Here is a 72,089-nt window from a genome sequence, read left to right on the forward strand (position 1 = left end):
GGGGGAGGATTATCAGTTGAACTCAAATGTGAATAAAGCTATTCCTTAGTGAAAATAAATATTTTATATAATATTTTCTTGGTATTTATTCATTAAATTATGAGATTATTATTTCCTGAATTGGTGTGTAAGACTAATGTGTTGGGACAGGCAAATTTTGCAAAAAGTAGAGGACATACATTAGTATATAGTATCATTTGAGGTGAAGAAATAGAGAAAAGTTGATATACTTTTTATTTTTGGAAAAAGTACATATGTATACATAGTAGTAAACTACACATAGTATAAAATTAACCATATTTAATTGTACAGATTGGTGGCATTAATTATGTTTACATGGTTGTACAGCTATCACTACCATCCATCTCCACAACTTTCTCATCTTCCCAATCTGAATTATTATTAAATAATTACCTCTCCCATTCTACCCTCCCCCAGCCCCTGGAAACCACCATTCTACTTTCTGTTTCTATGAATTTGACTCCTTTAGGTACCTTATTTAAGTGGATTCATACAGTATTTGTTCTTTTGTGACCAGCTTATTTCACTTAGCATAATGTCTTCAAGATTCATATCCGTATTGCAGCATATATCAGAATGTACTTCTTTTTAAGTCTGAATAATATTCCCCTGTATATATGAATATATCCATCTGTCTGTCACTGGACACTTGGGTTGTTTCCACATTTTGGCTATTGTGAATAATGCTACTATGAACATGGATGTACAATTATCTGTTAAAGTCCTTTCTTTCAATTTGTCTGGGTATATACCCAGAAGTGTAAATGATGGATCATACGATAATTCTATGTTTATTTTTCTGAGGAAATGCAAACTGTTTTCCACAGGGGTGACACCATTTTACATTCCCACCAGCAAAGCAGGAGGGTTTGATATTTTCCATGTCCTTGCCAACACTTGTTATTTTGTGGTTTTATATGTGAGTGTGCATATATGTTTTTTTTTAATGATAGCTATTCTGATGGGTGTGAAGTGGTATCTCATTGTGGTTCTGATATAAATTTATCTGCTGACTAATGACTTGGGCATCTTTTCATGTGCTTAATGACCATTAGCAGCTAGGCTGGCTGAAAGCTCTAAAATGACCTCATTTACCTAGGGGGTCTGGCCTTAGAGAATTGTGGAAACGATTAGTAGAACACAAATAACCCAAGGGCAAAATAAATGAGCAGTCAGCAGGGGTCTACTCAACCTGCACTGTCATTAGGAAGAATTATCAGAGGCCAGTTGCATTAGCAAAATTTAGGGATCTAGTAATCAAGGCCATGTCAGGACAGCCCATCATAAATAAGAAAAATTGTTGCCATTTACATCTCCCACAACAAAGGAAGAAGGACAATGCTGGAGGTTTCTTGAAGTTCCAGAAACAGCAAATTCTGTACATGGGAAATTTAGGATTTTATGAGTAACACAAAAGTGTTCTAATTGACAGTGGGGCCTGGAACTGGGAAAGTATCTTCAAGTAGTGCAGGCTACTCTGCAACAGCCTTGCTGTTTGCACCAGAAAACCCGGCAGACTCTATGATATTAAAGAAAATAAAAGAACCTAGCAGTATTTGTGCAAAACTGTTGCATGCATGGAAAGTCTCAATGGGAAAATTGTATCCCAGGCCCCTAGCCTTCTGGAGAAGGTGATGCCATCAGCCACTTATAATGTTATACTTTTTTGAAAACAACTCATGCATTCTGACAAAACTAGATAAATATTCCAGATATGGGTTTACCTGCTTTATGTCAGACCTTACCCAGCACAACTACATGGGGTCTTACAGAGTGTTTGATCCACCGGCATGTAATCCCACATAAAAGAGTTTCAGACCAAGGGATCTACTTTCTAGCAAAGGAGGTGTAAGAACAGCTAATGATCCTGGCCATATCATACTACATACACAGGCAGGACTGATAGAGGTGCAAGCTATTGGCAATACTAATGAGGGACAACTCACAGTTAATAACTGAATCAAAGTTTCTTATTTAGTGTTGGGTCACCAATTGGAAGTATATATGGTATCGTGTGCCAAGAGCAGGAGTGGTCATCCCAAAGACCCACTTGGGGAATCTGTACTTCCTATTTCCAGAAGGGGAACTAGGTCACAATGCTGTTAACTGATGGGGGCAGAGAGAAACAGGTGGTAATACTGCTCAGTACTCCCTTACCCAATCCTAATAATACATTAAAAATAGCAGCAATCTCAGCCAGAGACACACATCGTGACCAGAGACTCAGAAACCTCAGCAATAAGGATCTGATTTACCTCCAGCAGGTAAGACACCAAGACTAAAATCATCACTAGCTGAGGTTGAGACAAATCTAGAATAAAAGTAGAAGAGGGAAAATATAATTATCCGTTATGTCCCAGGACCACCTGAGGCAGCAGGATCTGTAGTTCTTCTCACTAGTCCTAGTCTTTTTAGTTTTCCCCAGGAATAGAAGCCCATGTGGTTCCTGGCAGAGCTTCTTCCTTAATGCATATAAGGTAATGGATGCAGGCATCACACGTAGACTGTGATAGACATGGAGATGCAAGAAAGAACTTGTGGCACAATTTCTGGGAATGTTGTCAGTGGATGTTCCCTGCAGGGAACATCTCAGCTTCAAAGAGCTACCTGTCCCAAGCTCACACCTGAGATGGCCCACATTCAATGACTGAGAAAAAGTAAAGGATTAGCCATTTTTACCCCAATATAGAACAATTCTAATAGGCCCCAAATAGCAACTCCTCTCTATAATCTCCTTCTCTACCATGTTATTTAACCAATGCCCTGTTGATGGAGATTCCTGTTGTTCCTATCTTTGGCACACAACAGACCTGACACATTTTCTCAATTACATGAATTTAGTTTATTTAAAAATGGGCAAAAAACTAGAATATTCATTTCACCAAGGAGACATACAAAAGGCCAACAGGTATATAAAAAGATGCTCAACATCACTATTCATCAGGAATATATCAATCAAAACTACAATGAGATATCACCTCACACCTGTTAAAATGCTGTTATCAAAAAGACAAGCAATATCAAGTGTTGGTAAAAATGCAGAGAAATTGGAATCCTTGTACACTACAGGTGGAAATTTAAAATGGTGCAGCCACTATGGAAAATAATACGGAGGTTCCCCCCAAAATTAAAAATAGAACTACCATATGATCCAGCCATCCTATTTTTGAGGATTTATCCACAAGAATTGAAATCCAAATCTTGAAGCAATGTTTGTACTTTCATATTCATTGCAGCCTTAGTCACAATAGCCAAGATGTGGAAACAACCTAAAAAACCCTGGATGGATGAAGAAAATGTGGCATATGCAGATAATGAAATATTATTCAGCCTTAAAAAGAAGGAAATTCTGCAATATGTGACAACAAGGATGAAACAGGAGAACATGCTCTCAACACAAGAAAAAAAGATCAAAAGCGACAATTATTTTATTTCTATATTTAAAAAATATTAAGAAAACAAACAAATAAAAAAAACTCTTGGGCTTCCCTGGTGGCGCAGTGGTTAAGAGTCCGCCTGCTGATTCAGGGGACATGGGTTCGTGCCCCGGTCTGGGAAGATCCCACATGCCGCAGAGCGGCTGGGCCCGTGAGCCATGGCCGCTGAGCCTGCGCGTCCGGAGCCTGTGCTCCACAACGGGACAGGCCACAACAGTGAGAGGCCCCAGTAGCGCAAAAATAAAAATAAATAAATAAATAATAGAAAATTGAACATAATGATAATGAGCAAGGAGATCGAATCAATACTTTGAAAATCTCCCAGCAAATACAAGCCCAGGAGTAGATGGCGTCACACGTGAAATCTACCAAACATTTAAACAAGAATTAATACAAATCTCTCTCAAACTCTTACAAAAAATTCAAAAGGAAACAACACCTCTAAACTCATTTTATGAGGCCAGCATTATCCTGACACTAAAGCCAGTCAAGGACACTACAAGAAAAAAAATTACAGGTCAATATGTCTGATAATATAGGTGTAGACATTCTCAACAACTTACTAACAAACTGAATTCAAGAACACATTAAAAGGATCATACACCATGATCAAGTGAGATTTATTCCTGTAATATATAGTTGGTTTAAAATTCGCAAATCAACAAACGTGATAAACCACATTAACAGAATGAAGGATAAAGATGATATGATTATTTCAATAGGTTCAGGAAAATCATTTGACAAAATTCAATATCCATTCATAATAAAAACTCTCAACAAATTAGTAATAGAAGGAACATTCCTCAGCATAATAAAGGTCATATATGACAAGACCATACTCACTGGTAAAAAGTTACAAGCTTTTCCTTTAAAATCAGAAACAAAACAAAGATATCCATTCTTACCATTTCTATTCAACGTAGTATTAGATACTGCAGCCATAGTAATTAAACAAGAAATAGAAGTAAAAGTCATCCATATCAGAAAGGAAGACATAATATTATCTGTTTTCAGATGATATGATTTTATACATAGATAACCCAAGAGCATTCACCAAAAAAACTGTTAGAACAAATGAAATAAAGTTGCAAGATATAAAATTAACACTCACAAATCAGTTGCATTTTATACACTAAAGAATTATGCTAAGGAGAAGTTAAGAAAGCAACCCCATTTACAACAGTATCAAAAAGCATAAAATACTTAGGAATAAATTTAACCAAGGAGGTAAAATACCTATACACTGAAAACCATAATATATTGATGAAAGGAATTTAAAAAGATACAAATAAATGTTAATCTATCCCATGTTCTTGGATTGAAAGATTGAATTAGTTTGTGAAAATGTCCAATGTATTCAAAGCAATCTAAAGATTCAATGTAATCCCTATCAAAGTTTCAATGGTATTTTTCACAGAAGTAGAAAAAAACCTATTCTAATATTTATGTGGAATCAAAAGGACCCTGAATAGCCAAATTAATTCTGAGGAAGAAAACATCACATCACACTTTCTGATTCCAAATTATACCACAAATTATATTATTATTATATTCCAAATTTATAGTAATCAAAACAGTATAGTATGGGCATAAAAACAGGCACGCAGACCAATGAAACAAAATTCAGAGTGCAGATATAAGCCAACACATATGTGGTCAACTGATTTTTGACAAGGACACAAGAAAATACAATGGAGAAAGAAATCTCTTCAATAAATGATGCTGGAAAAACTGGGTATCCACATGCAAAAGAATGAAGCTGGACCCCGGTCTTATGCCACTCACAAAGTTAAGTCAAAATGGATCAAAGATTCCAGTGTAATATCTGAAACTATAGAACTTCTATAGGCAACCATAAGGAAAAAGATCCTCGACATTGGTCTTGGCAGCGATTTCTTGGATAAGACACCAAAAGCAAAGGCAGCAAAAGCTAAAATAAGTGGGACTACATCAAACTAAAAATCCTCCTGCAAAGTAAACAATCAATGAATTGAAAAGGGAATCTACAGAATGAAGACAATACTCACAAATCATGTATTTGATAAGGGATTAATATCCAAAGTATATAAAGAACTTATATAACTCAAAAGCAAAAAAAAAAAAAAAAAAAAACCAACCAAAAAAAAGCAATTTAAAAATGTGCAAAGAACCTGAGTTTTTGGTTCCAGAGAAGACATACAAATGGCCAATAGGTATATGAAAATGTACTCAACATCACTAATCATTAGGAAAATGCAAATCAAAACCACATAGAGATAATCACTTCACACCTGTTAGGATGGCTATTATCAAAAAGATAAGCAATAACAAATATTGGTGAGAATGTGGAGAAAAGGCAACTGTTATACACTGTTAGTAGGAATGTAAAACAGTACAGCCATTATAGATAACAATATGGCAGTTTCTCAAAAACTTAACGATTGAATTACACTATGATCCAGCAATGTCACGTCTGGGTATTTATCCAAAAGAAGTGAAATCAGTATCTTAAGAAGCTATCTCCACACCATGTTCATTGCAGCCTTGATCACAAGAGCCAAGATATGGAAACACGCTAAATGTCTTTTAATGGATGAATGGATAAAGACAATGTCTTATATGTGTGTGTGTGTGTACATATATATATATATATATAGTTTTATTATATTTACAGTATAATTGAATATTATTTATTCAGCCATAAAAAATAAGAAAAGCTTGGCACTTGCTACAACATGGATGAATCTGAATCTGTAGGTCATCAGGCTAAGTGAAATAAGCCAGACATGGAAAGACAGATACCGTATGGTACCATTTATATGTAGAATCTTAAAAAAAAAAAAAAAAGCCAATCATCACAGAAACAGAGATTAGAATGCTGACGCTGATTGCCAAGGGTTTGGCGGGAGGGAGAAATGGGGTGGTGTAGGTCAAATGGTATAAATTTTCAGTTATAAAACACAGAAATTCTGAGGATCTAATGTACAGCATGGTGACTATAGTTAATAATAAGGTATTGTATACTTGGAAGTTGCTGAGAGTAGATCTTAAACATTCTCATCTCACACACACAGTTAACTGTGAGGTGATGGATGTGTTAATTATTTTAATCTGGTAATCATTCTACAATGTATATGTATATCAGATCATCATGTTGTGCACTTGAAATATATACAGTTGTATTTGCCAAGTTTTCCTCAATAAAGTTTTAAAACTCAAACAACCAAAAAAATAAAAAATGGGTACAGAATATTCACTACTTAACACTGCTTGGTTTAAGGAAGTACAATAATTATATAGAATTGTTTGTGAAAAGAGAGATTTTGAAAATCCAACTGCCAGGACTAAGATGCATTTTATATGAATAAATATGTATTTGAATAAATGTTTATGTTAATTGTTTTAATTCACCACTTTCTATACTAACAACTAAACAGCTTTTAAGATGTTCATTGAAGCTGTTTGAAAAGTGATTAGAAAATACCAAATGTTAATCACATCTCTGATTAGTTTTTACAGATTACCTCAAAATTAATTATGTGAATCTGTTTTAATATCAGAGAAAATTGTTCTTCTGTCTCACTCTTTGTCAGTTTTAACTTATTTTGTCCATGAGACTTCATAATAGGTTGTAAAAACCTTAATGATCACTTATATGATCTTTCCCTCTTTCATTTTAGTTTTTTTCCTTTGCATCTTAAGTCCTAAGCTCCTGACAGTACTTACTTTTGTACAATGTTTTAAAAATATACTGTAAAGAAAAGCTACAGTGTTTTCCCATCAGAAGAAGCCTCATTACACTGTTTAGAAATGAATCTATTTAAATTGTCTTCAGTTATTTCTGATAAGGTAATCATTAATTCATGACCTAGCATTTATCAGAACATTTAAAAACTGTATAGAACAGCCCACCATATTCCAGACTTCTCAGAAAAGCATTATACTGTTACTAATTGACAGATAGTGTTCTGAATATATTCGACCACTTTATGGGTGCCAATGATTGAGATCTCTAAATAATCTCATAAGCTACTGCTATTCCATTTTTCCTCACCATGGATCAACCATAAGTTCTATTTATCTCTATACTTTTAAGAAATATACTCTATACTTTTAAGAAATAGATATGTGGAACTATAAAATGCACCTATCTTCTTCTTACGCATTAGCAATCTTTACTTGTATCATGCCAGGGTCAGAGATTCCCTATCCACTGAATTTTTGTTTGCAGAGGTCCCATCTTTCTATCTAATACCTTCTATGAAAAAACAACCAAGGCCATTACTTTCTTTCATAATAATTCATAATATGGTATTCTAAAGCACAGTTCTAATAAGAGGAAATCTAATATTTTATTTGCCACCTCTGAACACTCAAGTCTGAATATACCAATACAAAAGAAACAAACTCTTTTTGTTAATTCATATTACATTCTTATGGCAAAGAATTTGTTAAGCTTTGAAATATCAAGAAATATCTGATTGTATGGATGAAAACAATATATCTGTAATCATATTTGTGTTATCAGATATTGAAATTTTTTTCTATTACTTATTTTGATTCATTTATATGGACTTCATATGTATTTGAACATTTACTTCACATTTAACAAATTTATTAATATTAAACTTTTCTTTATAAATGTTTTTATAGTATTAGAATATTTACTAAAAATCTTTGGTAAATTGTCTAAAACAAGGCTACTTATATTCTTTTTTCCTTCTTTAGTAGGTTTTGAAGAATCTTTTTTTTGCGGTACGTGGGCCTCTCACTGTTGTGGCCTCTCCCGTTGCGGAGCACAGGCTCCAGACGCGCAGGCCTAGCGGCCATGGCTCACGGGCCCAGCCGCTCCGCGGCATGTGGGATCTTCCCAGACAGGGGCACGAACCCGTGTCCCCTGCATCGGCAGGCGGACTGTCAACCACTGCGCCACCAGGGAAGCCCGAAGAATCTTTTTTATAATATATATTTTATGTATCAAGATTGTATTTAGTCTATGAACCATATATTTATATTTGAAATATGTGCAGGTCTACAAATAATAAAAAATCATATAAACCAAGTAACATATGTGTCCATATGTAAAAAATCTGTAATATATGTGTTATCTGTATGTGAGTATATCTATTATGTCTATCTATTATGCTCAGACAACCACTTATGGAAAAATAAAATCTCCCAGAAAGCTAACTGAGAGGAAAGTTTATGATGCTATGATTTGAAAGAGGCTCCTGAACGTTCAAGAACAAAAATATAAAGTGTTAGAAAGGTCCAAGCGATTATGACTCACCAAGCTCCATCTCTTTCCTCCAATAATGTGCGTAAAATCTTCATGTAGAGAAGAGCCTTAGTTCAAGGTTAGCAAAGTATCAGGGGGCTCACGTGTGATCTGTGGATTGCTGAAAAAAAAGGAAACAAGGCTATCATAGTTTGAAAAATATGGATTTGGGCCCAAATCTTAGAAGAGGAAATATAATTCAGCAGGGTGGAATCTGAGAGTTTTCTTGCCTTTCTCAAAGACTCAGGGTCTAGATTTGGGATGTTAAAAGGAAAAAAAAAAACCTCATTAATGAAAAGTTCATGTAATTCTTATCAGAAAACGTCAGCAAAAAGTAGATGAACTCAAATTCACATACCAGGAGTCTTTGCTCCTTTTCCTCTATCACCTCCCTAACACTGGAGACAGCATATTGTAACGTCCTTCACTTTTTTGGCCCTTCCTCTGGTAGTGACAGTTAGTGTCATGTTGCTAGCTGTTGGGATGGGCACCATTCGTGGGTTCCTTTTTTTTTTTATCCCCCTAAGATTTGCCTTTTCTTTTAACCTACAAGATAGTTACGCAAAAATGGAATCTCTCATGGGTAAAAATCTTGTGCCTACTATTGAATTGGAACCCTATCTTTTTATTGAGACTATTTTTTATTTTCATATTATTTTTTAATATCTTTATTGGAGTATAATTGCTTTACAATGGTGTGTTAGTTTCTGCTTTATAACAAAGTGAATCAGTTATACATATACATAGGTTCCCATATCTCTTCCCTCTTGCATCTCCCACCCTCCCACCCTCCCTATCCCACCCCTCTAGGTGGTCACAAAGCACGGAGCTGATCTCCCTGTGCTATGCGGCTGCTTCCCACTAGCTATCTATTTTATGTTTGGTAGTGTATATATGTCCATGACTCTCTCTCACGTTGTCACAGCTTACCCTTCCCTCTCCCCATATCCTCAAGTCCATTTTTTAAAACAGAGCATATATCACAAGATACATTTGAGACTGATTTCTGTCCTCTGAAAGTCTTTATCATACCTTTGTATTTCCTTAAGGACTGATTCCTTTTCTTCAAGAGGGAAGACAAATCTCATCAACATGAACCGACCACTGACACTTGCAGTGAAAAATTTACTGTCTCCAAAAAGCACTCCATACCCCCTGAGTTAGAGAGTCAGGGTTGTCCCCAAACACAAAGCAAGGCATTTTTCAGGAGTATGACCTATTTATCTTTACAACTCTGAACCTCCATGACCTCATCCTATGGAATATTTACAACTATCCGTGTATGATTCTGGAAGAAAAGATTATCTATATTCTTGTTGACGACCTTTGCTATGCAGTCAATATTGAAATTTGTGTGGCCTTTTGTAAAGCCAACATCACCTTCTTTCACTGAGTTTGGTGTTAGGGTGCATGCAGATGAGTTACTGTCTCTCCACACTTCACAAAATGCTCCTTGAAACATATGGGCACTTTTAAGGTTAAAACCTAGAATTTCTCAATAATTCATGGGTCTAATACTCATACAGAATCATATTCTTCATCGTACTGTACTATAGATCCTAGGATAGCAAAGCTGGCATCTATGTGGCTCATGAAGGGCTTAGCATGGTGAGAGACGCCTAAGACAATATCTCGCGGTCCATTAGGGATCTGAGGATTGTAGCAAAGCTTCCTGCAAATAGTCACTCACTCTTAAGAGGCCTGAACCTTCTACACTGCTGTTCCCTACATGGCTTGATATCCATGACCTTAGTTTGGCAATGCCGTGTCGGGGCAACAGTCACTTAAAAAAATCTTGAATAACCCTTAACAAGGCTCTCACAGAAAGTACTCAGCTCCTAATCTGTTTTTTATCCTACAATGAAGACGAAGGATCAGTTGGGAGATTTTGGACTTTCTCATTAAATAGTCAAATAGCTCAAGGAATAATAGTTGGGTTCTTTCAGAATCTACCAAAGAAAGAAAAAAAAAAAAGAAGAAGAAGAAGAAATTAAATAAATTAGCACACTTAGGTAATTTATATCTTCAACTAACTTCATCAATTACTAATATTAGTGGGAAATATTGAAATATTTTAGGGCATTTTTTCACATTGAGATATAGTTTTCACCACTTTGGGGTCCATTACAGTGATAAAATCCTGATGGAAATACTAGGGGAATACTTGCTCTGGCAAAAGAAAGATTTTCACTAGATTGGATTCTACTTTCCGGGGGAACTCTCTTTTCCATTGTTCTCTGGGGGTGGGGGTTCCTCCCTATCCAATAACCTCCTTGACCACACCTGATGGGGGCAATATACAGGAGGTTCATCTTAAGGTATGCTCAGTTTTACAACCTACATAATGCTGGCAATAACTTTTGGCATCCAGGTGTTGGGTGTGTGTGCAAGTCTGTCTCCCCAAGAACGCTTGAGGGAAACGCTTAACAGAGTTCCTGGGATAAAAAGGCAATCAATGATTGTTTCCTTATCCTCAGTTTTAGATGAGAACCATTATTCCTAAGAAGTTGAAAGTAGAATGATGAACTCTTTTCAACCTCTTATCATGTAGTATCTATCAAAATTCTGTAATAATATTTTTTTTTGTTTCAAGCCAGAAAAACCTCCAATTAAATATAGAGAAGTTGTAGTACAGCTATAATATGAACTGTAACATAAAACAATGAATGTATGAAAAGAGGTTAAGCAGTGCCACTTTAAAAAATTCTAATTTGAATTCTATAATTATAGGTGTCACAGAAATTTTGTCGCCCTTTTGCAACTTTTGTTAAGTAGAGAATATAAAGAGGTTTGCACTTACAGCAAGAAGATATGAAATTGTAAAGGGCAAAAATCTACAGAAATTTACTAGATAATACTGAGTAAAAAGAGAACATGTTATTGTAATGAAAAAAGTAAAACTAAGCTGTAAAATGAGACATACAATTCTCATTTTTAAAATGTGGCATCCTGTTGTATTTTTAAAATAGATGTGTAAATCCTAGAAAACACTTGTGTGGTGTTTATAAAATTAGGTGTGTGTAAAATACATTAGGATTCTAATGTATTTGCTCTGTTTTTAATTGCTCATGTGTTCCTTTGTGGTTTTCCACTGTAGCCCTATTGCCATTCAAGCAGCTAATTAACATCTATTATTAGGTGCTTTCTCCACAAAAATACCCTCTGCTTTATATTTAATTACCTTTTCCAAATCCCAGAGCCAGGAGGCTTATAAGATGATAAGGGTAAATGACTATCTGTGGAGTGGAAAGCATATATTTTAGATGGAGCAAGTGCACATTTATCACTAAGAAAGTATTTATTAAAAATAAATAATAATAAAAGCAGCTAAATTAAGATCACATTTAGCATTAGGTATCTTTCTTATAAAAATGTCTAGAAAGATGAGCTACTTAGTATATATCTAAAAATATTTATGTTCTGTCAAGTCTTCATGAATTCTAAGAGTACTTTCAGTATAAAATATTTAATTTCAAGCAAAATGGTAATGCATATTAATTTCATTTTTATCAAATGATTACTTATGATACTGTAAAAATAGTTAAAATTGTTTTAAAAACACAGTCACTTAAAATACATAGAAACCCAGTATATGTATGTGCTTGTATACAACAAATTATTTTGATACTAATTTTGGTTCAGTAGTGAATAATTTAGTAGCCTACTACATCTCTCTATTAAGGAGAATGTTTTGATACATAAAGCTGTGCATATAACTGTAAGACAGGCATCACTGTATTTCCTAAAATAGAATCAATATGTTGCTTCACAGTATGAAGGTTATATGACTTACTTGTAATAACGGTACATTTGTAATAATGCATTTGAAATTTATGTTAATAGACACTTATGGAAGAAAGTTACATAATAGGTAACAGTTACATAATAGTTAGGTATTTTATTATTTTTTTCTTAAAAGAATTACTTGGACTACAGTGTGGAAAATTATTTTTAGTGTAACAGGTGGAACAGTGTGAGTAGGAAGGAAACACTTGCAGTAGTCAGTAGTGAGGGTGGATTAGCGTGTTAGTGGTGGAGATATACAAACATAAATGTCAGATGTACAAAATATTTGGGAGGTAAAACTGATTTCATTATGTATCTGATACAGGAGGTGAAAGAGGGAAAGTAGGGTGAATGATTGCCAGGCTGGATTGTGTAACTAGATGGAAGACAGTGGTCTCTCTCTTGGAGGAGCTACTGAAAAAAGAATAAGTTATATTAGAAGGACATGAGTTTGGTTGGCAGGATGAATCTGAAGAGTTTCTATGGCTATGTATCCCAGCTCTGGCTCAACATGATCATCAAATGAGAAGCTTTAAAAAAAAAAAAAACTCTAAATATTCTGATTTAATTTTTTCTGAAATATATCCCACATGTCGATTTTTAAAAGCCCATAAGTGATTTCATTGTTAGTCCCCTTGGAGAATCATAGACTAGGGCAGTCAAATGTAAATAACTAGATGTTGTACGAATGTAAACTTTCATACATACTGTTTTAAGTATTAAATTCTGTAGAAAAAACATTTGAATATTAAAATATGGAAAAAGAGATTCTGAAAGATTTATGGTAATAAAAACCCTTTTTCTAATAAGGAACCATAATATTTACCTGGAATTTAAATCAGTATATTCATTTTTTTGCCCTAAAATATCTCAGTATTAGTTTTTCAAAGTATTTTTCTCCATTACTAATATTGAATATTGTGATTCATTTTACATAAATATCTGAGCATAGAAATGTTCTTCTCTTCTGGCTTTAATGTTTTCTGTTTTAACTCCCAAAACTTTTTTCTTAGATTTTTCTTAGTATCTTTGTACTCTTCCTTTTCTTTCTTCATTAATGCTTTGAATAATTTAAAAATATTTCTTAGAGCCCTATCATTTCCTATAATGTTATTAGTAGATTCATAAATAAGCTATTGTTTCATAAATGAATTTTATATCAGTTACTGTTTTTGGAAATGCTTAACTTTATTCAGAATGACTTTTGTCATATATTCTGTATTCAAAGAATGCCATAATATTTGCTATCAATGATAGTTGAAAACTAGTTTCCACATTTAATAAAATAAATCTAATAGTTCTCATGCTTTGGATAAAATAATGTATCTTGCCAATGGAGTTAAATTACTTCATTTTGTTTTATCCATAAGTTCACCAATTATTTAATTAAATTAATAAATAAGTTAATATTATATCAGTTGGAAACCATAACAATCCCATTAAATAATAATCAGGACTTTATGACTTTATGACGAATGAATTGCTACAAGATTGTAACTTTTGATCATATCTATATGATATACATATTGTACATATTGCACACATTATAATTCTTTACAACTTTATATATAATATATATAACTATATATAATATTTTAGAACATTATAAATGTATATGTATGTATACACATACATATTTATTAATAAGTAGGAGAAAACAGATTGCTTAGAATGCTATTTATTGAACATAATGCATATAGATCTGTTTTATAAACTAACAAATGATTATGAAGGCAAAGATGAGAGGCTGTATCATTGTCACCTGTGCATCTCTAGTGAAGAGTGCACAGAACAAAGGAGGTACAGAGTAAATACCCTCTCTATTATACAAGGGTTGAGGACTAACTTACCAGTAGAATTTTATACTAATATGATACCATCAACATGAGTTTCAAATACAATTAATTCTTATTTTTTCCATTCAAAACTGACCCAAATTTTGGCATAAAAGTAAGTATCTACTAAAAAATGAGTTTCTTTTCTACAGTGTGTACCTGTAATGATTTACCTGTCTTTATGGATCACAAAATATAATACTGCTATTATGAATACTTCACATGCCAATACTTTATGGATCAAAATGTAACTCAACTGACATAATTTCTGAAATGCCTATATTTTTTTTTCATGCTTCTCATTAATACATTGTGATGCTAAGTCATTGGCAATGCAAATTCTTCATCATAAAATGAAAGATTAAATCAAATAAAAATGCAGTGTTAACTTTTAAAACCCATGTTTTAAAAATAAACATTCCACTGACATTTATGAGGCATCAAATAAAATAGTCTCAGGAAGATCATCATAAATGCGAACGCACAGGAGTTAAAGTCATAAATTCCTTTCCAAACATTTATGAGGCCAAAAAAATAGAAGGCAGTATTTGAGAAGGCTGGAAATTTTTGTGTGACAAGAATTTCTGATTTTTCTTTTTTCAATATACTCCATTATAAAGAAATAACAAGTTGAATTTTTACCTCAAACAGAAACAAAACTCCTATCAATATGAAGACATGTTTATTATGCTGCATTCAAATAATTTAACTGAACATAGTTCCACAATAGGAAGCTTTCTCAACATCAAACAGTATTTTCAAAGCTTCTTGTTTCTCTATGCTGGTCATTTAATATTGACCAACACCAATATGTGAATACCAGTCGGTCTTCTCCATTCATTCAGCATTTTCTAACAATGGCCAATGAAGGTTCATGAATGCCTAGGACAGTATCTTAGATCAGCCTTAGGCACTCTGTGAAAGGTCATTCCGAAATTTTTAAAGCCTTGATCATTATGTATATGACTTTTCAGTGAAATGTAATGGGTTTTGATGGCTCTCAACAAATTGGCATTTAATCTTACCAACTGCTTATTAAAAACATGCATTTTCCAAAAATTGAATTGTTATGCCTGTAGCTTCATAGGATTAGGACCTAAAAATTAGGACCTAAAAATCAAATGTATTTTTATCAATTCTTACTTTAAGATATAGCATCATGATTTCAATTTTGTTAGGAAAGCCTATCCACATTATTATACTTTTAAAAGAATACTTTTCATCTATTCTGTGTGTTTATTCACCCAAATGAATTCTATTATCATTTTATGAATTTACATTGAAAAATTACATTAACTTTGACATATTAATTTGTTAAGGATGAAGTCTTCAGAATTTCAGAGCTTCAAGTTTAGAAAGATACATTATTTCTCCATTGATTTAGGTCTTATTTTATGTCTCCGTTAATATTTTAACATTACCTTAATATAATTCCTAGATATTTGTTTTTAATTTATTCCTAAATATTGTTAATTGTGTTATTTTAACAAAGTATTTTTCTCATTATACTTTGTCATGAGATTTTTCAGTTATGAAAAATAAAACTGATTTATATGCATTTACCTAGTTTCTTTTATCAGGTCACAATATTATTTTTAGTTTTATTAGTTTTCTTTTTGGTTTCTTTGTTTTTGGATTTTCTAGGTAAAAATGCCATAACTTCTAAAAGCAATGATAAGTTTATTTTTAAACTCATATCTTCTCTTTCACTCTCTCTCTACACACACACATATATATATATGTATATATATGACCTTTACTGATTTTTAAATAAAAGAACAGTATCCAATAAGATTTAAAAACACTGTCATTTGCAGCAACATGGATGGACCTGGAGATTATTATACTAAGTGAAGTAAGTCAGACAGAGAAAGACAAGTGTCATATGATATGGCTTATATGTGGAATCTAAAATAAACTGATACAAATTAACTTATTTACAAAACAGAAACACTCACAGACTTAGAGACTGAACTTGTGTGTACCAGGAGGAAAGGGTGGGGAGGAGGGATAGATTGGGAGTTTGGGGTTGACATGTACACACTGCTATATTTAAAACAGATAACCAACAGGGACCTACTGTATAGCTCAGGGAACTCTGCTCAACATTCTATGATAACCTAAATGGGAAAATAATTTGAAAAAGAATAGATACTCATATATGTATAACTGAATCACTTTGCTGTACACCTGAAACTAACACAACGTTGTTAATCTACTCTACTCCATAATAAAATAAAAATTAAAAAAAAAGAAACTTAAGAGACATATCAAAAAATAAAAATCCTGTCATTCCTGACTATAATTTTGTTCTGTTTATTTATTGCTCCATAACTAATCACCCCAAAAGTTAGTGGCTTAAACCTTAAAAAAATCATTTAATTACTTCTCACAATCTCTACGGGTTGGTAATTCAAGAAAGCCTTGGCTAGGTATTTCTCACTTGGGGTCTCCAGTGTAGCTGTAGTCAGATGTTGGCTGGCAGGAGCTGGATGGTGGTGGGAGGGGGATCACTTAGATGGGGGCTGGCCAGTTTTCACTATCTTTTCTTATAGCCCTCCTTGTCATCTCTGACAAGGCTGGTTTGGGCTTCCTCTAGGTATCATGTCCTCAGAGCACTTAGCTTGCTTACTTGACACCTGAAGCTTCAAGAGTGAATATTCCAGACAGCAAGGTAGAAACTTTATTACCTTTCATGACCTAGCCATGAAACCAGAGTTCATCATTTCCAAAGTACTCTATTTGCTGACCAATCAAAAGCTCATTTAGGGCTTCCCTGGTGGCGCAGTGGTTGAGAGTCCGCCTGCCGATGCAGGGAACACGGGTTCGTGCCCCCGTCCGGGAAAATCCCACATGCCGCGGAGCGGCTGGGCCCGTGAGCCATGGCCGCTGAGCCTGCGCGTCCGGAGCCTGTGCTCCGCAACGGGACAGCTCAAAACAGTGAGAGGCCCGCATACCGCAAAAATAAGTAAGCTCATTTATATTCAAGGGAAGGAAGATAGGTTCCACCTCAATGGGGTGGTTGTCATAACCGGGAGCCACACTCAAAAAATATAACTTCTAGCATTTTATAAGACTTTTTGCTCTTTTCTTTGAATACTCTTTATAATACTGAGGAAATTTCATTCTGTTTTTAGTTTATTTGAATATTTCATTTATTTTAATTAGAATGTATATTTTTAAAATTTTTATCATCTATCTATGTGATAAATCTGTTTATTTCATTCCAAGAAAATATTATGTTTGCCTTATGCCAGGCTCCATGATGGATCCTGGGTATATAGAGATGAATCAGGCAAGATCTGTTGCACCTCAGTTGATCTCATCTCAGTTGTCTATATAACCACAAACCTACTGTCGGCCAGAGTCCTGCCTGACTATCTACACTTTGCTGAGTGTTTTCTCATACCTAGTCTACTCCCACCTTCTCTTCTCAAAACCTCAAGACTCCCAGTCCCAACCCTCAGTTAAAAATCTTGGTTCACCTACATTGTTGCATTTATCAGCAATTCTTTTCTCTTTATTGCTGAGTAGTATTCCGTTGTTCCACAGTTTATTTCTCTAGTCTCCTGGGCTAGGCCATTTTTTTGCTATTATTCATAAAACTGCTATGAACAACAAAAAAAATCTTGGCTTCTATTTCACTGAAAAACAAAACAAAACTTTTTATTATTTGTCAGTAGGCGTACACAGTATCATTTTATCATAAAATATTCCCATATAAGCCCTACTCCCCATATTCTGTTTTCCCTCCAGTAACAATGGGTGAATTCTGTCTGCTGCTCACTTTTCTTCTTTATTTCTCTACTAGATTCCATCCCCCAACCTACTCAAAAAATTATGATCCTCCAATTAATTCCACTCTTTCCTGCATTATGCAACCCAGGAGTTGATTCTCTTTCACATGGAAAGTCAGAACTTGTAATGAAAGCGTCTGCCAAATCAGAAAGATTAAGAAAGGTCCTCTGATCTTATTCTGCTGGTGATATCCATTCTCTCCATGCCAAGCTCAGAGCTCAGGCATGCAGTTATTTGTCATATTTTCCAAGGTCATGTCACATTGGATTCAGCCTCCAGTCTTCACGGAGCCTCTGGTTTAGAATACTGATGAGTAACCTGGTACTTTGGCTGCTGGCAGCCAGTGAGAGCTCAGCGACTGACTTGTAACACCAGATACTGCAGTACTGCAGACAGACACCAGTGGGAAGAAGAGAATACGAGCTCTATAGGTAGGCCAGTTTGACTGAGCCCTTTCCTTTTGTGTCTTCTCCTTTCTGCTCAGTCCAGTTTCATTTGCTCATAGGGTGCCATGTACGGAGGTCTTGCCCCCGTCTTCAAAGCAAAGATCCTTGAGCGAAAAGCTATGCCCGATACCTCAGCTCACAGAAGTGCTGTGGAGACACTGCAATTCAACATGGTGGGGCCATGTCACCTTGACTGTTTTACATGAATATTCTTTATTACTCTATTTCCTCTGTTGGAAAATTAGCTACCCCTTTTGCATCATTTTTCCCCTACTAGGTGTTAGGATATTCATCCCTAATTTAGTCTACTTTAGAGTTAATTTTTACCCAGTAATTTGAAATATAAGTACCTCATGAAAGTCTATTCCCATTTACCTTCTGATACTTTGTGCTATTTTTGTCATACATGTCATATCTACATCTATTTAATATAAATATATAAAGATATTATAATGTATATTACAGACACTAAGTTTTTCAGGGCAGGTAATAATGATTTAAAACTATTAAATTTTTTTAGGAAAAAAACAAATTAGAAAAAAGAAGGAACTAATTTACTCATAAGAAACAATGTTTAGATGCTCTTCACAATATAAATTCCGATAATTCTGTGGTTAATATTTACAATTTATCTATATACGGAACATAACATAATTAAAGCTCCACCAAATAACGAAAATGTTTACAACTTAGATACTACAAATATAGTGTTAAATCTGACAGAAGGTTGAAGTGAGAAGGATGGGAAAAAGTGGTGTGTTATATTGGGATGTTAAAACATAGCACAGGGAAATCAGCTGGGTGCTTTGTGACCACCTGGAGGGGTGGGATAGGGAGGGTGGGAGGGAGGCTCAAGAGGGAGGGAATATGGGGATATATGTATATGTATAGCTGACTCACTTTGTTTTACAGCAGAAACTAACACACCATTGTAAAGCAATTATACTCCAATAAAGATTAGAAAAAAGAAGTGATTAGTGATACTTATTGAATTTAATGTGGTAAGACATAAATCCAAACAAAGAATGAATTATCAAGCTTTTTGTTTCTCAGAAGAGATCATGGAAGCTGGAGGCAAGTGTTTATCTTTCAATCCTTATCATTTTTAGTGAGAGATTGATAGATATTGCCTCAATTAAGCAAATCAGGAAATAGAAGCATAAGGACAATATTTACACCTTTGAAAATGAACACCAGGGCTTCCCTGGTGGCGTAGCGGTTGAGAGTCCGCCTGCCGATGTAGGGGACGCGGGTTTGTGCCCCGGTCCGGGAGGATCCCACATGCCGCGGAGCGGCTGGGCCCGTGGGCCATGGCCGCTGAGCCTGCACGTCCGGAGCCTGTGCTCCGCAGCGGGAGAGGCCACAGCAGTGAGAGGCCCGCGTACCGCAAAAAAAAAAAGAAAAAGAAAAAGAAAAAGAAATACCAGAAAATGAACACCAGTAACACTAAAGAGAAAACTGATTACAAATGAGTTACCTCTAGTAGTAGAGCTGGAAACAGGGAAACACTGGGGAGGAGACTGTTGATTCTCATGGCTTATTACTGATTTTTCAAAAGCTCTTGCCACGTATTTGCATTGGTTTTCTATCACTACTGTAACAAATTACCACAAATTTAGGGACCTGAAACAACACAAACTTCTTACCTTCTACTTCTGTGGTTTAGAAGTCCACCACACATCCCAGTGGACTAAAATTAAGACGCTGGCAGGGTTGTAATCCTCCTGGAGGTTCTAGGGAAGGACCCCGTTTCCTTGCCTTTTCCAGCTTCTACAGGCCACCCACCTTCCTTGACTCATGGCCGCCTTCCTACATCTTCAAAGTCAACCATGTTGTATCCCTCCAAACATCCTTCTGCGGCTGTAATTCCTTCTAACTCTCCCATCCGGCCTCCCTCTTCCACTTTTAAGGGCCCTTGTGATACATTGGCTCCACCTGGGTAATCCGGGCTACTGTTCTCATTTTAAAGTCAGGTGGTTAGCAGCCTTTATTAGCCCTTTCCATGTAAACTAACATACTCACAAGGGGACAGGATGTGAGCATCTTTCAGCAGGCCACTATTTTGCCTACCATGGTTTTAGTACTTCAGGTGAATTTAAAAATAATGATATGAAAATAATTTGCTTCATTAATAATAAATTCACACATAGCTGTTCTTAGCTTATTGCAGTATTTCTTAAACTATGGTCTACATGATGCAAATCACCTGCATCAAAAATCAGCTGTAGTGTATCACGCTCCTGGGGCCACACCCAACTTTAACGGATGGGAACTTGGAGGATGGGTTCCAGTATTCTGGATTTTAACAAGAATCTTACCTAATTTTAACACACAGCACATCAAAGTTTGAAGTGTACGGGTTCAGCCCACTGAAAGAGAGTTAAGGAAATGGCATCAGCTGAGGGATGTAAGAGGTAATGGGGCACAAACTAACTTGAACTATTTGTCCTTAAACAGGCAGCTTAGAATAGAAGAGCTTAACATTTAACCAGTATGAAGATACTATTTCCTGGAAGAATACAGTGAATAATAAAGAGATTCAAACAGAAAGGACATGCAATGTCCTACACATAATACATTATTTCTAAAATGTTTAATAAATGAATCTTGAATGATGAACTAACCATTTAAAAAGCAAAAATAAAACAAACAAAATGTATGCTGGGGAAGCCTGAAGATTCAAGAGAGAGAAATCTGAATAACTAGAGAAAAAAATTGATCCCAGTATAAATTAGTAACAAGGTATATAATTTGTTCTGAAAATTATTTGCTACTTTTTAACTTTATAATATACATTTTACGTAGTATATGTAGAAACGCTAAATAATTTGTGTCACATATAAAATATATATATGTTTTAATTTATTAAAAGGAGCTGGTGAACATTTTAAATAGTAATATTCCTGTTTCCTCCCTTCTTGTTTATGCATGAAAGGCCTAGCCACAATAACTATACTTAATGAACAATCATTAATCACCTACTGGCAGATGCTAGCAATAAAAGCAGAGTACATGGGAGGAATTTCACAGTGACACTGGAATAGTACTGAAACTTCAAGTTCTTTGAAGTGATGGAAAAGTTCAGAAAGACATTGAACGCAGAGAAGTAAAAATGCAACTTTAAAATGCTACCAAGTCATAAAGGAAACATGTTTCTTCATTTATGCTTCTGGCTCTCTTAAGCTCTTACTCTAACAAGAGCTTAAGAGAGCCTCTGCATCTCTGTTGCAGAATTTGTAATGGCTTTAAATTAGTGCCTCTGTGACCAACTCTAATTTTTCCCCCTGAACTGTTATATGCTTAAGGGCAGAGATTATATCATGTATTTTGTCTGTGTGTTTGTGTGTTTGTGTGTGTGACTCTAGTGCCCAGCAGAGAACCCAGCATTTAATGGATGTTGAAGAAAGGTCTGTAGCATGTTCCAGAGACACAAAAAGAAAGGGCAGAAAGGCTAATTTTTAAAAGCTCTTTCTAAAATGACTTTCTTTTTCAAGAATAGATTTCATGTACTTAACCAAGGCAGCTGTACGTTCTCATTTGTTGGTTTGTTTAGTTGTTACTATTTCCCACCACAAATATTGCAAATTAATTGAAGTCATATATTAATAATTGTATAAGTGCAAGAGAAATATTTTTCTCAGTTTTTTTCTTATAAGGCTTGCAAAGCATTGAGAATTTTACTTCAAGAAGCTCATTAAATTAATACATTATTTTAATGGTATAGACTCATATTAAAGAAGCCAATATATTACTAAGTAGGATTACCCGAAAGAAGCCTAATCCTGCAAATACATTTCCAGGGAGGCAAAAACTCATAATGCTCAGAATTTTAGAAAGAGATTATTAGGAGTTCATGGTCCTAATAGTCTGCAGATAGTATGATTTTCTTGAAATCTATGTATTACAATGCATTGATTGAAAATAATATTTTCTTATATTTAAGTTTACACAGTACTTTGAAAAATAATCAGATGTGCGGATAGCACAAGGAACTCTACTCATAACTACCCTTTGAATGTACAAAGTTAGCTCAGTCTCAGCAAACTTCAAGTTTTCTTATGATTTTTCCCACCAAACCTACCTTCCAATATTCAACATCTCTGGAAATGGCCCATCACTCCACCATTCTGCAGGCCAGAAACCAAGACTTGTTCTTGACCTCATGCTTCACACCCAATCTGTCCCTGAACCCATCAGTTGTACCTCCAAAATACTCTCTCAGACTTACAGTTATTCTCTATTTTTATTACCACTATTATCCTAATTCAATTTTTAAATAACTTTGACCTGAACTACTTTACTTCCTCATATACTGGTCTTTCTCCCTCTACATTGATCCCTACTAATCCATTTTCCAGACCACAGCCAGAATAATCTCACCAAAACACTCATCTAGTCTAGTCTGTGGCGATCCTCCTAGATCTCTTCTCCTAGGGTAAAGCAATTGTTTATTTTTCTATGCATTTGCATGTTAAAATAATTAAAATAATATGATGGATATGCATATAGACTATCAGCCTTTGTTTGTATTTACATAGTATTCTGTGTTGAACATTTTGAGGACATTATAATTTTTACAAAAAGCTATTAGTAATGGCAATGTTGATTATAATATTTGCTAACTCTAATTGAATGGCTTACGTGCGCTAATGCAACTAATACTCCCAACAAACCCATGAATGAAGAACTATTATGATCTACACGTATAGATGAGAAAAGCAAGAAAAATACAGACATTCAGTGCTTTCCCAGAGTTAATGAAGAGGCCAGGATGTGAACCCAGTCCAGAGCCTGAGCTATAGTACTTGTTCAGTTTATATGTGTGTAATAATAAATAAAGACTTCTTGGGGGAAAAGAAAAAACTTACCGTGTGAAGTTATTTTGTAAATATTTTTATTATTCAATTTTAAAACTCATCTTTTTATTAGTAGTAGTTATTTAATTATAAATGACTCTGAAAGACTGTGACCCCTTGCAAGTCCTTCCCTTACAAACTGAAACGTTCTTATTCATAAAATGCTTATTTCCAAGCTATTAAAGTCAATTAAAAAAATATATTTTCCTATCCTGGAAGTAGAATAATGGAAATAGGCTTAACACCTCAGGGCAGGCTGTGGTTACAACTACATTAATCAATCTGCACAAAAGTACATCCAACTCTTGGTCTGATAAATCCTATTCCAGAGACACTTGCCACCTGCGAAGAAAGGTGAACATTGTCCCCTACCTTGTGCTGTTGTCACAGTGATGGAGACAAGGCGTCAGGTTGCATTATAAGGTACTGCTGAGCTGGCATTTGGCATGCTCTAGAGGCCACTCTTGGCTCTGTTCTGGAACAGTGATATCTGAGACATAGGTATGTATCACTAAATCACCCAAAATATAACTTGCATTTTTTAGCATCACTGTTATTATATGTCTTCTCACTCCAGTTTTATCACAAATATAGAGGAAGATGTCTCACAATTACCATCTTCCTTTTCTTCTATGCTTTGTTGTACATCTAGCTGACTTCATGAAGTCTTGCTCCAAAATAATGTGTTTTCTTTCTGGATATTCTACATTCTGCTGTTTTCAGATTATTTCAACTGAAAGTTGGTGAGGAAAGAGGTTACAGGACATTCTGCTCAGACCAGGTATAATCCATGAAGGTGATGCAATCTTGAATTGCAGAGACAGTGTTTCTTCATTTTGCTGATACTTGATACAATTTATTCTCTGCATATGCATATATTTTCTCAGCTTTTTCTATTTGCTGGGAGCTAAACCCACAACTGTGCAGGAAATATGATATTCCTGCTAGAGATTCATTACTACTACCTTAGGTGGATCACTTGAGCTATTCATGGCTTCTTTCCTTCTCGCAGGGTCCAGGTATCAAGTGGGAAATTTAACCTTCTTTCTCAGGCTGGGAGGAAATTGTGTACTTAAGAGTTGCCAGTCTCTTCATTTCTATGCAAGCTATTTTCCAAAAAGGAAATACATAGGACCACTTCCTGAGATATACATTCTGTTGCCAGTACATCAAGCAGAACTTTTGGTTGTCAGGCTCCCCACTGACTCAACAAATTTACTTTGTTGATTTCAGAGGGAGAGGCTGAAAACTGATGAATCCAATATGTAAAAAAATATATTTTTAAAGTTACCAGGATGATACTTTTTGTCTGTCTCTTTAAAATCATTATCTTCAGTTTTTGTTTGTTTTGTTTTAAGAGAGGGAGAGGACACATCTATTCTCCCTCATTTCTGATATTTATGTAAAATTAAAGGAGGGACAAAATTTGTTCCGTCTATGTTTTAACTTGGCAAAATGAATCTGCCTTGTCTGGGATTTGATATAGCATTGGCTAAAAGAGAGCCACTCTAAATTTAAATTAAAGTTCAGAGAGTGAAATTCAGGAGTTTAGATTCTTAGATCCTAGTCCTTGAAGACATCACTTCACAAAAGGCAATTTTTCCGTATTTGTAATGAGAGATTCATCATTTATCGTGAGACAACTTTTCAGTGAAGATGATATGAACATTATTTAAGTCAGAATATTGGCTACAATAATGCAGTGTACAAGCTAGAAAATGACAGAAATTATAAACAGACTAAACTTGCTCTGATTTACTACTGACAGGAAGATTCAAACACCCCTGTAATGGGACTTTTCAATCTGAGAATTGCAATTCGTTAGACAGGACAGTTGGGTACAGAATGAAAATTTGTAATGCTAAGGAGAGGAAAGTAGGGGAATTGAAAGTCATTCATCATTGTAACACTTCCCTGTAGACTAAGCAGAGATAAAGGACTCTGTTCACATAAGAATTTCCAGTTTTTGAAAAGCTAAGTTGTTTCTCTTCTATAATATTATATTGGAACTCATGAAGTGTTTGCAGATAAAAGTGACAGAGTTTAGGAGTTTATGAAAAATAGTTCCTGTGATTACCCACAACTGAAGTCTGTATTGTAAAAATGAATAATATGAGGAAATAGTTTCTTACAATGTCAACAAATATTTATCTCACAAGTGATCCACGTGACCACAAAAAACTGTCAAGATATGAAATAATGTTAGCCCACGTAGCAAATTTATGAAGTACACATCATTTATGTAGTAAACTGTGGGTTCCCTTTGCCATTCCATGAATATAAGTTTCCTTGTTTTATATTTTTAAGTTGTGTTTCTGTTTCCCACTGAACAGGGTTCTCTGTATTAATTTAGACTCAGAAGTCAAGAGGTCAAATTTTAAATTTTCTTTTTGTCCAATATATGTTTACCTTGTGCAACCATACTCACATTTGCTGTTCATGCTTTGGCATAAGCAGTCTATGATTGATGAACTTTTAATTTTTGAGCAACCCATCTGTGGAAATGAACTGTGAGGGTCATAGATATCCTAGAATCCTTAACTGAAATTCTGTGCAATTTAAAATTCTTTGGAAGTCATTAAATTAGAGAAGCCTTCAAATTCACACACATACGCACGCACACACACACACACACAGGCCAAAATTCAACTAGTTCACAAAAAGAAACACTAGACAAGAAAGACTGATTATCTGGATTCTGATTTCTTTTTAGCTTAAAGTGCACAGCTCACTGCTGATTTATAGCAAAGGCAGTTTCACAATCTCATTACATCGACACATCTTTTACGGTAAATAAGTAAGTATAAAATTTAAGTTGGCCTTGCTGTCAAAGAATGATAATGTTTATATCTGTTATATACTGGAGTTTTGTTCCTAAAATCAGTATGGCTAGTTGACAGATAGAGATCTTAGACTGAAACACTTGATTTTGATTTTCAACTCCATCTCAGAAGAGACAAGAGAGAAGTGTTGGCAAGGATGTGCACAAAAGAGAATTTCTGTACATTGTTGGTGGGAGTGTAAATTGCTATAGTATGTTCACTATAGCATCACTCACAATAGCTAAGATGTGGAAACAATCTAAATGTCTGTCAATGGATGAATGGATAAAGAAAATATTTTTATATATAGTATGCTATATAATGCTACATTAAATTAAATATATATGTATATAATATTATTTAGTCTTAAAAAAGAAGGTTATCCTGCCATTTGTGACAACACAGATGGTCCTGAGGAAATTATGCTAAGTAAAATAAGCCAGATATAGAAAGAAAAAACTGCATGATCTCACTTATATGTGGAATCAAAAAAGGCAAATACACAGAATCAGAGAGTAGAATGGTGGTTACCAGGAGCAGGGAGGTTGGGGAAATGAGGAAAGGGTCAAAGGGTACAAGCACAGTTATTTAGGATAAATAAGTCTAGAGATCTAATGTACAACATAGTGACTATTGTTACTAATACTATATTGAATACTGGAAGTTTGCTAAGAGAGTAGATTTTGGGTGTTCTTATCACACATAAACACACACAAAAATGGTAACTGCGGTGAGGAGATAGTATGTTAGTTTGACTGTAGTAATTGTTTTACTATGTGTGTGTGTATATATATATATATATATCAAATTATCATGTTGTACACCTAAAGTACACACAGTTTTTATTAAAAAATAAAATTAAAAAAATAAGGCAAGCCTTTCCACTCCAACCATTCAAAAACATCCCTGTGATTTCCCTGGCATGATTTTTTTCTCTAAGTTTGAACCACATTCCTAAATTACTTTCTTCCTGTTTTCTTCTTCAACCTTAGATGGCTGATCACTCTATTCTCACTCTATTCTTAACTGATTTCAGTCCAATGTTTAAATGATTCTTTCAAATTCAAAACAGCTATAAGTATTTGTATATTTAACCATTTCAGGAATGCTAGGACATATTAAGAGAGCATTTGTAACACACATCTGCTTATAAAAACATATGAGGAACTGTCATTTTATTTTGTACATTACAAGGTGTTTCTCATAACCCTACAAGATAAAAGACAGTCAAACTGATACTTAGACAAGTGGGAGGAGCACAACATTCATTTTGGTGCCCCAAATTACTAACCACCATTTAAATGATAAACTGTAATCTGCGGCAGAACATAAAAAGTTTAAGGTACTTGATATGCAATGCAATGTGAGATACAGAACGCAGAACCACGATCTTGTATTCAGGCTTTTAAATGTTCAGATTTGCTTGATAATGCATACTTAGTCTTTAGATTCCTTATTTATTCAACTAATATTTATTCAGTGCTTGTCACAGAAGAGACACTGCCCAGGGTTAGAGACAGAACAATGAACAAGAGGTAGAAAGTTTTTGGCTTCAATAAGTTTATACACCAGAAAAGGAAATGAACCGATAAATAGGTAATTCATATAAGGCATCGTGAGAGTTGTGACAAAAGTGGTAGAGATTGCCCTGGAAGTGCACAATCAGGGGTGCGGGGGGGGGAGGACACCCTGATTTGGGGAGTAAAGAAGGCCTCTGATTGGAAGTGCTCTTAAAAGAGAGGTTGAGAATGAGCCAAGACTAGCCAAATAAACTGTCCTAGTGTAAAGGAGGTAAGAAGGCCTGCAAGGGGACACGGGTTTGTGCCCTGGTCCGGGGGGATCCCGCGTGCTGCGGAGCGGCTGGGCCCGTGAGCCATGGCTGCTGGGCCTGTGTGTCCGAGCCTGTGCTCTGCAACGGGAGAGGCCACAACAGTGAGAGGCCCACGTACCGCAAAAAAAAAAAAAAAAAAAAGAAGGACTGCAAGTGAAAAGATAAACACTTCTTTAAGGAACCAAAAATATTTAGGACTACACATTAACGTTCATGTGAACAAATTAAGTTTTGTGAGTTTTTTCTTTTGTATGTACTGCCCAGTATCTGTATCGGCTGTGTGATGCTAGGCCAGAGTTTTTGCATTGATTTCTTACCTTTAAATAAACTAATGCATAAATAAATATATACATTAAAAAAATAGCAAAATGGGCTTCCCTGATGGCACAGTGGTTGAGAGTCCGCCTGCCGATGCAGGGGACATGGGTTTGTGCCCCGGTCCGGGAAGATCCCACATGCCGTGGAGCGGCTGGGCCCGTGAGCCATGGCCGCTGAGCCTGCGCGTCTGGAGCCTGTGCTCCGCAGCGAGAGAGGCCACAGCAGTGAGAGGCCCGCATACCGTAAAAAAAAAAAAAAAAAAAGCAAAATGAAGACAACACGAGTATAACAGCAATACATATTTCATAAGAATATTCTGAGTAATAAATATGTTAATATACATAATTCACTTAGAACCTGCTATGTGATACTTGATATATAAATATTATTGTTTCCTTATTTAGTATTTTAATATTACTACTATTAAGTATTACTATGATTGGTGGGGGGGAGTAACTACAAGATAGAGGAGTGACAATATTAGATGTGAATGTTACTAAAATCAGTGAGTCTGTAGTGTGAAAAATAAATCAGAGGATAATGGTTAGGAGTTTCTCATAACCTTGACATGGGTGGATGGTGATCTGGAGTGGAACAGTAGTGATTTGACAAAGAAAATGAAAAAATTTAATAATTCTTCATAATAAGAATTATATGCAGATTTTGGTGACTGAACGTGATATAAACTGTCATCTTTGGGTGCTTAACTGAAGATGAGGCAGTGACAGTTATTAAAAATGGAGAGGACTGGCAGAGGACGACATTTGTAATGAGAAGATGATTGTTTTAGACCACTGAGCCTGCTGAAACAAAATACCATAGACTGGGTGGCTTATAAACAGCTGAAATTTATTGCTCATAATTCTGGAGGCTGGAAGTCCAAGATCAGGATGCAGCCTAACTGGGTTCTAGTGAGAGCCCTCCCTGGTTGAAGATGACTTCTGGCTGTGTCCTCCCATGGTGGAAGAGGGAGGGAGCTTTCAGGGGTCTCTTTCATAAAAACACTAATACAATTCATGAGGGCTCTACCCTCAAGACCCAAGCACCTCCCAAAGAGGCTCTACCTCCTAATAGCATTACACTGGGCATTAGGATTTCACATATGAGTTTGGCCATGAGGATTTCACATATGAGTTTGGAGGGGGGCATAAACATTCAAAAAATATCAGTGATGAAGTCAGTTTTGATATAGACATTTGTACAAACTATGAAGCAGATATATATATATATATATATTTATAAATATTTATATATGTATATGAGACTATTTCAAGAATGATGTATTATCCAAATACATAAGAATGTATTTATAATATTATATATAATGTATTTATAATATTTATATAGTGTATTTATAATATTTATATATGTATTTATAATATTTATATATTTATATATATATGTGTGTATGAGAGACTATTTCAAGAATGATGTATTATCCAAAACAGTCAAATTAGAAAAGTCAAGCAAATTAGAATTAGAAAAACCTTTGGATTCAGCAAGCATAGTTTCACTGTGTGAATTCTAGACTTAATGAATTTAGAGATGAATTTCTCCTTGGTTCTAAAGCAGAAATAAGAGAAATTTCCACAACTAGGGTGGCATATGGAAGAAAAGACAAGGTCTTCATACAAAATGGGATAACTTCATGTATATTTAAATGCCAATGAGTAGAATAAAATGAAAGACACATACTGAATATCAGAGAACAAGGAATAACCAAAGGTATAGTGCTAACAGGTGGAAATTCATGCCTAGACAGGGAGATGTACCTTTATTGGGAGAATGGACACTACTTTCATTGTAACATGAGGGAAGTAGAAAGGGATGGTGCAGAAAACAACAAAGTTTTCTTGGCTAGAAGACTGTCTTTCTGTCTGCTATAAAAACAAGTATCTTATCCGTATTGCTTGGGTGACCATCACAGCTCCTATACAATATCCATGAGAGAGAAAGAAAAAGTGTTGGACAATTGAAACCATAATATTTTGAAATTAAAATAGATGGATTAGAAACAAAGATATTCAGTTCATCATTCTACATTAATCAGGTAGGATTTAGAGGCAGGATTAGTGATAAATTGTGGAAGGGCTTAGCAACCTGACAATTACACCTTTAGGGCCTAATGAACTAAAAAGAGCGTACAGTTCCTTCTGGTTTTATCTGGCTACTCCACTCCTGCAACACCCAAGATTTATTCAGGCCCGAAATGAAGAGAGTCTAAGGTATTCAGCATCCATTAGTTCATGATCAAGACTCATAATATTGATAATCTTGTGGTTTGCTTGCATTTTTCCCCCTCCATGTTGTAACAGGAGAGGAGTTGCAAACATATCTTTAATAGTATTGTATATCTTATACAAGTTTTGGATTTATATGTGAGAGATAAGGCTCACTGATTAATTTTAAATAGACTATATATATATATATATGTATATACATATATATATATATAGTCTATTTATTTGCATTTTTGGCAAATTTATTAACTATTTTGGCCATATAATTTGAGAACCAAGCTTAAGAAATGCTGGGGAAATTCCTGGTCTCTTTCTGTCAGCCTCATCCTTATGAGTCTTCATGGCCAGGAGTGAGATCTGGAAATCCCATTCAGAACCAATAGAAGGAAAAACCACTTCTGATAAACTAACCTTGCTCTTTACCTGAGAATATATATATATATATATATATGACAAATGGAAACAATCAAGGGAAAAGTACATGGATTTGACAAGGAGAGAATTATTGTGGATCAAACCAAGGAAGTGAAAATGAAAATGAAGAAGAGGGGGTGAAATTAAAGGATATTTATAAGAAGGCATCGACACAATGAGGTTTCTGATTCATTGCGATAGCAGTGATATAGACAAAGAAAATACTCTTGTCAGTATATCCACAATTTCATGTAATACCTGTGGAAAAGTGATCATTGCTAATTGTAAAAGAATAGGTTTAACATAATCTTCAAAGAAATCAGGTACTTTCCTCATCTAGAACATGATAATGTGATTTAGTTCTTGCTTGATCTTATGTGGTCTACCTACAGTTCATCATAAAATAATATACTGTCAGGGTTACTCAGTATGAGTGCTATGGTGTCTTCAATTTGTAATTAACAACATGAAAGAGAACACTATATAATATATTTTGTGACTCTTACAAAGACTTGAATAATAAAAAATTAACAGAAGGGCAGTACACATAAAATCCTTAAAATAGATCCTGTGTCCATATATTATGGGAAAATTAATTGTTCACCTTATAACATAAATATCTTTTACACTATCTAAACCTTACTTATAAGATAATGACACTCTAGGGAAGATATTCTGCCTCACTGCCCTTTGTGAAGAAAATGGCTTATTTGAATTTCAATTGAAGATACTTTTTTAAAACTTTTATTCTGTTGGAATACATCTTTACAGTATAAATTAACTTAATTGTTCTCCTGTCATTCATCAACTACTTATGTTGAACTCATATAGTTTATGATGTCAGCAGAAATTAAATTATACCCTTGTGTTCAGTTGCGAATCATTTTTTTTTAAAATAATCTGATATCAGAAAGTAAAAATCTTTTTCTAATATATGATAATTGTAGTTCATTATGAAAATGGAACAAACTGCTAACATTCCCATTTCAGAAAAAAAAGAACAGTATGTGAGAGCTCAACTGATTTATTAAAATAATGAGTTTGAAAGGGGAAATTACCATAAACTTGCTATAAAATCTCCAGTAAAATCATAAATAATCAAGTCAAAGTAGTTTATAGAGTTTGACCCATTACTATTGTCAGAAACACCCCAATCCATAAAACAATCTCAAAATATTATTATATTTTCTTTGAAAATTTGTAAAGAGTATTCTGTCTTGCTGTAGACAAAGTAGTTCAAAGCTTAATTGATGAGTCCAATATTAAGCAAATTTAACCCAAACGCCCACTTTTTCATTTTAAAATCAGTATTTGCTCATTTTCCTTCAGTGATCCCAAAGGAGCAATCAACCAGTTGCCATTAAAGCTGAATGAATTTACAGCCTGCTTTTGCAAATAGCTGAAGACATTTACAATCATGCCATTTTGTCAGTGGGGATATGATTTGTACTTAACTGTCACTCATACAGAAGATGCTACGTTGGCAATATATAGAACATGATAAATATGTAGATATTTATCAACAAAATCATTATAGACCAAAACATCATGCTGTCCAAAAAGGAAGTACATTTCTCTTTGTGAAATATAAGATACGTTTTGATTACAAATTAATGCCTCTTATATTTTTCCCATTTTTTTTTTTCTTGTTGTTCTGGCTTCCAACAGCATTTGACCTCAACTACAGGCTCCCAAACACCAACTTCCAGTCTCTCTCTTGGATAGCAATCAGGTGTTGTCTTTTGAAATGCTCGTCCTCCCCCATCCAACCGGAGAGAGTACTTTTGGCAAATATACCAACTATCTTGGCCATATAATTTGAGAACCAAGCTTAAGAAGTGCTGGGGAAATTCCTGGTCTCTTTCTGTCAGCCTCATCCTTATGACTCTTCAAGGCCAGGAGTGGACTATAAGATCTGGAAATCCCATTCAGAACCAATAGAAGGGAAAACCACTTCTGATAAACTAACCTTGCTCTTTACCCGAGAGAACAGAATATTTTTGTAAGTTTTGTCTTAGGTCAGAACTATCCAACCTTTTTCTACCTTTTAAAAATTATTATTCAATGTATTCAACTTAAAAACAAAAATAATTAACCCATTCCTTCCACTCCCCACACCTTGCCTCTGGCAACCACCAATCTGTTCTCTGTATCTATGAGCTTGTGTTTTTTTTTAAAATATATATATTCACATATAAGAGAAATCATATGGTATTCATCTTTGTCTGACTTATTTCACTTAGCATAATGCCCTCAAGTTCTATGTTGTCCCAAATGGCAAGATTTCATTCTTTTTTTGGCTGAATTATATACATTCCACAATTTCTTTACCCATTTATCTATTGATAAAAACTTAAGTTGTTTTCATATCTTGGCTGTCATAAATACTGCTGTAAATGAACATGGGTGTGCATATATCTTTTCAAATCAGTGTTTTGTGTGTATGTGTGTGTTCCTGTGTGTATTTTTTCAGATCGATGCCTAGAAGTTGACTTGCTGAATCAAATGGTAGCTCTATATCTATATCAAATAATTGCATCAAAAAGAATAAAATACCTAGGAATAACTTTAACCAAGGAGGTAAAAGACATGCATATTGAAAATGACAAGACATTAATAAAATAAATTGAAAATGACACAAATAAATGAAAAGATATGAATTGGAAGAATTAATGTTGCTAAAATGTCTATATTACCCAAAGCAATACATAGATCCAATGCAATCTCTATCAGAATTAATGGCATTTGTCACGTGGGTAGAACAAACAATCCTAAAATGTGTATGGAAAAAATCAATAGACACACTTGGGTTGCTTCCATATTTTGGCTATTGTGAATAATGCTGCCATGAATACAGGTGCGCAAATATCTCTTTAAGACTCCATTTACAACTATAGTATTTTGAGTATATTCCCAGAAATGAAATTGTTGTATCATAAGGTGATTCCATTTTTAATTATTTAAGGAGTTACCATGTTGTTTTCCATAGGTTCTCTACCATTTCACATTCGCACCAACAGTGCACAAGAGTTCTACTTTTTCCACATCCTCAAAAACACTTGTTATTTCTGCTTTTTAAAAATAGTAGCCATCCTAAAAAGTATGAAGTAGTATATCATTGTAGTTTTGATTTGCATTTCCCGAATGACTAGTGATTGTTGAGTATCTTTTCATGTGCTTACTGGTCATTTGTACATCTTCTCTGGAGAACTGTCTATTTAAGTCCTTTGCCTATTCTTGAATTGGGTTGTTTCTATCTTTGTTGTTGAATTTTAGGTGTTATCTGTACATTTCATATACTAACCACTTATCAGATATATGATTTGCAATATTTTCTGCCATTCTGTGTGTTCCCTTTTTAACTCTGTCGATAGTATCATTTGATGCACAATTATTAAAAATAATTTTATGAAGTCTATTTTTTTTGCCTAATGCCTTTGATATCATATTCAAGAAATCATTGCCAATTCCAATCCTGGGAAGTTTCATTCCTTGTTTTATAGCTTTAGCTTTTATATTTAGATCTTTGATCCAGTTTGAATTTTTTGTATATGGTATTAGGTAAACATCCAACTTTATTCTTTTTGTATGTCCAATTTTCCTAGCACCATCTGTTGCAAAGACTGTCCTCTCTCCATTGAATGGTCTAGCATCCTTATCAAAAATTATTTGAACATATATGTTAGGGTTCATTTCTGCGTTCCTTGTTATAATCCACTGGTCTATAGTTCTGTCTTTATGTCAGTACCACACTGTTTGGATTACTATAGTTTTGTAGTAAGTTTTGAAATTAGAAAGTGTCAGTCCACCAGCTTTGTTCTTTTTCAAGCTTGTTTTGGCTATTCTGGTTTCCTTCAGATTCTATATACATTTTAGGATGGGTTTTTCTATTTCCATAAAAAAAATCATTAGGATTTTGATATGCATTGCACTGAATCTATAGAATGCTTTGGGTAGTACTGACTTCTTAATATTTAGTCTTCCAATGCATGAACATAGGCTGTGTTTCCATTTATTTATATCTAATTTCTTTCAGCAGTTTTTCGTACTTTTCATTGTACTTGCTGTATACCTCTGTGGTTAAGTTTATTATTCACCTCCTTGACTAAGTATTCAATATTTTATTCTATTTGATTCTGTTAAAATTAGAATTGTTTTCTTAATTTTCTTTTTACACTGTTCATTGTTATTATTTAGAAATGAGATGCAACTGATGTCATTGTGTGTTGACTTTGTATTCTGCTACTTTGCTGAATTTATTAGTTCTATTAGTTTTTGTGTGGGGGATCTTTAGGTTTTCTACATTAAGATCATATTGTCTATGAACAGATATAATTAATTTTACTTCTTTTTAAATTTAGAGGTCTTTTATTCCTTTTTCTTTTCTTAATTAATTATTTTTTTGGCTGCATTGGGTCTTTGTTGCTGCATGCAGGCTTTCTTTAGCTGTGGCAAGCGGTAGCTACTTTTCATTGCAGTGCACGTGCTTCACACTGTGATGGCTTTTCTTGTTGCAGAGCACGGGGCTCTAGGCGTGTGGGCTTCAGTAGTTGTGACTTGTGGGCTTTAGAGCACAGGCTCATTAGTTGTGGTTCACAGGCTTAGTTTCTCTGCAGCATGTGGGATCTTCCTGGCCCAGGGTTCGAACACTTGTCCTCTGAATTGGCAGGTGGATTCTTAACCACTGTGCCACCAGCGAAGTCCCTTATTTCTTTTTCTTCCTTAATTGCTTTGGCTAGAACTTTCAGGACTATATTGAATAGAGGTGGTGACAGTGGACATTCTTCCTTTGTTGCCAGTGTTAGAGGAAGAGCTCTCAGACTTTCACTGTTGAATGTGACTCACTGTGAATTTTTCATAGATAGCTTTTATTATGTTGAGGTAACTTCATTCTGTTCCTACTTTGTTGTGTATTTTTATTATGAAAGAATGTTGAATTTTGTCAAACGTTTTTTCTACAATTGAGAGGATCATGTAGATCCTTTCCCTTTATTCTGTAAATATGGTATATTACATTAATAGATTTTTGTATGTTGAGATATCTTTGCATTCCAGAAATAAATCCCACCTGGGCATGGTGGTTTGCTACAGGTGCAGCTACGTGCCACATACCTCTTCAGCCTGGATCCAGATTGAAGAAACCTGGTACTGGGGACATGTCATTCCTGTGCCAGAGAGAAAAAATAAGAGTGTGAAACTTTTCAATGACTCTTACAGCTTCTTTTGGGAACTGGCTCCCCTTGTACTACTGATTCATCATCTGTCTGAGGATATTCACAACCAAACCAAATGTCAATGGCAGAGGGAAGCACAGCAACCCACATATCAGAAGGCAGGAATATATAATCTTTTATGGAAACAGCAGTGAATAATTGGGAAAATAGTATATGCTACCACATTATTTTATCTTTAAGCTGTTCAACAATTCTTACCACTATGAACAAACTATAAAATTATGTGCTAGCTGCAGGACTAATTAATCATTAGCATTATATACTTTATCTTCTGTGAAATATGTAGAAAAATTCTGAACCTGAGATCCTATTTTTATTGAGATACTGATTGGTATTCCCAAAAGCTAAAAAGATATTAACAGATACCTACACATTTACTGAAGAAAACCACACCTTATGCACGTTGCTTTATTGAACAACTTTATCTTTATATCACACTGCCTTATTACAAATGAAGGGAAACAACATACTGATTTATACTTTGATTTTATAATTTATTATAAAAATGGATACATTGTATTATATTTGCATGTTAATTACTTCTCTGATGTCCCCCTAAAAATCTCTTTTTCCCTGTGGCTTCCCTAAGAATCCCTCACACTACAGGCCATATCTGCACTGTCACCTACATAAACTGAACCACGGTGAGGTCTACCTCATTTAATCATCCATTACTTATGCCATGTTATTTGTCTGGTATTCTATTAGTAATAAGCCTGTATAACTGTTATTCTTATAGGCATGGATACACAATCATTCTTTCTCCTACTCTCTATCACTCTGTAGTTTTAAGAGAACACTTCTCACTATTTCCCTAGGGAGCTTATAACAGTTTCTTCTTTGCTGATCCAAATGCATAATATCTTAGTTTAGGCTCCCCAGAAGTGGACTCTGAGACAAGGATTCTATTGAAAGCAGTTTGTGTTTGTAGGAAAGAATCACCAATAGGGGAGTATGGAAGAAATCCAGGTTAGGTAAACATTCAATAAGGATATGTATATGTGTGTGTGTATATATATATATATACATTTAGACAGTTTCTATAGGAGGTGACTGGACTTTAATCTTGAAGAAATCTATCAAAGACCACTAGAACCACCCGTAATTGGACAAAATGACATTTAAGCGGCTCCATCCCATACAGGAGGGAACTTGAGAGGAAACAAGGAGAATTGCTCAAGAAGAGAGAAGGAAAGTCTATTTTGCAAGGTTTGGGTTCCAGAGAAGAACCCTGAGGAGAGTTTAAGAGAAGCAGGGATCAGTTCAGGATTGTTTGCTGTTTCTGCGGCAGGACTGGGAGAAGCAGGGATTAAGTACAGACTGCAGATATAGAACAAGGGGTGTTGGTGCATCACTGGTTGGAAGCAAGTAGTCACTTCAAGAGGTCATCTTTTCAATAAATGCTGGAGAGGGTGTGGAGAAAAGGGAACCCTCCTGCACTGTTGGTGGGAATGTAAATTGATACAGCCACTATGGAGAACAGTATGGAGGTTCCTTAAAAAGCTAAAAATAGAGGTACCATATGACCCAGCAATCCCACTACTGGGCATATACCCTGAGAAAACCATAATTCAAAAAGAAACATGTACCACAATGTTCACTGCAGCACTATTTACAATAGCCAGGACATGGAAGCAACCTAAATGTCCATCGACAGATGAATGGATAAAAATGTGGCACATATATACAATGGAATATTACTCAGCCAAAAAAAGGAATGAAATTGAGTTATTTGTAATGAGGTGGATGGACCTAGAGTGTGTCATACAGAGTGAAGTAAGTCAGAAAGAGAAAAAAAAATACTCTATGCTAAAACACATATATGGAATCTAAATAAACGGTACTAATGAACCTAGTGGCAGGGCAAGGATAAAGATGCAGATGTAGAGAATGGACTTGAGGACACAGAGGGGGAAGGGGACACTGGGACGAAGTGAGAGAGTAGCAATGACATATATACACTACCAAATGTAAAATGGATAGCTAGTGGGAAGCTGCTGCATAGCACAGGAAGATCAGCTCAATGCTTTGTGATGACCTAGAGGGGTGGGATAGGGAGGGTAGAAGGGAATCTCAAGAGGGAGGGGATATGGGGATATATGTATACATATAGCTGATTCGCTTTGTTGTACCACAGAAACTAATACAACATTGTAAAGCAATTATAGTCTAATAAAGGTATTAAATTTAAAAAAAAAGAGGTCCTTTTTTCATCTCAGAGAGGTTTTTCCCTCTTTAAATTTAGTGGAGAAACTCTGAGAAATAGTGTAACACACTTCTCAGAATTACTTTCTCTAAGAGGGTTATGAGCTGGAGTTACAGACCAACTCCCTTGAGCTATTAGTTGAAGGGTGGTTGAGTAATAATACCTGTATGTCCTTCAACTATCCATCCTTATTTTCACATTTTAAAAGGCTTCAGGCTTAAAAATGTGGATACTGGCAATTTAAAGTCTGTAAGATCACACCGAAGATGTCAGTGAAATACTGAAAGCATGTGTGTGGTGTGCATATATACATGTGTGTGTTGAGACTATATATTGGTACAATGGGTTGGAAAGTTGTCAAGTTCAAAATTGAATATATGTGTACTCAGTGATCCATCAATTCTAATCCTAGTTATAGGGATCAAGAAATGCATACATGCATATGTGTCCAAACGAATGTTCAAAAATATGCATAACAGCATGATTTCAATAACATGAGTTGATTTCAACATATACTGGTATAAACATATATGGGAACACTATACTGCAATGCAAATAAGTGAACCACTGAAACACCCAACAACATGTATGAATCTTACAAAGAAAATATTGTGTAAAAACAGCCAGACAAAAAATAGCACATACTGAATGATTTTATTACTATAAAATTCAAAAACAGGCAGAAATTATCAACAAGAATGAAACTCAGGATTGGGGGAGTAGGTAGTGATCAGAAGGAGACATGAGGTAGAGAATTTATGGGGTGTTTTTCATCTTCTATTTCTAGACCTGGTTGTGCTCACTTGGTGATAATTTATCAAGCTATGCATTGTGGTTTGGACACATTTCTGTACAAATGTTATATATATATAATGTGTATATATATATATATATATATATATATATATATACACACACACACAAAGACATATACATATATATGTTTTATATATACATAAAATTTTCTCCAATATTGGTACACCTTCTTCATTTGAGTGCATCTCATTTAAAGTCCATAAAGACTGTGAATTTATTTTTTTCCTTTTCTAAACTTTCCAGTAACAGGCTGCAATCAAAAGGAAGTATGCCTGCTGTGTGAAGCAAACCATTCCCTCCAAATATTTGTATCAAGGTCTCAAATAGCAGGAGAGGGTATTTATTTGCACTCAAACTATTCTCCAACTTAACTTTCATCCGTATTCATGCTAATTTTGAATTCTATGTACTTAACTCCTCTCTTGAAATCTTTACTGTTTCTGAACTTGAATGGGGAGGATTTTCTTTTAGGCCAAGTCAGTCTCATTGTAGCATGCCAGTAATTCTTCCAAATTATCTTCAACCTCTTTTGGGGACACTGGGTTCTTGCTGGTAGGCCTGCAATGAACACAACTCCTTTCTCTGGTATTGGCTTATTGTAGGCCATGCTCCCTACCTTCATTTGTGTCAGATCCCCAATGTATTACTGAACACATACCTGCTTAAAAGGAAAATGTGCTTTGCTTGCTAGAATTAAACCTTTTTATCTTTCGATGAAAATGGGCATAAGGTTAAATCACTGCCAATGTGTTATAAGTAACAGATTTATGTGCGCTCTCAGGAAAGCACCTTTTACGAGGGTAGAATTGAGACTCCTCTTTCTCCAGCTGACTGGAGTATATATTGGGTTGGCCAAAAAGTTCATTTGGGTTTTTCCATAACATCTTATGGGAAAACGCAAACGAATACCAACTCAGTACGTAACAGAGGGAACTACACCAGCCATAGTTAAGGACACCGCAGGCTGCAGATAAAAGGATGACTTAACAAGGTCCCCATGCCGGGCATGGACTCCCCACTCTAGTATTTTCTTTCAAGAGAGAATAAACTCTTTCAAGGTTAAAAAATGCTAGCCAAATATCTGTTACCCATAACTGAGGGCATTCTGTAATTTATACACTTCTGAATGACTGTTGGTTCCTAGACTTTCTATATTACTAGCAATTAATAGGACTATCTGGGTTTATACCATGATAAAAATGTAGTTAATTTTGGTACAAAGTTAAAATAGGGAATAAACTATATGAAGAGAAGAAAAAATTATAATAAATCATCTAACAATTTTTTCTCCTTACTCTTTGTTGATCAAATTCTCTAACTTCTTTTTAGGTTTAAATCACATATTACTGAATCCATTATCCTTTATTCTCATTGAATATCCCTAACATTTGTACTTTTGTCTGAATACCAGCAGCAATTTTTGATTCATCCAATTATACTCTAAATGTTTCTATTTAATATTATCAATTAAATTGTAAACAACTTAATGATATGAATTTTTTACTATTTTTAAGTATCCCTACAGTCATATGCATAAGTGTTCCATTAAAAAAAAAAAACAGGGACTGTGTTTTCAACTGAAATTTAGACATGGAAAATCTTATCATAAAAATCAAGAAATTTGTACAATACAGCTATTTCTATGTTGAATTGCTCTAAAAGGGAATATTTTAAATTGAGACACTTCAGGAAGACACAAACATAGAACACATCTACACACACAATACGGTAATTTGTTAAGAATGACTGAAATTCTCTTTGTTGTTGAAGGAATTGATTACAATGTATTAAATATCCTTATGTACAACAGTGTAAAGAATCTGTGATGGGAGTGATGTAGGACTCTAGTTCTTCAGCAAAGGAATGTCAAAGACATTTAACCAGTGTGAAAATGCAAGTTTCTGCGTCCTTGACTGGTTTAACTTCTGTCTACATTGTTTTTGTTCCACACAATTTTCCAGTTCTGAAACCCTTAGTTGTGTGCTGTGCTTTATAGCTTTGTTTTCTGAGCTCTTCAAAATACAGTTTGAGTGGGCTTCCCTGGTGGCGCAGTGGTTGGGAGCCCGCCTGCCGATGCAGGGGACATGGGTTCGGGCCCCGGTCCGGGAGGATCCCACGTGCCGTGGAGCGGCTGGGATGAGCCGCTGGCCATGAGCCATGGCCGCTGAGCCTGCGCATCCGGAGCCTGTGCTCCGCGACGGGAGAGGCCACAGCAGTGAGAGGCCCGCGTATTGCAAAAAAACAAAACAAAACATAAAACAACAACAAAATACAGTTTGAGTAACAGATCTTTATCATTTGATTTAGTCAGAATCCTACGCTTCCGATATGTGATGCCAAATACTGTCTATGGCTGTGTGATGAGTCTCATAAAATCAAATCTTCCAAATCTGTGTTATTTTGATCCTTTATTAAGGGAGCTGCATTTTCTCTATGGAGTCACTGTCCTCTTTATTATATGTTGTAGGTATGGAGGTTCAAAACCTTTTAAAATGGAGAGTAAACAAAAAACAGACTTTTCCAGGCTGAGGAATTCCTGTGCCACACCATTGCATGCCTCCTAGAAGCAGTGGCTCAGGAATAGCTCAGGTCTTGTCACATACTGCATGCCTGTAATTGTATGTATCATATTGTGTGTGTTATCTCAATTAAAGGCCTGTGGATTCTGACCTAGATGAGCGGAATCATAAATCAAAGGCCATTAAAATGACTTAAAATTGTATGCAAGACTTGCTGTTTATCTGAAAAAGATAAATCCAGCTTGCTCATTGTGGTTTTGGGGTATTATCTACTTTGATAACAAGTTTAACATGATTCTGATTTACTTTCTCCAACTTTGACTTATTCAATTTTAATGCCAATAATGGATGTAGAAAAATTTTGTAAGTGTTAACTCTTGACAATATTTTCCCATCATAATAAAACTTATTTAGTAGTAAAACTATAGCACATAATATATGAGCCTATCATTTTACTGCTAAAAGCTATATTATATAATTTGTAACTATGATAAGAATGATTATATTTCGTACTATGTCTTATAGTTCAATGAGTATATTATTTTAATATTGATCTGCAAAACAAAAAAATAACCAGCAGCTTTCTGCATAGTTATATGACTAAAAATAACAGTCTTGGAAGAATCATATTATAATTTAGGCACACAACTCATATATTATAAAACATTATCACATAAGGTTCTGAGTACTAGAAATCCAGTTGGTTTCAACTGAAAAACACTATGTGAAATATATTTTAATATTCTCTACATAAGTTGTCTTATTCAAGGAAGACAATATTTGCTTAAATAAAGTCTATCCTTGTTTTTAAACAAAAATGCAATTCCACTTAGCATAAAACAAACAAAAAAAGAAGGAATAATATCTAAGTTCCAATTTATGAATATCTAATGTTCTCACAAAAGTAAAAATTTAAAACCTGTCTTAAATCTTTATTACAATATCAATATTAATTAAGAAAACTGCTGACATTTCATTCAAACCTCACGATAATGAAGTAATAAATGGACCCTCATTAGACGCTCTCGTGAGAATTTTACACATTTCTGCTTTTTGAGAAGCTGTGGTATCCCTTTGTTCTAGAGCTGTCACTTCTCTCTGATTTCAAGGACAAGTGAAAGTATTCAACGTGTAGAAATCTCTGAGGGGCTCAGTGATTTCCAGCACTGACTTGTCAGGATAATTACTAAACTTGTCTGTGCACACTCACACCTAAACACAGTGCCTCACAAAGAATATAATTTTATTTCTCGCTAATGGAGCCAATCACTGTGGATGGGCAGTCTCTGTGAACAAAGATGCAGGGACCCAGGCTACCAGAGCAGCTCAGCCTTACACACGTACAAGGAAGATCGTTTCCATCACAGCCAGATGCATCCAGGGAGACAAAAATGGAAGAGTATGTGCCATGCAAATGTTGTTTTTAAAACATAGTTTAGATGTCACTGAGCTCACTTCTCTTCATGTCCCCATGGTGGGCAAATACTCCCATGGCCACATCTAAGCAAAAGCTAAGAGAACTAAGCACCACAAAACCAGCTTTACAACAAATGCTAAAGGAACTTCTCTAGGCAGGGAACAAAAGAGAAGGAAATGACCTACAATAATAAACCCAAAACAATTAAGAAAATGGTAATAGTAACATAAATATCGATAATTACCTTAAATGTAAATGGATTAAATGCTCCAACCAAAAGACATAGACTGGCTGAATGGATACAAAAACAAGACCTGTATATATGCTGTCTACAAGAGGCCCACTTCAGACCTAGGGACACATACAGACTGAAAGTGAGGGGATGGGAAAAGATATTCCATGCAAATGGAAATCAAAAGAAAGCTGGAGTAGCAATACTCAAATCAGACAAAATACACTTTAAAATGAAGTCTATTACAAGAGACAAAAAAGGACACTACGTAATGGTCAAGGGATCAATTCTAGAAGAAGATATAACAACTGTAAATATTTATGCACCCAACATAGGAGCACCTCAATACAAAAGGCAAATGCTAACAGCTATAAAAGGGGAAATTGACAGTAATACAATAATAGTAGGGGCCTTTAACACCCCACTTTCACCAATGGACAGATCAACCGAAATGAAAATAAATAAGGAAACACAGGCTTTGAAATGACACATTAAACAAGATGGACTTAATTGATACTTATAGGACATTCCATCCAAAAACAAGAAAACACACTTTCTTCTGAAGTGCTCATGGAACATTCTTCAGGATAGATCCTATGTTGGGTTCCAAATCAAGCCTAGGTAAATTTAAGAAAATTGAAATTGTATCAAGTATCTTTTCTGACCACAATGCTATGAGACTAGATATCAATTAGAGGAAAAGAGCTGTAAAAAATACAAACACATGGAGGCTAAACAATACAATACTTAATAACCAAGTGATCACTGAAGAAATCAAAGAGGAAATCAAAAAATACCTAGCAACAAATGACAATGGAGACACGACGACCCAAAATCTATGGGATACAGCAAAAGCAGTTCTAAGAGGAAAGTTTATAGCAATAAAATCCTACTCGAATAAACAACCTAACCATGCACCTAAAGCAATTAGAGAAAGAAGAACAAAAAAACCCCAAAGTTAGCAGAGGAAAGAAATCATAAAAATCAGATCATAAATAAATGAAAAACAATTGAAGGAAACAATAGCAAAGATCAATAAAATTAAAAGCTGGTTCTTTGAGAAGATAAAAAAATATATAAACCATTAGCCAGACTCATCAAGAAAAACAGAGAGAAGACTCAAATCAATAGAATTAGAAATGAAAAAGGAGAAGTAACAAGTGACACTGCAGAAATACAAAGGATCATGAGAGGTTACTACAAGCAGCTCTATGCCAAAAAAATGGACAATCTAGAAGGAAGGGACAAATTCTTACAAATTCACAACTTTCTGACACTGAACCAGGAAGAAACAGAAAATAGGAACAGACCAATCACAAGCACTGAAATTGAAACTGTGATTAAAAATCTTCCAACAAACAAAAGCCCAGGACCAGACGGCTTCACAGGTGAATTCTATCAAACATTTAGAGAAAAGCTAACACCTATCCTTCTCAAACTCTTCCATAATACAGCAGAGGTAGGAACACTCCCAGACTCATTCTACCAGACCACGATCACCCTGATACCACAACCAGACAAAGATGTCACAAAGAAAGAAAACTACAGGCTAATATCACTGATGAATATAGATGCAAAAATCCTCAACAAAATACTAGGAAACAGAATCCAACAGCACATTAAAAGGATCATACACCATGAACAAGTGGTGTTTATCCCAGGAATGCAAGGATTCTTCGATATATGAAAATCAATCAATGTGATACACCATATTACCAAATTGAAGGAGAAAACCCATATCATCTCAATAGATCAGAGAAAGATTTTGACAAAATTCAACACCCATTTACGATAAACACCCTCCATAAAGTAGGCATAGAGGAAACTTACCTCAACATAATAAAGGCCATATATGACAAACCCACAGACAATATCATCCTCAATGGTTAAAAAGTGATACCATTTCCACTAAGATCAGAAACAAGACAAGGCTGCCCACTCTCACCACTATTATTCAACATAGTTTTGGAAGTTTTAGCCACAGCAATCAGAGAAGAAAAAGAAATAAAAAGAATCCAAATCAGAAAAGAGGAAGTAAAGCTGTCACTGTTTGCAGATGACATGATTCTATACATAGAGAATCCTGTAGATGCTACCAGAAAACTACTAGAGCTAATCAATGAATTTGGTACAGTAGCAACAAAATTAATGCACAGAAATCTCTTGCATTCCTATACACTAATGATGAAAAATTTGAAACTGAAATTAAGAAAACACTCCCATTTACCATTGCAACAAAAATTAAAATACCTAGGTATAAAGCTACCTAAGGAGACAAAAGTCCTGTATGTAGAAAATTATAAACCACTGATAAAAGAAATTAAAGATGACACAAATAGATGAAGAGATATACCATGTTCTTTGATTGGAAGAATCAACATTGTGAAAACGACTCTACTACCCAAAGCAATCTACAGGTTCAGTGCAATACATATCAAACTACCACTGGCATTTTTCACAGAACAAGAACAAAATATTTCACAGTTTGTATGGAAACACAAAAGGCCCCGAATAGCCAAAGCCATCTTGAGAAAGAAATATGGAGCTGGAGGACTCAGGCTCCTGGGCTTCAGACTATACTACAAAGCTACAGTAATCAAGACAGTATGGTACTGGCACAAAAACAGAAATAAAGATCAATGGAACAGGATAGAAAGCCCAGAGATAAACCCATACACATATGGTCACCTTATCTTTGATAAAGAAGGCAAGAATATAAAAGGATAAAAGACAGCCTCTTCAATAAGTGGTGCTGGGCAAACTGGACAGCTACATGTAAAAGAATGAAATTAGAACACTCCCTAACATCATACACAAAAATAAACTTAGAATGGATTAAAGACCTAAATGTAAGGTCAGACACTATCAAACTCTTAGAGTAAAACATAGGCAGAACACTCTATGACATAAATCACAGCAAGATCCTTTTTAACCCACCTCCTAGAGAAATGGAAATAAAAACAAAAATAATCAAATGGGACCTAATGAAACTTAACAGCTTTGCACAGCAAAGGAAACCATAAATGAGACAGAAAGACAAACCTCAGTATGGGACAAAATATTTGCAAATGAGGCAACTGACAAAGGATTAATCTCCAAAATTTACAAGCAGCTCATGCAACTCAATATCAAAAAAACAAGCAACCCAATCCAAAAATGGGCAGAAGACCTAAAGAGACATTTCTCCAAAGAAGATATACAGATTGCTAACAAACACATGAAAATATGCTCAATGTCATTAATCATTAGAGAAATACAAATCAAAACTACAATGAGATATCATCTCACGCTGGTCAGAATGGCCATCATCAAAAAATCTACAAACAAAAAATGCTGGAGAGGGTGTGGAGAAAGGGAACCCTCTTGCACTGTTGGTGGGAATGTAAATTCATACAGCCACTATGGAGAACATATGGAGCTTCCTTAAAAACTAAAAATAGAACTACCATATGACCCAGCAATCCCACTACTTGGCATATTCCCTGAGAAAAGCATAATTCAAAGAGAGTCATGTACCAAAACGTTCATTGCAGCTCTATTTACAATAGCCAGGACATGGAAGCAAGTGTCCATCAAGAGATGAATGGATAAAGAAGGTGTGGCACATATATACAATGGAATATTAGTTAGCCATAAAAAGAAACGAAATTGAGTTATTTGTAGTGAGGTGAATGGACCTAGAGTCTGTCATACAGAGTGAAGTAAGTCAGAAAGAGAAAAACAAATACCATATGCTAACACATATATATGGAATTAAAAAAAAAAAAGTCATGAATAACCTGGGGACAAGAGGGGAATAAAGACGCAGACCTACTATAGAATGGACTTGAGGACACGGGGAGGGGGAAGGGTAAGCTGGGACGAAGTGAGAAAGTGGCATGGACATATATACACTACCAAATGTAAAACCAATAGCTAGTGGGAAGCAGCCGTATAGCACAGGGAGATCAGTTTGGAGCTTTGTGACCACCTGGGGGGGTTGGATAGGGAGGGAGGGAGATACAGAGGGAAGAGATATGGGGATATATGTATATGTATAACTGATTCACTTTGTTATGAAGCAGAAACTAACACACCATTGAAAAGCAACTATACTCCAATGAAGATCTCAAATAATAAAAATATAAAGTGTGTATGTAACATAAAGATGAACATTGAAGACAAAACAAATATCAAATAACATTTTCTAATATTTCTTTTATGATCTATACCTCTCTAAAGTTTAATATATTTCCTTTTGATATAAAGATGATATGGACTTTATTTCTGTGTATATATTTTAAATTGGCTCATATTTGTACCCTTGTAATTTAAGTGATATCATCTAAATCATTAAAAAAGTCTTTCAGAACTTTCAGTTATTCCTGTAAATGACATAATAATAGTAAAAAGCAACTGGACAGCTACATGTAAAATAATGAAATTAGAACATTTTCTGACACCATTACAAAAATAAACATAAAATGGATTAAATACCTAAACGCAAGACTTGAAACTATAAAACTCCTACAAGAGAACATAGGCAGAACACTTTTTGTCATAAATCTTAGCAATATATTTTGAAACTGTCTCTTAAGGCAAAAAACAAAAGAAATGCAAACATAAACAAATGGGACTAATTAAACTTAAAATCTTCTGCACAACAAAGGAAACAATTGAGAAAATGAAAAGATAACATGGAATGGGAGAAAATATTTGTAGATGATATAATATGACCAATAAGGGGTTAATACTCAAAATACATAAACAGCTCATACAACTCAACATCAAAAAGATACAAGTAACCTGATTAAAAAATGGGCAGAGGACATGAGTAGACATTTTTTTTCAAAAATGCAGATGGCTAACCGGCACATGAAAAGATGCTCAACATTGCTAATCATCAGGCAAATGCAAATCAAAACCACAGTAAGATATAACCTCATGCCTGTCAGAATGGCTATCATCAAAATGTCAACAAATAACAAGTGTTGGTGAGGATGTGGAGAAAAGGGAACCCTAGAGTACTGTTGGTGGGATTGTAAATTGGTGCAGCCACTATGGAAAAAAATATGGAGGTTCCTCAAAAAAACTGAAAAGAGAACTAACGTATGACCCAGCAATTCGACTCCTGGGTATACCTCTGAAGAAAATGAAAAAACTATTTCAAAAGATACATGAACCCCAATGTTCAAAGCAACATTATTTATAATAGCCAAGATACGGAAGAGACTTATGTGTCTATCAACAGGTGAATGGATAAAGAAGATGTGGTATCTATATATACTCAGCCATAAGAAAAGAATGAAATTCTGCCATTTGCAACAATGTGTATGGACGTAGAGGGTATTATGCTAAGTGAAATAAGTCAGACGGAGAGAGACAAATACTGCATGATATCCCTTATATGTGGAATCTAAAACAAGAAAAAATGATGAATGTATATAACAAAGTAGAAACAGACTCACAGATATACAAAACAAACTAGTGTTTACCAGTGGGGGTAGGAAAGCAGGGAGGGACAAGATAGGGGTATGGGGTTAAGAGATACAAACTACTACATATAAAATAAATAATCATCAAAGATATATTGTACGGCACAGGGAAATATAGCCTTTATTTGGTAATAACTTTAAATAGAGTATAATCTATAAAAATATTGAATCACTGTTGTACACCTGAAACTAGTATCACATAGTGAATCAAGTGTACTTCAAAAATTTTTTAAAGGAAGAGTCAAAATCACAAAATAAGTAGTAAATATTTCTGCATATTTTTTTAACTTTCTAAAATAGTCTAGGTATATTGTCATATATTCAATGCTACACAACTAGCTATGTGAAATATTTAATATATTCTTTGTTACTTTAATTTGATGGCTGTTGATACATTTTTTTAAAATAAATGATATTTATCTTTATTTTTACTGTATAACTGAGGTCCTAATTACAATCTTTCATAGAAATACCTTTAAAAGCCAGATATGTTCTCAAAAATGTTTAAATTTTGCATGCAAAGGTAAGTCCAAATGTCTATAAAAAAGAGCCTATTTGCAAATTGGCAAAGAGCAATGAACAGAGCTGCAGAATGCATTCATTTTCTAACTGCCATTGTGTGTGAGAGTTTGTGTGCTTTCCAAAACTTTTCTGACTTGTCAGCCCTATCAGATATGCTTGCTGGAGCTTGGAAAGGAAGCCTACCACATTCTCCATTCTTGGCATAGACATCAAGAAAGTTTTAAGAAATACAATTTCGTCTGCTGCTATACATTTCAAGTTTTAGCAATAGCACGTTCAAGGAGAAACTTAACTTTAGGTTAAATTAATTGATATTTTATATTTATTTGCACCTCAGTATCATTTCAAGAAATTGTATTTCCTCTTTTTGAAAGCATACTTGATAGTTAATATTATTTAGTAACATTACTGTTTTGTCTTCAAATCATATACTGAATCACATTTCCTGTGTTCAAATACTGCACTTTAAAAAAGCAGGTTGCATGGTAGATATGGCATGCAAAAGCATCTCTTATGCTGAAATTACTAATGAATTACATCATTAATGGATAAAATACAAGTAATTTTAATGTTTCATAATCACATGTGCTTATTATTCTCGAAGTGACCCAGTGATTCTGAAAAAATTCAGAAAATTCAAATGGCTACTAATAAAATAATATTCAATTAAATTAATCACATAAAATGTTAGATTAAAATCATAGATAATATATACAATTAAAATTATAGAACTAATTAACCACTCAATGCCTGTTTGGGATGAGCTACAAAGTAAAATATGTAGACAACAGAAATCTATGAATTTTGAGTGTCAAAAATTGCCTAACATTCTTCTTTCATTAAAGATAAAATGAATTGCATAAAGGAGCTCTGGAGAAGGTCAAAATCATACATTTTGAGGAACTAAAACTAATTTTAACTTAGAGTGATATTATCACCAGCTGGATATTCAAATCTGTATTTCACATAGACATTTAGATTTTCATTTCTACTTAAGCTTAGATATCAGTCCATTACCTTTAGTGGGAAGGGTCAAAATCCATTAACTTGTCCAACTCACATAGAACCATCACATAAAAACTACCATGATAAAATTTTTCTGTATCTTAAAACTTTTAATGCACTAAATGTATAATATAGCCAACTAAGGAATAATCTAGGCCTTTGTTTTATCAATAAGTATGAATTTTTGTAATATATGTTTTATTGCTTAAAATAGAGTGATAGCTAGATTCAATACTAATTTACTAAGAATCTATCTTTTTTTCTATCTACCATCTATCCTTATATTTTCTAGCTTATATGAGTATTGCTGTCAGATAATTTTTAACTGTCAGCAACTTTCAGAATTGCATCTTTTGAAAAGACTATCTTCACTCAAGACATGCCCCGTTCTCAGGGTGGCCTGCATCCAATGACTGATCTCTGTGAGGCAGAAATTCCTTGCCTCCTTTCCCCAATTTGGGACAACTTTGTATTGTCCCAAATACAGAGGATGATCCCCATTTCAGAGTTCCTTATAGAGGCCTCCATTGGAAATTCTATCTCACAGATCCCAGGAAATCCAACCTGTAACAGGGGCCAAAACTCTTCCTTGTAGAGCCAAACCTAGACCGTAATAATCCTAGTGCATAATAGTAGGTTCTCAATGCTGTTCACAAGTGATTAGTTAAGAGTTCTACCTACACACCTGAAAGCAAACACACTATGCATGATTTCTATTATTTTTTTTTTTTTTTTTTTTTTTGCATGATGTTGGCTATACATTGAAAAGCCACCTAAACAGTTAAAGAGACCAAACCAGATTGTTAGGCAATACTGCATAGAGTGACACTGTATTTTTTCCTGAATAGCAGTGAAATTACTGCCATAAAATGGAAGACACCTTGATGTTTTGATTAATTTTCTTATAAAAATGTGAGTGCATAGATTGTTTTTAGCACATGCTAAAAACCATGTTGATTGAAACTTTTAGAAAGCACTTGAAAATGGCATCGTGACAGGCCAGCGTGCTTTAGAGAAAAAGGCAAATTTATATTTTAGCAACTTTATTTTGTGACTTTTCTCTGAGCACTCAAAATACTGTTGAGCTGAGTCATTAAAGTGGTGGCAAGTTTTGATTATTCTGAAAAGAAGCTCTTCTTTCCAGCGATGTACAGAATTTGCAAACTAAAATACACACGCACTTACAAACTCCAGAGAATTCTAATGAGTACTTAAGAATGCCTCTGACTAGATAATTTCAAATTTTGTACTACAAGTGCTGCAGATATTATTATTGGCTAACATGAACCCAACTTATTTTGAACTAGATAAATATAGGTTTTACATAAATAATAAATATGTTCTTAAACTCTATGAAACATATGTAGGACCTTAATGTTTTCCATGTCATGCTAGATGCTAGGGATGTAAAAATGAATAGGAGGTAGGACCTGCCTTTAAGAATCTCATCAATCCAGTAGGTGAAATTTAACCAACCAGCATATTGAGACGGGGAGGGACATTCTGCTTCCTATTTCTTCCTTCTCTAGAGTCAAGCACAGGTCAGATTACAGTCAGGTATAGATACTCTTTTAGCATAAATGTCATACTAAAGATGATCAGAGGGCTGTTAAACTGGGTGACATAAAAAGCCTCATTATCTTCATGATAACACACCTAAAGGGCAAATGTATAAGAAGACCCACTTTCCTCTCCCCTCTTTTACTCCAAAGGATTGAAAGAGGGTTGACTTTAAAAGGACACAGCCGGGCTTCCCTGGTGGCGCAGTGGTTGAGAATCTGCCTGCTAACGCAAGGGACACGGCTTTGAGCCCTGGTCTGGGAGGATCCCACATGCCGTGGAGCAACTAGGCCCGTGAGCCACAACTACTGAGCCTGCGCATCTGGAGCCTTTGCTCTGCAACGAGAGGCCGCGATAGTGAGAGGCCCGCACACTGAGATGAAGAGTGGCCCCTGCTTGCCACAACTAGAGAAAGCCCTCGCACAGAAACGAAGACCCAACACAGCAAAAAAAAAATAATAATTAATTAATTAACTCCTACCCCCAACATCTTCTTTTAAAAAAAATAAAAATAATAAAAGGACACAGCCAATATAAGAAAAGGTAAGGTGCCTGAGGCCAGGGTCCAACGGAGATTAATGACCCTAGGAGAGAGGAAAAACAGACGGATGGTCCAAGAAGAAGAATATGCCAGGGATTCTCCATGGTGTGTTCATAGGAAAAGGTACAGAACTGAGGTCCTCACCAGGGAGGAATACTGGTGGTAATGATGATAATAGAAAAAGGCAGACAAATCACTGTCGATTATTTCAGTGTTCTCATCGTCTCTTTAATGGATTTTAATACATATCTCAAATTTAAACTAATTTTTTTTTTTTTTTACGGTGTTCCAGATTCTGTGGATTTACTTAAAGAAATTCTATCTGGGGCATTAAATGTACTCATCACATGCATAATGGTTTAATTGTGGTATCATAAAGCAATTCTATACGTTTTATCTAACTGGTTACTATGAGGTGATAAGAGAACACATTAGAAATCGATACATTCAGCTTGAAGATTTTAACCAGGACACTAGAAAGGAAGAAAAACTAGAGCTGGGTTTTCAAAGGGGACTCACTATTTTCTAACTGAACAAGGTAATAAAAGTATATCTCAGGCAGAAGCTCAAGCATAAACAAGACAGGCTAGAGAGTGTTTTTCAGAAACACCAACTGTCAGGACTGTAAGGAAAACTTAGTATTCTAGGATATGTAAAGAAGAATTTACACACAATTTTAGATAATACTTAACAACAGAATGCCTTTGTAACCCCAGGAAATTACTAGGGAAAAATACATTTTTTAGCTCTTTTGCTCTTGGTTATAATAACTTTCATGTTTCTATTTCTTAACTGGATGTGAAAAACAAAACCAAAATCGAATTAAACTGATAACAGGTAGTAAAATTTAGTAGGTAGTATATTAGTTTCTTATTGATACCTGTGAAATAATAGAAAAATATATATTGGTATTTGCCTCTATTTCCTGACAGAGCTCCTAAAACCCTTGTAAATAGGGATGCTAGGAGAACCTTTGTTCTAATATTTAGTCTTTGACCCTGGTTCTTGACACAGAGATCCCAAGACCTTTGTAGTTGTCTCAGTGACAGGAACATCTTTTGTTCTAGTAAGATAACTCTTGGTGCATTTCTGAGTGGGGGCTGGTCACCAGAAAGACCAAGCTATGACCAGAAGTTTTCAGCCCCACCTCCCATTCTCCAGAGAGCGGCTGGAAATGGAGTCAATAACCAGTTATATGTACATGATGAAGTCTCCATAAAAGTCCCAATAGTGTGGGGTTTGGAACTTCCATGTAGTTGAACACATCCAGGAAGGATGCCAGAAGGATGGCACAGCCCAGCTCCATGAGAACAGAAGCTCTTGCACTCTGGGCATTTCCAGACCTAGCCCTATGTATTTATTCATCCTGATGTTCACCTGCATCTTTTATCGTACCTTTCATTACATAATAAACTGGTAAACATAAGTGTTTCCTTGAGCTCTGTGAGCTTTTCTAGCAAATGATTGAGTCCAAGGAAGGAGTTATGAGAACTTCTGATTTGTAGCTGAGTTGGGACAGAAGTTATGGATTACCTGGGACCTACCACATGTGATTGGCATCTGAAGCGGGGGACAGTCTTATGGGACTGAGCCCTTAACCCCTGAGATCTGTGCTAACTCTGGTAAGTGTCAGAATTGAACTGAATTGTAGTACCCCCAGCTGGTGTCACAGAAAATTGCTTGGAGTGGGGAAAAAACCCACACATCTGGTGTCAGAAATATTTTGTGTCGGAGGAAAGGAGAAACAGAGTGATTTTCCCTAGAGACTCTCTTAACAAATTGCCACAAACTTAGTGGCTGACAACAACACAATTCATCTTACAGTTCTAGGTCTCACTGGGCTAAAATCAAAGTGTCAGCAGGACTGAGTTTCTTAGGAAAGAACCTGTTTTCCTGCCTTCCCACCTTCTAGAAACCACCTGTGCTTCGCAGCTTTTACCTCCTTCTTTGAAGCCACCAATGGCCAGTATCAGCCTGACTCTGACCCTTCTACCTCCCTCTTTCATTTTAAAGGATCTTTGTTTTTACACTGGTCCTACTCCTATAATCTAGAATAGTCTCCCTATTTTAAGGTCAGTTGACTGCGGTCTCAATTCTATTTGCTATCTTCATTCTCCTTTGCCGCATTATATAACATAGTCGAGGGCCCCAAAGATTAGGATGTGGACAGCTTTGGTAGTGAGTAGTGGGCGGGGTCGTTGTGTGGATTATTCTGCATGCCACAGTATTCATCTGCATAGCTTATTTCAAGCTCAGATTGCTATTTCATTAAGATAAAATTTTTTTGCAACTTATAAATACAATAAGGCTGGTAAACGTGGCATATTGAATATTTTACCCAATCCTTCCCTAAATCTCATGAAATAACAGTGAGACAAAAAAAAATAACAAAACAATAAACAACAACAACAGTGAAAACACAAGGTGTAAAGCTGGAAAAAGAACTACAGTTGGTAGATAACTGATTTGGCATACAGAACAAGATAAAACCTGAAGATATAGGAGAAATAACATGCGGAAAATAACATTTGTGTCACAGAACTGAGCAAAGTCTCAGGAGTTAGAAGCAACAAATATTGTTGAAAGAAATTTTTCATTCAGTTAAGTTCAATAATATATAATATTAAAATTCCAAAATAATATTATTAAATCAAGATAAAATCTTATTTCTCTTTTATGAAAAAAAAACGGAGGTAGGCAGTTCAGAGCTTATGTGGTGCTGTTACACATCCTGATTCCAACTTTCTTGTTCACCATTCCATGTCCTGCTTCCATCCTCAGGTTTCCATCATGAGCTAAGACGATTGCAGGCATCCCAATCATCACAACCTCATAGCAGGTGAGAAGACAAAGCAGCAAAAACATGGCAAAAAGACTAGTAGAGTCAGCAATTTTAAAGCAAATGTCTTGAAAATGTCGCATATGTCCACCTGCCTCTCACTGGTAAGACTATAGATAGATAACATTTTTTAAGGGAAAAGCTTAGCTTTTCAAGGAAAACTAGAAAATGCAATCTTTAGTGCCAAAATCAATAAGTCCAGTTTATGGCTATGTAGTAGGGAATTAGTAGTCACTGACACAGAGATATGGGATAGAAACATAAAACTGAAGGGTTAAAACTGTGAATAAGAACCACCTGAACTGAAGATTCCTTCCATTACCTTGTGTACCATACAACTGCCCCTTCTTCCTAGGATAGGACTTGAAAAGTTTATTCCATGAAGAGTTTGAAAATCAAATTTTCTATACATAATGTAGACACTTCTCATCTTTTTCTCGGAGATGAGAAGCACTGTGTGCTGTCATGCTAAAACCAGCAGGATTAGGTGAAAGCCTGCAAGTAGGATAGTAAGACCTTTTCCCTGACTCAGTCTCCTTTCCAGGAGAAATGGAAAGCTCTCAAAGAAAACCTTCAGATCCTGACATTAAAGTTTGCTCCCCAAAGAGATTCGCCTCTCCCCAGCCGCATTATCCACTCGTCACAACAAACGACTAAGAAGCCCCTTCCAAATACCCAGAGTTTGGAATGAGTTTTTAGATCCTAATATTATCTGACAGCCAAGGATCATCATCCATCAGGACAAAACCTCTAACAAGAGAGAGAAACAAACAAAATAAAATCCTCAAACTAGTATGAGGCAATAAAAGACATAGTTGAAAAGTTCATGAAACTGTGAATAGTGTGCTTAAAATAGTAGAAGACATTACACCCATGAAATGTGAACTTAATATGGGTGTGTTCAGAAAAAAGCAAATGCAAAAGAAATATATATATATAATTTTTGTGTTAGTGACATTTATTGAATCTTTATTCGCCATCTCTTTCCCCATAATCGCCATATACTAATACTAATACATCATTTATTCAGTGCCCTATCGAATCATGTGGCTAATATCCTACTCCAAATCCACCAGAATCTCTTGACTGGACAACTCCGATACAATTGAAGCAAATATACTTCCTTTTGGGAGTGGGGAAGAAATTACAGGGTGGAATATTTGAACAAAATCTCATGAATAAAATAACACAATTGTTTAGAAAATATACATTTTTAATCTTTAATGAAAAATGAGAAAGTGACAAGATATTAAGGAATTACCAGGTCATAATTTGTGTGAAAGTAAGAACTGAAAAAACATGCCATGCATAGAATCTACATTTGCTGTACAGCGTTTTCTGTTCTGATAGAATCTTGGGACCAGTATGACAACTATGAAATCCCCGGGCTTCAGTAGAGAGTATAATAGGAGAGCCAACTCTAACTCAAAAAATATACAACCTCAGTGTAAGTGTGAACTAGAGATCACTCTTAGGGTACAGTAAATAAATTTTCCTTGATATTATGTTGGGGGAGAGGAGATGAATGATAATATATGATATAACAATTCATTGGTTAAAAAAAATCATAATGGAAATTAGAAAATAATTTCAATTGATTGATAATAACCTACATATTATATTTTGAGAGACACACATAAATGGTCAAAAGAAAGACCAAAAAATAGTAAAACATGACACTCAAGAAATTAGAAGAATAGTGATTTCTTTTAAGTTAGGAAATAATACAAATCAGAGCCTTTAGAAAAGTGAAGCATATTTTCTGATAGATCAGAAATGTAGTTCATTTCAGAAACAAAGTTTTGTTTTGTTAACTCAGTTTATGTAAAACATATGGCGAGACAGCTGTTTTACAAACTCCTTTTTCCTGGAAGACTGAATAAAAGTAGAAAATAATGCACTTTGCGGCAAGAGCAAATCCAACAGGGACCATTTTAAAATATGGCCACACGACTAAAAGCACATCAGGATAAATCACGTGGAGTTGGGCCAATGTAGGAGCCTTTTATTTTTTTCCTCCTATTACCCACCCATAAAATATGAACCCAGTACTTCAAGTAGCATAGTTACATGTAAGTGACTTGTAAATGACTAAATTTTATACCTGAGGCCAGAGCACTGGGGTGGGTGAGGGAAACAGAGTGATAGGCTAGAGGATAAGGAGAGAGGAAAGACAGAGAAATTGTAAAGTGCAAGGCTGCTGCACCCTCCAGAAATGAGGAGTAGTCAGGCCACATAGTGTAGACCCATAGTCAAGATTAAAGATTATTCTACCATTTAGGTTAGTTTCTACCATTAGGTTGTGAGCTGAATAAAGGAGAGGGACGCTCTCAAATTCCAACCCATTGACACTAAGTGGGTTGTACTAGGAAACTTAAGCCAGAAAGAACTATTTATGCACTCTGATTAAAAGTGACTTGCTAGCACTATGAACACGTTTTGCTTTATAAGGGACTTTACTATACATTTCTTCCACAATTAAAGGAGTAGAATTTACGCACATAAACCAGTTCTTATTTCCTTATTACAATGCAATCACCGTTAATTCAGGTAGGATTTTACTTAGAATGTCTAAATAATAAGACAGCTCTCTCTGTAAGAAGACTGACTGCTGGAGTGGATTAAAAGCTTTCAGAGAAATCCTCTACTCATTTATATTAGAGTGGGAGAATCTGATTTTCCTTCCAACAGAAATTGCTATTTTATCCGGTTTGTGTTTCTAAAGGGCATCCTAAAATATCCTTGATTTAATGCTATTCCACTGTTATGAAACATTTATCCAGCTTAATTTTATAGGTTACTTTCTGATCTTCTCAAATATTATTTTCCATTTCAAATTATAACAAAAACTCTTTTAGTAAAATTTTATTAGCAGATGATAGTCTATAAACAATGGTATTTTATAGTTAAACTATGCATCTATTAATTTTCTCTTTTTCTTTTAAAAATATTTCTATTTAGAAACTGATTTCATAAAATTATAAAGTCACTTCATGTTTATTCCTCTTCAAAATTCATATCTTGTAATTATTTGAGTGTATTAAATATACTAAAGTCAAGTAATATTAACACCTATGTCATTATTATTATCAGATTTTCTTCTCCAAACCTTCAAACTTAGAAAGAAATAAAAGTTTGGACATAGGTCCAGACATAGGACTGCATCAAATAGTTTTACCTGAAGACAATTCATAAGTAAATTGAGATACCAAATAACTCTAAAATGGACATGCAAATAATGATAGTTTCTGGCTGTCTTCTGTGTTCTATACATTTTTTTAATAATGCAATATGATGTTTTTAATATAACTAAGATTATTTTCCTTTCCTCTGTTTTGAAGTAGGGGTGGGGTGGGAGGAGCTGGGAACTAAAGAGAATGTAAACACAGCTGACATGCTGAAGGATCTATGAGGAAAAGCCCTGTGCCTCACATCCCAAAATTGAATCCCAGGAGGAAGAGGTAAACCCATCATAAACTCCATCAGAATCCCTGCTGCACTTGGGGAGAGTCCTAGAGCAGGTGGTCCGGGCAGCCCAGGGTGTTCAGGCCTGACAGTGATTTTGTCCTTTGTTTCCACAGAGTTTCCCCTTTTGGGGGCAGTAACCCAGTATTCCCAGTCCTAAATTCTTAGTAAATATCCATCAGCTGGATGTGTAATGTCTTCATTTTAGACACTCTGAAAGACAGTGGGCCTTGATGAATTATTATTGTAAGCAGATGCTAACCTTGACAAAAACTGTTCTTCCACATGTGCTATTCTTACTTGAGTATTTATAGAGCCCCCAGCAGGCCCTATGAAACTCTTAATATGGCCATTGCTTTAGAAATCTGCCCCAATGTGCAGAGAAAGCACAGGGGCAACAGTAACCTGTGACCACCCTGCTTCAGATTTATATCAGTTCTTCAACATCGGCTACAATTTATTCTGCAGGAACATGGATTATCTCACTCTCCTAAAGACCAACACACTGGTCCAGTACCTTGATGGAATCATCCTCATTTTCCTGACAGAAACTCAGACAAGGAAATGACTCATATTTGGTAGATCGTTTAGTAAGATGTATTTGTTAGAGATGGAAAACAGACTCTAGTGGAGACTATATGTCTGATCATGAGGTGAAACGTGACAATGGGACCCCAGCTTTCCACTATGAATTGTGAATAATCTGATCAACAAAGCCATAAATTAGGGCATTCTTAGCATCATTTCCTCATCAAATAGATCTCCTTTATAGAGACCTAGGATAAGCATGTGCCAAAGTCCAAGAAAGTTATATAAACTGCTGCTCACCTTTCCAAAATGGCCATATTTGCCATCCTGTCGTCCTTCCCTCAACCTACAGTTAGGGTTTCTTGGGAGGGTGTGTTCACTATGATGGTTTAAGATGCAATGTGGGCTTTTTTAAAAAAATTGTGATCCACTATAGCCAGTTAGGTTCAAAGTCTCTGTGAAAGGTAATGTTTTCTCTTGGGCTTGTGGAAAGTCTAGAAAGAAAAGTTACAGAGGAGACCACTACAGTTTTGAATGTATTCTCAACAAATTACATGTAGCAAGTGTTTTCGCTTAACATAAATTTTCCCCTCACTGAAGCTGCCCTGTCTACTACCACTAATGAGTACCCAATATACTAGAAGCAACAACTAAAATTGATCCTTACCTTAGTTAAAGAAATAAGGGACATGTCTACTGCCTGAAGTAATAGATGAGATGCACAATTAGCAACACGGATGGATCCTAAAAAAAGAAAGTTCTTACTGAAAGAAGTATAAGATATTTAACAAAAAACTTTTACAGAAATAACAAAAATATGCACCCAAAATAGTAGATCCCCTTTTGCAAGAACATATTGTAATAAAAATACATGAGAATGGTTATTTTTATATGGGGAGAGGATAGTAAGTGATGACTATAAAACTGAATGAATAGAATGAATGAATGCTTGAGTTAATGATTAAAAATCAATCATGGGCTTTGCATAAACTCCAGTGATTAAAAGGTGCTATGAACTTGGATATTCTTCTTAATCTGTGCATCTGATACCTAAGGGAAAAAAATAAGATACATTTTTTTTTAATTTGAGAAAAGAGAAGAAGGCCTAGTGTAGCAATAAAATAGTAAATAAGAGGAAAGAGGTAGGATATGGCCTTAGGGAGGATGGTAATGTCCTACTCACGTAGGTCATGGGAACAAATTTGACTTTTATTTTCTGATCTGAATTTCACTGTGATCTACTGGAAGATTTTAAGCATGGGAGGAACATTATCAGACTAAACCTACTGTAAAACACTCTGGTTACTGTGTAAAAATAGACTGCAAGGAAATGAAATTTTAAAAAGACAACAGGTAGGAAGCTTTTAATTCCTCTGATGAGACTGTCATGGTTGGTAACAGGGCTGGAGAACATAGTGTGAAGAGGGTAAAAGTGATCATGTCACGTAACAGACTAAAATATGCCAATTACATCCAATATGCAGTTTTCTGATTAAAGTCCAGAAACTTTGAATGCTATCCTTAGCACTTCAGGGTTTGACTATGCCTACCACATTCCTTCACTTTCTGAAATATTATCCTTCCTGGAAGAGGTGTTGCTTTGCTCATATCTTCATGCCTTTTCACATGCTGCTTCTTTAGCTTGGGAAAAATCTTCCCCCTGTTTTCTTGACTGGGCTGTCTCAGAATCAACGGAATTCGCTTCCTTTGAGATTTCCTTTTAAACTATCTCCATACCATGAGCAGTTTAGATTAGCTTCTGGTCTTAGTACTCCATTGTTAGTACGTGATTTCCTTTATAGTAGCACTTTTGTATTAATGTGGCTTTCATTGTGTGTAATTTTCACTTGTCTGATTTTCTAACTAGACTTTATAATCAGGAAAGATATATTTATATCTTTACAGAGCACCTTAAATATGAAAGCCTTCTAATGAATGTTTGATGATGAATGAATATTCAATCAAAAATAGTTACCAAAGACTATTGCCATTTTTCTTTCTTTTTTGTGTGTGTTTTGCTTTAAATCTGCATGTTTGTTTTGGGGTTTTTTTCTATAAAGTAGGACAATGTAAATGTGTAAATAAATATGTTCAGATTGTTATGTGATACTTGTCACAAAAATGGAATATATCAACATGGTCAGCTAAAGAAGAAATATATGCAGGTATTTATTCATTTAGTCTATAAGAATAATACTCATTTACCAGCAGCTATACACATCACACTGCTAAGCACCATACAAGATAAAAAAAATTTCTATCCTTACAAAATGGGACAACACTTTGGGATAAATGTAGAATATGAGACACATAACTTAAAACAAAACCACAGTGAACATAGAATTATAATAAAACTATAAAAAGATTCCCATGAAAAAGTAGAAATTGAGAAAGAATGCCATGTTTCCTTTTTTTAACTTGTCAATTACCATGTCCTTTATTTTATCATAAAACAATTAAAAATATAAAGTGCTATATACTAGTTAGGAGAGCACAAGCTGCGATAATAGATATACACTGAGTTTCAGTGATTTAATTCAGGGGATTGTTACTTCTCATTAACCTCAATTCTAATTGGTCCTGAGTGTGAGTGATGGAGTGGGAGTGGGGGTCAGACAGTTCTACCCCATATAGACTAAGACCAGATCATCAAATGCTCTGATATTGTCCAGCCACTAGATAGGGGATGAGATCAAGTGATGGATGGGGTGGGAGGTTTTTAGAGTCAGATCTAGAAGCAGTATGCATATTATCCAAGTCATAGGATGATGGGATTAATGAATTATTCAGTCGCTGCCACAAATATACATTGAGGTGCACTTAATAAAAGTAACTTTAATAAAATGTAGATAAATGAAGGATTTAGTGAATAGTAAAATTCTGGAACAATTTGGGTTTTACCCAACTTATAAAAAATAAGAGAAAGCAATTCTATGAATCAAATATGATGAACCACAAGGAAAATCCTGTCCAAATACATATGAAAACATGCGTGAACAAAAATACACAATAAATAATTGTTAAAGGAAATTACCTCAAATGTTTCATTATATCTGTAATAAAGGATTTTTAAAAATATGATTTGACACGTTTCTGTCTCTGCAGATTTTTTTCTAGTTCTGTCAAATTTGGTGGTGCTCAAACCAAAATTTAAAAGAGATTATAAATTGTTAGTAAACTTCAAATGTCAATTCCATTATATCTACAGTTCCACTTCATCACTCTGATGATACTACAGCATTATATAAAAACGTAACAAAAAGGGATGAAATGATAAATACAATAATAATTATGAGACACTACTTGAGTTAAGCTATTCAATGTTAAACTGGTTAATGGGCAAATCTCAGATGCTCTGTTCTGTGTTTTCCCCCTTTTTTATCTATTCTATTCCATTTTGAGCAAAGATTATTAACTTGCCTTCTAGGTTACTGATTTCTTTTCCTTTGTGGTATCTCGTCTGTTGTTTACACACTAAATGAAAGTTTTTTTCCAATTACCATATATTTTCTAGCTTTTCTACTTAGTTATTTTAAATTAATTTTGATTTCTGCTAAAATGATCTATTTGTTCATGAATGCTGTCTCTATTTTCCATTGTCTCCTTCAACACTTTTGAATAGTTATTCAAAGTCCCTGTCATATAATTCCAAATCATCAGTTTTTCTGTATTTGTTTCTATTGATCATTTCCACTCATCCATGGGTTTACTTGCTTCTCTGCATTTCTTATATTACTTGTACTGTATAGTGCACATTGTGTGTGAAAGATCAGTTGAAGTGGAAGTAAATGCTATTTATGCCTAGAATGTTGCGCATTGGGTCACTACGGCTGCGTCTGATCTGTAGCTCTGAGGTGTCTCGAGTTTCTTGCAGTTTTAGATAGGTTCAGTTGACCACTTGTTTCAGATGTTGGCAGGGTGAGGTGACTTTTCCTTCAGCAGAACACAGAATGTGAACACTGCTGAGACCCAGCTCTCTTTATGATTACAGTCTAACCAACAGCTTTCCAACTCTTGGGATATTTATTCTATCTTACAGTTTGCTTTCACATTTTTGTGTTCTGGGGGGTTCTCTTGCTCTGAAATCTTGCCCCTTAGGAGACCACTCTCACCCTGGCTTCTTTGACTCCAGCCTTTGGAGGGCTAGTGCAGTGCCCTCAGTGATGCCTGGACCACTGGAGGTTCCCTGTCATACGTGTGGGGAAGCCCTGAGGTGCTCTTCAGCAAGCTGCTGTGTTGCACTTGGGAAAACCATTTGCAAACCAGGAAGGTGTAATTCAGCCCTCCTGCCCTGCTTCCAGCTTCTGTTTTGTCTCCCTGGGCACTTGGTGTGAGCCCATGAGACTGTGGGTGGGTGACAGCAAGCTCACTTGGGGCTGAGGATACTTATTTGTCATTTCAGCATGGATATGCATGTGCTATCATCGGTTTATTAAAAGATCACTTTATTTTTCCTTATTTCTCTCTGGTGTGTTTTTCCTTCTAGCATTCAACCAAAGATGAACACAGCCATGGGTCTATTTGTCTTTAATAAGAGATTATAACTACCTGGAACTCTGTACATGAGATCTTTGGATCCTCAGCACTCTGATGATTTTTAAATTCTATAATTTTGTAGCTTATCCTGCTTGTTACATACCCTAAATGGAAGTGGTAGTCCATAGAAGAAGGTTTTTAAGTTTACTTATTCATTATTTATTTCTATTTAAACAAATTGAAGATATCTACAGACACTTAAAAAAAATCTCAGTCAGAACTTTCCTAAATTAAATGACCTGAAGATATGAAGTTAGCTAAACAGGCCATAAGAACAAAAATGAGAAATTCCGTAAGGATAAACCTCATGAATTTATAGATTTAAAAATTTTTACCCATTTACTTTTAAACTACAAAACCAAACTTACATTTTATCTATCCCTTCATCGTCTACTCAAAAGTGGCTATTAGATTGTCTTATTTTGTGAAATATTTGAAATTATCATCTATTCATGGTCAGAAAAAATGTTTATTATACTAGATGACTGGAATTTAAACCTCTATCACCATGCTGATTATGATTACATCATAAATACAAGATTTAAAATGCAGACTAGTAAAGTTTTTAGATCTAAGTAACCAATTTTCTATTTCAGGATAAGAGCCTACCCTTCTAAAATTAACATTAAAATATAATTTTATTCATGTTAATTGATGTGCCAATAATCACATCTATTGCTTCATCTTTTCCCCAAGCCCTGTCATATAAATTAGAACATACACTATAATTTAAAGGAAATGGTGATAGATAATCACCTTAAGTCCTTAGGGTCCAATAGAATTTAATAGCATCCTTTTAAGCTTTTTAAGAGAATGTCAGTCTCAGGTTTATAAAAAATATATAGTAATCTACATTATCATTCTCCAGAATAGACATAAAGAGGAGACCTCTCACCTTAGGGACTGGTTTAAATGAAGCTTAAATCATACCAATTGACTTGAATATTCCCCAGAACATCATGTCTATTCATATGCAGAATCAGTTAGATTCAGTCCAAGTGTCAGCAGACACGAAAGTGATTTTAAACTAGTTTTTTTTTTTTTTTTTTAATTTAGGTGGGGAGGATATCAAGGACATGACACTCTTGTGTCATATCACAGGTCATTTGCATAGAATAAATGTGCTTAGATAGGACTGTTCAACCCCAAGATACATCACAGCTCTCTTCACAGGGCTACTCCAACAACTGAGGAAAGGAAAGTTCCCTTAAAAACATAACTGCCAAGTTTAAAAAAAATAAAACTGCAGTAGGGAATTAGCATTCCTAGTGAAAATCAGGGCTTCAGTATAGAACTTACAGACTCAAATATTTATTTTATTTTTTAAACGAAAGATTCTGAAGGAGCATTGAAATATCTGAACATTAACTTCAAAATCTACAACCTCAAAAGGAAAAGAAAGTGAAAAATTACCCAGGAAAAGCTTAGCTTCTTCATAGTTCCTATAAAAGTTATATAGCATGATAGAAAATGTTTATAAAAATTATACAATTATTTTAGAAATTTGAAAAATAACAGAGAAGAGCATTCAGGATTAAAAGTGAAAGTTATGTTTATCTTCATTTCTAAGATAACATCATTGTTTATATTTTATTTTCTTATAGAGTTTTCTATGTAAAATTCAAATTAATATGATCATATATATCTATATACCTATATTTCTCTCTTTACATACATATTTGATATATATGTATGTACATAATTTTGTATACTTCTTCTTACATAATATAATCTTATGAATATGATTCTATGTCATTATTTTTCCACAAAGGATTTTATTTGCTACATAATATTTATTCAGTTAATTATACTTTTATTTACTTTTTTCTATTTTGGGATAATTAGGTTATTTACAATTTGTTGATTATTATCTAAATAATAAAAATGCATATTTTGTAAATCTAGTTCACATAAAACAACTGTTTTGTAAAAGGTTTGGTTCTATCTTTATTCTTTTCTTGAGAAATAGTACTGAAAGTAAAGTTATTGAGTCAAAGTCAAACATTATAGATATTTTAACATGTATGTTACCCATTTACAAATACTTTTTCAGAAAGATGATAGCAATTTACGATCTGATGCAATATGAGGGTGTCTGACTCATTATATTTTAGCATTTTTGTCATCACTTTTTAATACTCACTAGTTTGGTTGTTTAAAAAAAAAGGATATCTCATAAGTTCTTTATTATTATCATTATAATGACGATGGTGATATTTAACGATTTATTTTCATTTCTTAATACTACCTACCTTTTTTGTTTGCATGTGCTTCACATGCCCCTAAACTGCTCAAGCAAAAAAAAAATAACAACACTAAAGTATTAAACTTCTAAGCCCTTCACTACTGAAACCTCATTAAAAACCCTATCTACTTAGTATTCTCTTTTCTCATGTTCTTGGTCTTTAATAGATTACAGTTGGTTTATGTGATAAATGAGTATACATTAATAAAATAAGAAATATACAAGCGCACCTTTGCAACCTGAAAGAAGGGGCCAGGCACCACAAGGATGTCAGGCTGGTGCATCTGTCAGAAGAGCTGGGTGTGTGTCCTGCCTGTTCCTGAACGCTTCCTGGCTTGGGCTTAGTGTAATTTCGTGAGTCTCTGTTTCCTTATAAATGAAATGGTTATATACAATCTATTTTTGTAAGAAGAAAATTGCAATGACTTAGTAAGACTCAAATGTAACAGTTTTTAACAAGTAAAAAGAAAAAAAATCTACCAGTGAATTTTATTTTAGTTACCAGGATCTCTTTGCATTTGTATTCCTCTGTACCTGTAAACCCCTAAACAGTATACAAATGGATGATTCCAATAGTGATTAATGTAGGTCTTTAGAGAGAGCATATTTTGTAGACACTGCCCTCAAATCATAGCACTGAAATAGCTCAAAGATATATATCCTATTGGTTCTGTTTCTCTGGAGAACCCTAATACATAAACAATATATGTACATATGTGAAAGTATGTTTAATGTAGAAATTCAATATTAAGTCACCTTTTGTTCTAATATTATCTGTTATACATCTTAGATAAATCACATAATATTACTTTACCCTAATAATGATGTTTACTGATTTAGAAATTATTGTTGGATTTAGCTTCCATTAAAATCACATTTATCATTTCCATGCAATGACATAAAACAATTTCAGTCATTGCTAAGTACAATTCTCTTTCTGATGATATAATCATAATAGTTACTAATCATTAAAACCACCACTGGGTCTAAAATAAAACACAATGTTTAAATCATGAGAATTTGAATGTTCTGTTTTATAGAATTCATGCCATGCATATTTTCGAAGATGAACCATAACTAAAATTAGGAAATGATCTTTCATTTATCTTATTCACCTGTTTATGTGAATATACTATTAAATGGCTTCTCATCTCAGTTGTGATTTCATTGTTATTCTCTATTTATCTGAATGACTTTTGCTTAGGTGACTAAAGAATACTAGAAACTTGATCTTCCATTATAGGCTTCCATTCACAAACCAAGTTCCTAAAATTTATAGATAAGATTAAAAATATGGGAATACAAAGAATGTAACTAGAAAATATGAGGATCCTAGGAAGATAAAACTCAGACACGATCTTACTGAAGAATGTGACACTCAAATTCCATTTAGGATGTTTTGCTGCAGAAGTGGGATGTGGCCAGAAGGGTAATCTACTTCCAGACACAGAGACTCTGGGTCCCCTGAGACAACAGGAACATCAACCTCCAGAGAGGGGCCTCATAACCTATATCCGGGGTCTAGAGCAGCAATACTCCAGGATACGGCAATGTCTAAGATGGACGGGGAGCACCTACAATGTAAACTCTTTCATGACACAGCCAAGCCCTCCATTCTTAACAAAACATCAACTAAAATGCAAATGGTAGAAGTGTTGGCTTTTCCTATTCATATTAAAAATATGTAAAGCAGAAGTTCACAGACTAAAAAAAAAATTGTTAATGGCCATATACTTTTGGAAATTAAAGAAAAAACATGCATATGCGTAAGAAATATTACTATGTTAAATAAGTGTAAGTATTATAAGCTGAGGATAATGCAATTTATTACATTAATAAAACTTGAATAGATACATGAAAAAATCAGAGATCTATATTTTATATATTTATTATATGTATATAAATTATATATAAATATGTATATATGTATTTAGTAATGATTAGAATGGACAAAGATATAGAGCAAATCACTAAACTGTTACTAAGCTTGAAAGATAATGCCAACAGTTTTTCCCAAGATGTAGCGGGTAGAAGTCTTGAGGTGGAGAGATTATAAGAAAATTTACCATGTTAGATATTAACAATATAGTTACAGGATCTATACGGCAAGTATCTCAGAGGAACAGAAAAGAGAGCATTCACAGAGGTAATATTTTAAATGAATTAATAAAATAAAATAAATTGATGAGACTTTTCTAGAATTGAAGATAAACAGAAAGAGATTAAATACAAAGTGAGCTAAGCAGTTTTTTTTAAATTAATAAAAGTATAAACATTGTTTGTAGATTTTTTGATGATGGCCATTCTGACTGGTGTGAAGTGATACCTCATTGCAGTTTTGATTTGCGTTATTCTAAAGATTAGTGACGTTCAGCATCCTTTCATGTATTTGTTGGCAATCTGTATATCTTTGGAGAAATGTCTATTTAGGTCTTTTGCCCATTTTTGGATTAGGTTGTTTTTTTGATATTGAGCCGCATGAGCTGCTTATAAATTTTGGAGATTAATCCTTTGTCAGTTGCTTCATTTGCAAATATTGTCTCCCATTCTGAGGGTTGTCTTTTTGTCTTGTTTATATTTTCCTTTGCTGTGCAAAAGTTTTTAAGTTTCATTAGGTCCCATTTGTTTATTTTTGTTTTTATTTCCATTTCTCTAGGAGGTGGGTCAAAAAGGATCTTGCTGTGATTTATGTCATAGAGTGTTCTGCTTATGTTTTCCTCTAAGAGTTTGATAATGTCTGGCCTTACATTTAGGTCTTTAATCCATCTGGAGTTTATTTTTGTGTATGGTGTTAGGGAGTGTTCTAATTTCATTCTTTTACAAAAATCTACAAACAATAAATGCTGGAGAGGGTGTGGAGAAAAGGGAACTCTATTGCACTGTTGGTGGGAATGTAAATTGATACAGCCACTATGGATAACAGCATGGATGTTCCTTAAAAAACTAAAAATAGAACTACCATACGACCCAGGAATCCCACTACTGGGCATATACCCTGAGAAAACCATAATTCAAAAGGAGTCACATACCACAATGTTCATTGCAGCTCTATTTATAATAGCCAGGACACAGAAGCAACCTAAGTGTTCATCAACAGATGAATGGATAAAGAAGATGTGGCACATATATACAATGGAATATTAACTCAGCCATAAAAAGAAATGATACCGAGTTATCTGTAGTGAGGTGGATGGACCTAGAGTCTGTCATACAAAGTGAAGTAAGTCAGAAAGAGAAAAACAAATACTGTATGCTAACACAGATATATGGAATCTAAGAAAAAAAATTATTCTGAAGAACCTAGGGGCAGGACAGGAATAAAGGCTCAGACATAGATAATGGACTTGAGGACATAGGGAGGGGAAAGGATAAGCTGGGATGAAGTGAGAGAGTGGCATGGACATATATACACTACCAGATGTAAAAAAGATAGCTAGTGGGAAGCAGCCACATAGCACAGGGAGATCAGCTTGGTGCTTTGTGACCACCTTGAGGGGTGGGATAGGGAGGGTGGGAGTGACACGCAAGAGGGAGGAGATATGAGGATATATACATATATGTATGTATATGTATATATGTATGTACATATATGTATGTATGTATATGCATATATGTATAGCTCATTCACTTTGTTATAAAGCAGAAATTAACACACCATTGTAAAGCAATTATACTCCAATAAAGATGTTTAAAAAAGTATAAACATAAAAAACCTTGCAAAAATTGAAATAGAAATTGTTAACTTTTAAAAAGATAAAGTTATAGGAAAAAAATTCCCAAACCCTAAGCAGAGAGGAGAAATAGAGACATAAATAAGAATCAGAATTATATCAGAGGTCTCATTTGAACACAGAATGAAACAAAGATCAACACAGTAAATATCTTCAAAATTATGTTTTAAAAAAAGCAAACAAAAAACATTACACTTACAACACTTTTTTTGACCAGACTAACATTCAAGTGTGAAGATAAAAATGACAGGTTAAGACTCAAAAAGTTTATAAATTCCAAACATTTCCTGAAATAATACATTCCAGCAAAAAAAAAAAATATTTCTAAGTGAAATAGAAAATGGAGTAGCAGAATATATATAAACTTAGTAAAATTACAATTCTAAATTTAAATTTTTTTAGAAATATAATAATAAGAAAAAGATTTTTTAAATGATGATGATCTCCCATGATCTCTCATCATGGAAGATGAACTTTTGCAGAAGATACAAGAGGAAGTTCTTAAAGCCATCTAAGTTATTGTGTTATTTGGTTGTAAAATATATATATATTAACTCTAATTATTTTTAGGAAACTTAAAACTTTTAGGTAGTTACTAGAATTATATAAATCAAATGCATACCTTTTAAAATATTAGATGAAAAATAGAACAAAGACAATATGATCAATGTCACAAATGATAGGAAAGGGAAAAAACATCAATAAAACAAGACAGAGAAAAAACACTAACTATAATAGCATGCATGTGTCAAATATATATTCATAAACACAATGTCTCTAAAGGCATGCTTAACAGTTTCAATGATGATAATAATAATGAAGGATGAAGTTCACTCTTGGTTTAGTGTGCTACTCATTTGCCTTCCAAATTATTAAAAGAGCACTATGTCCATCAAATATTGATTATCTGGTCACAAAAATGGTGGCCCTAAGAGACTCTTTGTAAACTGTCATACAGCTTCCAAGCCTGTGTCTTTCTAAACACCCCGTTAGAGATCCTGGTGTTCTTTCAGATGCTCTAATTTTAATCTCGTGGACGTAAAGCACTTTCTTTTCAGATAATATATCAACCTTAGCAGTAGACATTGGTTGAATTAGTACTAGGAACACTCTAGGAATATGATTACATATATTTGTTTTGTTTCTTCCAGAGATTGTGCAGTTATGTCATGGATAAGTTCATCATGCATATTTTGTTTATTTTTTTAAGATGAAGTATGCAAAATGTAAAGAGAGCCTATTGTCTTTTTTACCCTTTTGAGTTTTTAGTTACTTTTGGAATCAAAACGAGCAATGTGTTGAAAAGAGACAGGGAGGGAATATCAAGGGAATATATCCTGGTAATTACTAACCTCTAAAATCCTCCGTCATAAGAATAATGGTCTGAGTGCCAAAGACAGAGATTTTTGCCTCTGCAGTTATAGCTATCTCTTTTCTTTCATTTTAAAAAAATTGCATATAACTTATTTTATTACTTTTCTTTTTTGAGTAAGTGGCTCAGATATCATTGGCTAGTAAGTCCTGAAAAAATATGTTTCCTTCTCTAAAACACTATCCAAATACCTGCCTGCACACTTTGGGCTGCCAGAGCTAGCAGAGGTCTGGGGATGCTTCAGTGTAAAACCCTTTAGGTCAATTTCATAGACTGACTTCTACATGTCACTCATCATGGTGTTTAACAAATTTTCTTTACATGTGAGTCTCTGTGTTAATAGTAGCTTCTATGAGGGACAAGATATGTTTGTTTGTTTTTTTTTTAATTTTCTTCTTATTTTATTTTATTTATTTAACTTTTTATTTTGTATTGGAGTATAGTTGATTACCGATGTGTTAGTTTCAGGTGTACAGCAAAGTGATTCAGTTATACATATGCATGTATCTATTCTTTTTTTTTTTTTTTTTTTTACTAAAGGTGTCAGCAGGGCTGTATCCCTTTCTGGTAGCTCTGGGGAAGAATACATTTCCTTGCCTTTTTCATAAGCCCTGCCTTCCCTGGCTCTTAGCCTCATTCTCTCATCTTCAAAGGCACCAATGTTGCATCTCTCTGTGCCTTTATTCAGTAGTCAGGACTTCCTCTGACCACAGCCGGGAAATGTTCTCTCTGACTTTTTTTAATTAATTAATTAATTTATTTATTTTGGGCTGTGTTGGGTCTTCA

General features: G+C 34.7%; 1 long non-coding RNA gene across 1 annotated transcript; it reads right to left on the reverse strand.

Annotated features, from left to right (window-relative positions):
• Positions 1-8,703: 8,703 nt before the first annotated feature.
• LOC141278951 (uncharacterized) lies at positions 8,704-17,846 on the reverse strand. Its single transcript, XR_012332439.1, has 4 exons — positions 17,826-17,846; positions 16,417-16,456; positions 11,897-11,951; positions 8,704-8,836 (listed from the first exon to the last, which is right to left on the reverse strand). It is a non-coding gene; the product is annotated as an uncharacterized lncRNA (long non-coding RNA).
• Between the last annotated feature and the right edge of the window lie 54,243 nt (positions 17,847-72,089).

The sequence above is a fragment of the Tursiops truncatus genome, chromosome 1 (genome assembly GCF_011762595.2).
Source record: "Tursiops truncatus isolate mTurTru1 chromosome 1, mTurTru1.mat.Y, whole genome shotgun sequence".
NCBI classification, from domain to species: domain Eukaryota; kingdom Metazoa; phylum Chordata; class Mammalia; order Artiodactyla; family Delphinidae; genus Tursiops; species Tursiops truncatus.